We start from the raw sequence: 72,089 nt of genomic DNA on the forward strand, positions 1-72,089 counted from the left end.
TTCACTGATGTTATCCAGTATCTGATTGTTTGAGTCGTGGTAATTTTGTATTATTATTTTTTATTTTTATTATTTTTTTCGTATTATTACAGCAGGCCTGTGATTCTACATTGTCCACTAAACATTTTGAACTCCAGCATCATCTTCTTCTTGTTACTGGCTGCTCACTCCTTAGGAGTATTACCGCCACCTACTGTACAGCCTTCATGGGTGATGCATCTGTTTATTCTTTTTTTTTTTTCTTTTTTTTTGGATGTAATGCCTCACCGGCCTTCTGCTGGTGCTGCGTGTTCAGCTCCTTCAACTTCTGCCCTGGGCTCCTCAATCTTCAAGGTGGGAAGAAGCATCACAATCCCCATACATTATATCCTATGTTCTAATCCTGTATTCTTTAAAAAGGTTAAAACAGCCCCATATATCTGAGAATCTCTCAAATCCCTTTGCCAAGAGGTCCTTGACATTTACTGGTCTATCCCTTATATTATTAAATAAACTACTTAATTGATCATTATATTTGTTACATTTATAAAAAAAACAAAAAAAAACATGCTCTACTGTTTCTAAAACATTACATTCATCACACATACCGTTTTCATGCTTCCCCATTATTGCAAGTGTTGAATTTATTCCTGTGTGTCCTAATCTTGATCTAGAGATCATTACTTCTTCCTTTCTGTACCTTCCATAACACTGGTCATTTCCTACTAATTTTGCAATATTATTATAACATCTCCCTGTGCTGCTATTTTCCCACCTTTTTTGCCTTTATATACTAGTTTCTTTTAATCAATGATTTTACCTCATTTCTCCCCAGTGGTACTTTCATATCCACCAAGTTTTTATTTAACACCTTTTTTTGCTAACTTATCAGCAGCTTCATTTCCTGCTATCCCATTGTGTGCAATCTGTACATTAATGTATATATTTCCATCATTAAATCTTCTTTTATTGATTTTTTGTAGACATTATACTTTTAAAAGCCGACGGTGAAATATGGGGGTATTATTGTTGCAATATTCCAAATAAATAGATTAATATTCACAAATAAATGTAAAGAGATTCACAAAAAATTATCGAATTCACAAATAAATAGATTAAGATCCACAAATAAATGTAAAGAGTTTCACAAAAAAATATAAAATACACAAATAAATAAAATGAGATTTGCAAATAAATAAAATATTTACAAATGTTTTATTATTTTACAAACACAACTCTGCCTGGCATTTATTTGTGAACCGCTTTCTGTGCATTTGTAAATCGCTGCACACATTTGTGAATCGGTTCCTGTGCATTTGTGAATCCCCTCACGCATTTGTGGATTTTGAAACACTTCTAGCGTTGACATGCAGACAGATCCACAAATAAGTGAACTCCACCCACCGCCTACTCAAGCCAATCAGATAACGGCCACATCGAGCTGGCCAATCGTAGCACGTTCTCGCTTCAACCAATCACGTTTGGTTTTACACTCGGGGCGGGAACTGATTCTTGCATCCTTGAAAGGAGCAGTAGTAGCGCTGAACTGTTTGTGTGGTAAAAACACTCTGTTTTCAAAAGATTGTTGGAGTTTATATTATATTTCCCTTTATATTTCCATCATGATACACTCAGAGAATTATGATAATCAGAGATCCCGAGCATCATGAACAGTCTCTACACCGGCAAGAGGCGCGACACAGCGCGTCAAAAGGAAATAGGCACTATCTATTCACTGCTGCCGTAGCAGTTTCAAATAATGTAAAACTAGCATGTTTGAAACGTTAACACATATTCCCTATGTGACGTCTGCTTAGCTGCAGACATGCCTGCATAATCGTACTCTTAACGGCTCTGATCGTAGCCTACTTTGACTAGTGCTGGTTACTTGAAAAATCATATTTCGTGATAGTGTCCTGGACGCGGGGCATTCATTGATAGTAAACGGATGCCCGCACTTCTTCTAGATAGATAGAAGATAGATTAGATTAGAAGATAGATAGATTCTTCTAGATCAGGGGTGGGCAACTTCGGTCCTGGAGGGCCACTGTCCTACAGAGTTTAGCTCCAACCCTGAAAAAATCACCTGCCTGTAATTTTCTAGTAATCCTGAGGACCTTGATTAGCTTGTTCAGGTGTGTTTGATTAGGGTTGAAGCTAAACTCTGTAGGACAGTGGCCCTCCAGGACCGAAGTTGCCCACCCCTGTTCTAGATAGATAGCCTCGCACGGGGTAGACACGATGCAAGAAATTACAGGACATACGATTTTGCCTTTTAAAGCACAATTGCGGTGACAAATAGTAATAGGACATAAATAAATGTCATGTAGAATACCAAATATGAGCCCAAATGACCACCCAATATGGAATGGTACGAGCCTCAGCATCAGCGTTTTCTGCAAATAAAAATCTTGCCATGCAAATTAAAAACTCGTGTAGCTATTTATGGGTTGAACCCAGTTATTCATTAGTCAGCTACTTGATGCTTTTCTGTTCTATCTTGAATAACGTGACGCGTCCATAATGCGCTGTTCCCGAGATGTAAAGGGCTGTTTCTCTGGCTTTTTTCAAGGCTCATACAAATTGTGGCTTGGCTTGACAAGCAGTCTAATGGTGTAATTCTAACAAAATCCAAATTTTAAACATATTTTATGGGCCTTTACGCATACTTTTTAAAATGCAGATGAATGATGAATGAGCACAGAGCAAGATCGCCCAGTGTAAAGCCAAACGTGATTGGTTGAAGCGAGAACGTGCTACGATTGGCCAGCTCGATGTGGCCGTTATCTGATTGGCTTGAGTAGGCGGTGGGTGGAGTCCACTTATTTGTGGATCTGTCTGCATGTCAACGCTAGAAGTGTTTCAAAATCCACAAATGCGTGAGGGGATTCACAAATGCACAGGAACCGATTCACAAATGTGTGCAGCGATTTACAAATGCACAGAAAGCTGTTCACAAATAAATGCCAGGCAGAGTTGTGTTTGTAAAATAATAAAACATTTGTAAATATTTTATTTATTTGCAAATCTCATTTTATTTATTTGTGTATTTTATATTTTTTTTGTGAAACTCTTTACATTTATTTGTGGATCTTAATCTATTTATTTGTGAATGCGATAAATTTTTGTGAATCTCTTTACATTTATTTGTGAATATTAATCTATTTATTTGGAATATTGCAACAATAATACCCCCATATATATGAGTCCACACTCAAGAGTGTAAAGTGTTAAAATATGAGTGTTAAAGCCACCGTTATGGTGATCATTGTTTGCTTTAGTTGGGCTCTTGACCCTTATATATTTACTTTAAATTTTACTGTTGTTTGTCTGCTGTTATTGATTTATAACAGTTAAATGAACAAAGTAAAGTGTGATCTGACAGTGTTGGTTATGTTTTGACATAATCATGCTGTGATCTGAAAAATGACACTTATTGAGATAGTTTGATTTAACTTGTTAGCAGCAGTTTTGAGATTCTATTGCATATGATTATCAGTACTTATAATCTAAAATATTTAATAATATTGTTCTGATCAAAACACTTTAAAATTAATTTATTTAGAAACACAGACATCAATAATCAGCCTGTGAATCTCAACAATGGTGACAATAATAAAGCATGTTGCAGTGGCTGCCACCAATCACAACTCATTAATGGCTCCCATCATGCATTGCGGTATGAATAAATTATGATCTGAATTGTCTATGTAATTTACTTTTCCTAATTGAATATTCTGCTCGTCACCATTGTTGAGATGCATAGACTGAATCTTGACATCTGCCTGTGCCTAAACATACGATTTTTTTTTTTAAACAACTTTTAAGAAATCCTTTATATTAATATAAAAAATTCTGGGTATTTATGCAGATTCACAGTTATGCTGTAACCAACAACATAAATCTAAGTCAGAAAGAAGGATCTTAATGAGTTCAGTGATCAAGTTCAAATGATGAATGTCATAATATAACCAACACCATCAGATCACTTTATTCTTTGTTCATCTGGCAGTTATAACTCAGATACAGCAGCCAAACAAAATCTAAAGTTAATAATATAAGGGTCAAGAGCCCAACTAAAGCAAACAATGATCACCATAACGGTGGCTTACAATTTGTGATTTTCTCCTTCAGTGATTCTGCTTGTTAACATCAGGTGTCTTCAATAATGATCAATCATCACTAAATTAATCACTTAATTATCTCATTAACTTAAACACTCTTGAGTGTGGACTCATACACTCCCAGGAGTGTTAATTTAACACTGGAGTTTTTGCTGTGAAAGAGCCGTAGTTAACTGACAAGCTGAGCCATATCGCATTAATTATCGCTGGCGATACGTCCACGATATTGATGCGATATGGCTCAGCTTGTCAGTTAACTACGGCTCTTTGTAGTAAATGCCGCTCCATCTGAAAGCAGGTGATGGCGATTTACTACTAATCAAGGAACCGGCTTTACTGACGAGATGCGCATAACAATATCGTGCGATATATCGCCCAGCCCTAGTTTAAAGGGGGGGTGAAATGCTCATTTTCAGTCAATCTCCTGTTAATCTTGAGTACCTATAGAGTAGCATTGCATCCTTCATATCTCCAAAAAGTCTTTAGTTTTATTATATCTATAAAAGAAAGATAGGCTGTACCGAGTCTTTCCGGAAAAAAACAAGTGGCTGGAGGCGTACCGTGTGGGCGGTGCTAAAGCTGTGCTAATGCACCAAGCTAACAACACTCAGACATTTAAAGCAGTTTTACTCACCGCCTGCGACCGCGAACCTTTATCATTGTGACTGCTCCATCCTTAAGCATTAGACGATCTGCAAATCCGTCGATCTGGGCTTTGTTTATAAAACAATCATCGTTGAAATGCAGGGAACAAACAGTCTTACACAGCTCCGTTGATGATGCTCTGGAAAAACAAACTCCATCCACTGGTCCCTTAACGCTGGGTTCTTTGGGAATCTGTGCAGGGTTGTCTTGCCCTGGCAACCAAAAACCCACTTCTTTGGTGACATTGACTTCCCAAAAGCCGAGCAGAGCGCTTTGATGAGGTACTGCTTTCGGTCTCTTCTCTCTCTGGTCTACGGATGCGCGCGCGCCCGCGCCTTTCCGGGAGAAGTGCCCTTAGGACCCATATAAGGAAATTCCGCCCCAGCTGACGTCACACAGGCCCATACTCGAAAAAAACTTTCCGAAACTTGTGACAAACCGGAAGGACCATTTTTGGCACAGAAATTCTCCTTCAAACGTACAATTTAATTTTTGAAACTTTGTCCATGTTTAGCATGGGAATCCAACTCTTTAACAGTGTAAAAAACTCAGTATGCATGAAATAGCATTTCACCCCCCCCCCCCTTTAAGAATTAGAAGTTCGTATAGGAATTCTTATAGCCCAATGTTACTAGCTTATATTATTATATTATTATTGTGTGCTATATTATTGTATTTTATATTAATCCTCCAATCATAGTGCTGCATATTACCTGAATTTAGGAAATCTGTCTAGCAATTGTTGAGCAGCCATGAACTGGTAATTGTGATTGGTTAAACAATTCAAGCTCTGCCGACACAATTGTTTTGTTGTTTGAAAGAGAAAGAGAAAGATAAAGAGGTGCATCAGAAAGAGTTGCAGAATATTTCGGAACGAAGGAACATTCACTGAATCTCGGTGAGTGCTGAATAATGAATCATTAATCAAATGTAGCATTTGGGGTTTGTTTTATTTCAAGTTTTGTGCTATACTCAACTGACATAAGGTTGATTTCACCAAATTGTGTGTGCAAAGCAAAAACTCCAGTGTTAAATTAACTCACCTGGGAGTGATTTATTTATAATTATTTGTTTTAAATGTTTAAACAGTGTGAGGTGAAGTGTGTGCCTACAGTTCTGCACACTCTGGCTGTCAGGCTTGCAGCGAGTCGCACAATCAAACATTGTTCAAAACAATTAAAAGATAGGCCGGACACTTGGTGTTTTTACAATCAAAAGATCACTACATTTCCACGATCAAACAATCAACTATCTCAACGGCTTCCTGGCTGGACCGATATCCTTTACTAATTAAAAGTATAATAAATGTGATAAGGATGAAATGTAATAATTATTTATTTATAGCTAGAACCTTTTTTTTTTTTTTTAGTTCTTATAAGTTGACCATCTGCCATCAGTCTGCCTGTGACATTGTTACTGTGAACAGTCTTGAGGATGTTTATTCGGAATGTATTGGGGTAGAAGCAGTATTGTTTTCGGTGAGACAGTGGGAACAGTCACATCCCCGTTGCGCTTTAATACAATAGTATTAGTTAATGATCATTTAAATTTTGTTTTCACTTCCATAGATATCAGTCCAGCCAGGAAACCGTTGAGATAGTTGATTGTTTGATCGTGGGAATGTAGTGATCTTTTGATTGTTAAAACACCAAGTGCCTATCTTTTAATTGTTTTGAACAATGTTTGATCCCTGAACAGTCACGCACCTGGGGTGGAGGTGGCGCTCCCGTCCCAGACATTGTGAATTCTATTAGTCTTGCGCAGCGACCTGCAGCGAACACATCTCCACGCTGAAAATCAATGGAACAGTGAGTCTTGTGAGTCAGTGATGTGATGTGGCCTTCATAACGTTGCAATCGGGTATTCCCACATAGAGTTCTCAACGGGTCAGGTCGGTCCGACAAACCCGACGGGACCCGCGGGTTCTGGCTGGGTTCGGGTCGAAAATATAGGCTAATCAAATGACTCGGGTCGGACCTCGGGCTTAATCTTTTCCGCTCAGTGAAAATATTTTTTTTATTAATCATCGCTGCTGTTCACCGTAAAGAAAGTCTGGCTGCTGCGTGTAACGTGCATCATGGAGAGGGGCGGGGGCAGACCTGACGCCGCTGAGTGCACGCCTTTAGCCTGGAGAAGCAGATGGAGTTGGTGAAAAGTAAACTTGCCGCAGGTGAATTCACCGTCGCTACTACAGCCTATTTATATATTTAAAGGTCCCATGACATGAAATTTTCACTTTCTGAGGTTTTTTAACATTAATATGAGTTCCCCTAGCCTGTATATGGTCCCCAAGTTTCTAGAAATTTGAATCGGTGTAAATCGAGCTTTTGCTATCTTTCTCTGCCTTTGAGAAAATGGAGGCTCATACGCGCTGATCTTGAATCTCCTCTTTATGACGTCATAAGGAGGAAATGTTACCTCCCCTGTCTCTGCTTTGCCCACCCATGAGAAAATGCGCTAGGAAGTAGGAACGCGCGCGCGCGCGATTTTAGTTTGTCCACGAGAGATATCATGGCTTTTGAGCGAGCGAAGCATAACAATTGCTCAATAATTGGATGTACAAATGAACACCGAAGGGTCAATACAGAGCTGGGCTTGCTGAACGTCTGAAACTAAAGTCTGGATCACTCTCTTTGGCTCAGCTACACACCTCAGCCAAGTAAGTCAACTAATGATATATAAGTGTGTTGCTTTACTGTTTATGGTTACCTAGATTGTTACACGTGGCTGTAACATTAGCTATGCAGCTATGCAGTTTATGTGTGTGAATACACACACTGTAACGCGAGTGTTGTACACTTCTTTGTTATTTGGATAACCGTTTTCCTGTTGGTTATATGGCACGCGCGATATCCGCATTTCAAGATCGCAGAGCTTGATGTAATTGTAATAAGATAAATACAGACGTTACAGATCTCTCATGAAAAGGCAACAGTAGGTTAGCGTTAGCTACATGATAATAACTGTCCGAATAAAATACCGTATCCAGACATAATATTTTAAACTAACCATTCGGAAACGTCCTGCTGGAGCCGCTGAGTTGCAACTTCTTCATCCGTTGCTTCTCCATCCGGATCAGCTTCTGGGTCAAACTGAAATGCTTGAAAGACTGCGTGTCTTCGTGCCATTGCAATATATCCAACGTAAACATGCACGCCACGGTACCGTTGCTCAAGATGGTCAAGGCCACACCCACCCTCCACCTTGCGCCGCCTTTCTCCTCCTCATTATAATTTAAAGCTACAGACACCGAAACGGCCTGTCTGAAGGAAGCTCATTCTGGGACTGGCTTGTAGTGGCTATAATTCTGCACCGAGGCTGAATTTTTGGAAAGAGATTTCAGATACAGTACTAGGGACCACTAAGGCCTATATTAAAGCCTACAAAAAGTAGCATGTCATGGGACCTTTAAAGTTTATTGTTTCAGTTGTTTGTATTGTTTGTATTGTTAAAAGGCGTGAACATTAAAGGTTGATTTGAATTCCCGTCTGCTGGGGCCTGTTTTAATAAGGAGGTTCAACCAACTCTGAGTTAAAACTTGAACTCTGAGTTGACTTACCCTGAGATGGGAAACTCTGAGTTTTTGGTTTCAGAAAAGTTGAAATTAGTTAGTTCAATCAACTCTGAGTTGACTGACTTTGAGTTAAGCGCGTGCACCATAACTATAAAAAGCCATTATCAATGGAGCGCAGATATTACGAGTCACCATGGCAACAGCGCCAGACAAAAAGAGGTCTGCATATTTATTCACATTTTAATTACTGTTATACAGTGATGGGTGTAATTAATTACCAAGTAATCTAAATAATGTAATTTAATTAAAGGGATTACTCTTAATTCTTCTGTAATTTAAAGTTAAATCTGATGTAATTGTATTAGACTATAGAACAATTCTGTATAGGCTATTTAACATACATTCATTTGTAGTTAGTAATACAAGTAACTTACCCAACTTTTATAATATCAGAGGTGAAACTGGAAGAACAGTATGTTATTCAACCTACTTTTAATTTTCATGTAGGTGCAATCCTGCAGGCATGAAAAGAACATGGCAGCAGCTGAAAATTAAATATAAAAACATAATTCAATCAAGTAAGGCTTGAGCATATCATGGGTGTAGGCTACCTGACTTTACAAACATGTGACATATTAAAAAACTAAAGCATCCAGTGTCTAGCAGTGCAGCAGCATTTTTGGCTGAGGGAATTCCTGGACGGACTTCAGAGCCAGTCCCAAAGATCCAAGGGCCTTCATAAAATGTAAGAGGTTTACATATGTGTTATTTTTTATATAGGCTATTTTTGATATTTCCATTTATTTTATTTTTGTTGGTCCCAATAGATTCTGATGGTAATATCTTTCTTTTGGAGCCTCCTGTCCCAACAAATAGTTTTATAAAGTGTACTCAACCAAATGCTCATCCCATGGGGATAAAGAGTTTCTGCTGCCACAGAGAGGCCTAATGTTAATATTATGTGTCTACACATCAAACAATCTACACATTCAGATTTTTGCACATATTTATGTGGAGTAGCCTATAGAACCTAAGTTTAAATCTAAGTATAAACAGGTATTCTTATCTCTCCCCGCGCCCCCAGAGTGTGGAAGAACAGCAGGAGGACGGTCCATCAACTTCTGTTGCACAGATCAACACAGTTCAGTGATTTCCAGTAAATGCCACAGTTTAATTCTGTAGAATTTGTTTAGAACTACATTATGTACACTGTAAAAAATAAAATCGTAAAAAAACAGTCATTGACTGTCAGCTACGGCTGCCAAACAAAAACCGTAAAAATAAAGTAAAATATCCTAATTTAAATTAAGTGCAAAAAACTTTAACAGAAATTTTCCTTAAATGTTTTACGGAAAAACAGTGTTTTTTTACAGCTATTTCCTGAATTATTACGATCAAACACCTTCATTGTAAAAAAATCCCATAAAAAACAGTCAAATGACTGTCAGCAATGGCTACCATACAAAAACCGTCAAATTAATGTAAAATATCCTAATTTAAATAAGTGGAAAATACTTTTACAGAAATCTTCATTAATCTTTTTTAACAGAAACACACAGTTAAAACACAGTTAATTCACATTTTTTCTGATTTTTTACTGAAAAATGCAGTTAATTATATGCATGATTTGCTGTGACTATACGTCACTACATCAGCAACTACACAGTTACTGTCTGTTAAATAAAGCAACATGCAGCATTTCATCAATGTTTCTCTGCTCATCCTGGACTGAAGCTCAGGCTCTACTCTTCAACACAATGGTGACACACAAAACACACCATACAGAAACACTTTAAACCCAAATAGAACATTAAACACTATCAGGATCTCAGCATCTTCACTTATTACAATCCAGACTTTATTTCTTTCATACTAACATTCCTATTGAGAATTAACAGAGGTTTAGAAGTTGAAGTTTTATTGAAAAGAATAAAGTTTGATGTCACCATGATGGAGATTAGTGTTTGCTTTAGTTGGGCTCTTGACCTTTTAGTGTTTTACTAAAAAATTTCTCTGGCTGCTTTAACTGTGTGTTTTTGATGCATGTTATGGTAGGAATCCAAGAGAAACTCAGACCAGATGATGTTGGTCCTTTTTAGTGATAATAGTCATCATGTAGTGTCCTGCTTCATTGATACCACCTGAAGTGTGATATCTGATTAAGTAATTAAATATTAGTTGTTAATTTTTGCCTGATAAAACTGCTAAATTAGATCCAGCAGTGCTGTGATACTCAGATTTTATGATGTCATTATACAGAAAATGTTTTGACAGGATTATATAGACTCACTCAGACATCAATAATCAGCGTATGAATCGCAACAATGGTGACAACGAAAAAAAAATCTGAACTACTATAAAGTCACAAAAAGGCTTTGTTGGTTGTCACCATTGTTGAGATTCATATGTTGATTCTTGATGTCTATACTACAAAAAAAAAAAAAAAAAATGAATCAGCTCAAAATTTTTTCCATATAATACATATCATTTTAAATTTCAGATTATTACAATATTGTTGCCAAGGATCATGTGAGAAATTATGACATTATAGACTTTGTATAAAGCTAAATTCAATCTACATATTATGTAATCTAAACTAATATATTCAGAGATTTGGCTGTCATATCAGTGAATCAGATCATCACGATGACTGTAACATCACTTATGAATGATCAAGATCATCTGATATTTCTCCTGCATTTATTGCTATAACAAATGTGTATTAAATACACAGTTAAAGCAGCCAGAGAAAATTAATGTTAAAAACTCACGGGTCATGAGCCCAACTAAAGCAGACACTGATCTCAATCATGGTGATACCAAATTTATTTTAAAGCTGTCAGCTGCGGCTGTCAAACAAAAACCGTAAAAATAAAGTAAAATATCCTATTTTAGAAGTGCAAAAAACTTTTACAGAAATTTTCCTTAAATGTTTTACAGAAAAACACTGTTATTTTACAGCTATTTCCTGAATTATTACAATTTTAAAAAATTATATGCATGTGAGAAATTAAGTTAAAGCAGCCAAAGAAAAACGCAAGTTAAAAATTGAAGTCATGAGCCCAACTAAAGCAGACACTAATCTCAATCATGGTGACATCAAATTTATTTTAAAGTTTTTTACAATTTATTTAAATTAGCATATTTTACTTTAATTTTAGGGTTTTTGTTTGGCAGCCGCAGCTGCCAGTCATTTGACCCTTTTTTTACAATTTTTTTACAATGAAGGTGTTTGATCATAATAAAGCAGGAAATACCTGTGAAATAACAGTGTTTTTTCGGTTTATTTAAATTACCATATTTGACTTTAATTTTAAGGTTTTTGTTTGGCAGCCGCAGCTGCCAGTCATTTGACCCTTTTTTTACGATTTTTTTTACAATGAAGGTTTTTGATCGTGATTATTCAGGAAATACCTGTAAAATAACAGTGTTTTTCAGTTTATTTAATTTAGGATGTTTTACAGTTTTTTGGGGAGCTGACAGTCATTTGACCATTTTATCATTTAACTGTTTTCTTTCTGTTAAATTACAGATTATATTTGTAATTTTACATACATTTTTACGTAATTTAAGAAAACAGAAAAAATACTGTATGAAAAATACAACAAATGTTCTGTATAAAAAGTGTGAATTACTGTAATTTGTCATTAATGTCACAATACCTAAAATAACAGCTGAATTTTTATTTTACAGATATTTTTTGTAATTTTACAGTGTTTTGAGTACAATTTAAAATGAAAGAAAATGATCGTAAAAAAAATCTCAGTTATTTTCTGTAAAATTAGGATTTTTTTTTACAGTGTAACTCTAATCTACTGTATTTTCAGTTGCCAGTTAAGGAGTTATATAGACTTCATCTTATTTAAAAAAAAAAAAAAAGCAATATTTTATTTTATTAATAAAAGATTACTTTTATTAATAAAAATGTACTGAAAGAATGAATGAGGTGTTTAAACACCACTTCCTCTTTAAAAAAGGCGAGGAGACCGAAAGAAACTCTGGGTTTACTGAAGAAAACCTGCTCCCGACCAGGTTAGGTTCACAGAGTAAGTTGCCATGGTAACTGACTCTGAGTATAAGTTACCTCTCTTTCTGAAACGGCTTGACTTACTCTGCTTTCTCAGGTTTAACATACCTCCCATTCTGAAACAGAAAACTCAGAGTTTCCCTCATTTCAGGGTTAACATACTCAGAGTTTTCACTTAACCTCCTTTCTGAAACAGGCCCCTGGTCATGATAATACGTGTATAAAAAAAAAAAAAACCCGCAGGCTGGGTTCGGGCAGATAATTCATGTTGATGTGTCAGGTTACATCGGGTCCGGGCTTTAAAAGCCACGGGCCGAGTCGGGTTGGGTTGTAATTTTCAGACCCGTTGAGAACTCTATTCCTACAGTCCGCACCGTTCGCTACAAATCACCGCAAGCTCTCACAGAACGACCATCGAAGTGCGACTCACAGCCTGACAGCCAGAGTGTGCAGAACTGTATAGGCACACACTTAACCTCTCACTGTTTAAACATTTAAAACAAATAATTATAAATCAATCTCATATTCTTTTATATAGGTTATTTTGGAAAACATTAGTAACATTTCATCTGATCAGAAAGATTTAAGGAACTGTGACTTTAGCCAGAGAGACGCATAAATATCTCCTCATTATAGCTATGACCTTTTGTGTCTTGCCCTCCTTGTGCAAGGTGTCAATGGTTGTCTTTTGGACAACTGTCAAGTCAGCAGTCTTCCCCATGATTGTGTAGCCTACAGAACTAGACTGAGAGACCATTTAAAGGCCTTTGCAGGTGTTTTGAGTTAATTAGCTGATTAGAGTGTGGCACCAGGGGCACGTTCAAGTTCAAAACGGTGCGCAACGTTTTGCTACGGTTTCCGGGTTGAACGCCATGTTTCCTGGAAACGGCGTGCACCGGTGTGCAACGGGGTTTGAGATACGTTTTCTCTTGTTTGGTGGGTGTGTCAGAACTGCAGTCCAATCAGCAGCAACATGTATATAAAGCACTCGGTATTAAAGTGAACTCGCAAAATGGGTTCAAGGAAAGTCATTTACAAATGTGTTCGATGCAGCTCGGTATACGCTACAACTGAGGATATTAGGAGACATGTTTGTCGTAAGTTTTATTGTAAAAATATAGGATATCAACATAATGATGTAGCTGTTTATATTTTTAGATTCATTGCAAGTGTATGACATTTGGTATAGAAATAAACAATGGTAATTAAGTGCTTTTCCTAAAAATGAGAAAAAAAATACATTGTATTAAAACAGTATGACCTACAAATAAAGTCAGTATGTGAGGCTAAATAGATGTGTTTTAGTCTGAATTAGGTAAGATGTGTACTTCCATTTCAGTTTCAGCAATCCCTTCACTCGATTGGGATGTTCTCTTTTGTTCTGGGCGGCAAGTGCAGTAACTGTAACATCGGGCATATTTTGTAGTATTAAACACATATTTATACCGACTTCATCAGACTCCTAAAATTCTTCACAAAGAATGGCCTTCTCAGCTGCCATAGTTGCAACTCTTGCGTCATCAGAACAGTGTGTTCAACGCATCACCGTTTCTGTTCAAAAAACGTTGTGCAACAACGTTTTTGTTTTGTACAAAAACACAAAAATTCTCAGAATTTTTGTCTGTACAATCTACAAATCAGCCACGATTCTAAAAAAAAAGTACACCGCAGTAAAGGGGTGACACTCTACAACATCAAGAGTGCAAAAAATTCACACCCACCCACACACATACAAACACACTTTTATACACATACACACCAATAAATTCAGATTACAAAAAATCTGTTTTGAATTTTTTAAAATCACAGCTTCATTGGAATATTACGAAACTTGGTGACTTTTCTGGCATTAGGTATGTGAACACAAAAAAAATTGAGGTCATGATTCGAGCATGCTAAGTGGTCGTAAAAAAAATAGTCACACTCATGGTCTTCGGTCAAAAATGACCCCCATAGGAAATGAATGGGAAATTGACAAAAAACACAAAAATTCGCAAAAAAGAAAGAAAAAAAGTGCTCAGCAATGAAGGGGTGAAACTCTAAAACATCAAGAATGAAAAACATAACATAATTAATAATTATAATATATATATATATATATATATATATATATATATATATATATATATATATATATATATATATATATAATTAATATAATAATTATTAAAATTATTAAAATAATAATTAATAAAATGTTATAAACCTTGGCAAAAAGTATTATTTGAGAATTTCTAAAAAAATACATTCAATCCACATATTAAAAGTAAGTAATTTGGTCCAAAAACAACTAGAATTCACAAGCATCTCCATTTAGAGCTATTACAGGCATCTAGTGGTAAACCCATGCAATAACATGATTTATTTAATTTTATGTTTAATAAATTGATTTTTTTTTCTTTTTTTTTTCTGAAAGCCTAGTCTCTATTTTAACCGAAAATACAGCATAGAAAAAAATAAATAAAAATAATAATAATAATTAAAAAAAAACATTATTTTCAATGGCAAAAAATGGACTATAAATATTGCATAAATATTAATAAGTTCAATCAAATTGTCTCAAAATACTAAATTAAAAAGAATAAATATTATAGAACAAAAATAAATTGCATTGGTTTTTACTGGGATGGAGGAAGTTTCATTTTTAGGTGTACGGTCACTTCTGACCGGGAAGGCCCCCAGTGTGACTGATAAACGAAGACCATCAGAGGGTTAAAAATATCAGATTGTTTTAAGCAATGCTGGAATTAACTATTGTATTGTATATGAAGAAATCATTTGAATATTAAGTTATAATGCTGATTCAGTGAATCAGGACAATACAGGATTGTAACTTCATCAGGTAAACATTAGCATCATGACCTGGGCTTCGTTTCCCATAAGCATTTTAAGCCTAACTTGAATGTAGAACAATTGCAATAAATGGTCTGTACAATCAAATTAGGTTTGCGATTGCTTTCGGGAAACACAGCCCAGGTCATAGTTTCTCTTGCCACAACACATCTGTTCTATAAGCACAGAGTTGGATCAGTCAGAGAAAAACTAATGTTAAAAAGGAAAGGGTCAAGAGCCCAACTAAAGCAAACACTGATCACCATAATGGTGACATGAAACGAAACATTCCATAAAACATTCCCATCTAAACTTCTGTTAAATCTAAATAAGAATGTGTGTAGATGTATGACAGAAATAAAGTCAAGCTGGTAATATTAAGTGCAATAGTGTGTAATGGCTCGAAGTTAGTAGTTTTTGTGTTTCTCTTTTTTCTGTTCTTGTTTCTCTTTCCGTCAATGACTCTTATTAACATTAGGTGTCACCACTAATGGCCAATCATCACTTAATTAATCACTTTATTATCTCATTAACTTCAACACTGCTTCAGTGTTAATTTTTAACACTCTGTAGTTGGACCTATATGTACACCGAGGAGTGTTAATTTAACACTGGGGATTTTGCTGTGTACTTGCTTGTCTTTGCTTTTGGGGATTCCCTTCGTCAGCGTGAAAGGGGTTTCCAGGGTTCATTGGCTGGTGTCTCCTTGTGCCTGGATAGATGTCTGGGGCGGCCAATCACATGGTGTGCTGGCGGATGGATGGAAAGTCTTTGAAGTTTGCAGTCGAATCGTGGACCGAAACTTTGCCACAAAACTTAGAACCGAGACTCACAATGGAAAAGAAAAGAAAACTAAGAAAAGAAAGAAAATTGAGACGAGAGTTGTTAGATGGCTTGAATGAAGCTGTTTAACCCTTGTTCTTCTGATCTTGATTTGGGTTCTTTCGTCTGCACGTTTACATAGTTACTAGTCTGTCTGGTTAATCCGTCATGGCTTCTCCATAATCATTTTTCAATCTACTTTTCTCTTCCTTCTCCCAAAGCTTTGTTCGGGTCTTAAGATTTTAAACTCAAATGTTTGTCCGGCCTCCTGGATCAGTTCTGACCAATTAGGCACTGTCTTTATTTGAGAAGTGGCATTTTCTTGACTTCTCATCATAAATCATGCGTTATCTGTGATCTCTTTACTTTCCAGCTCTAGCAGAGAGGACAGAGGCCACAGTTTAGACATCATTACTATTATAATAATACAAAACATTTTACACAGATTTCAATCAAGCCATCTTCTGAATTAAGAACATACGATCATACTGATAGGAAACAAGACACACTTTCATTCAAACATCTAATAGTTATAACAATTACATGACTTATATGGGATCTAAGCATATTAGACACACATATAGGTTGTAGACACAATAAATAATTATGTAGTTGCACGATGTTTGATTATAAGTCCATCAATAATTGTTTTGGGATGATTTTATGTTTTTTTAGGTAAAGTCTCAAGTCTCTGTGGTTTTAAGAGATTTCAACCTTGGGTCATTCAGAGGTCCTTAAGAAGAAGGAGGTCTGTTTTGTATATCTGTCGTGGGATCAAGCAACCTTTGCCGTTATCTTGGTTGGGCCCTGAGCTTTGCCATCTCTGAACCAATCAGTCTTTTCCAAACCATCTAACATTGACAACGTTCTTCCTTTAGATGCTTGCATGGCCATAAAGTTCTTAGCATAGACTGGCTGGAGCCTGGATTTTATGGTTCTGGATTGGTGATTTGGGGTCTGGAGTGTTCAGTTCTGTGTGGAAATATGTTTTAACCATAGACTGTAAAAAAAGATGGACAACGCCCCTTCGCTCTCTTCCATTGATGAAAACTGAAGCCGCCAGACACCTGAACACCACCACATCACGTAACTAACTAAAAACCAACTTATTTTTGAAACAGACACTTGAACTTACATCAGCGTGATAAAAACGACCGCAAATGAAAGAAACCACCTTTGGAAAAAAGATATTTGAAGTGTAATTTAATTGTTTAGTAGTCTCACGTCCCGTTGAATAACATGGGGAGGCGGGGCTTATGACCTATACTAGGACCAGTCACCGGGGGGCGATCGAGACGTTTTGGCTTCACTTTTCAGGGCTTGTGCGGCACGCTTGGTTTGAACAAATCACCTGGAAGATTAATTTGTGTTTGGTTCGCCCTCAAACCTTATATATATATATAATACAAAATTGGTTCACAGTTGGAAACATCTCGACTTTTTTTTTTTCTCACAAATTGTGATTGCAAATTGTATAATATCCAAACATTTCTAGTAATTGTGCAGTTAATTCTCATACTGTATTTTCAGAACGTTTTGGAATATATTCTCTCCCCTAATGTGTCACTAATAAAACACAATAAAATAATTTAAAGAGAAGGCTTATATTAACCTTTTAAGATTTTGTGTACATCTACCTTGTAAAAGGTTACAGTTAAAATGAACAATATTTCAAGTGTAATCTTTCTTTGTAAAAACTAAAAAAAAAAAAACTTATATTTCAAAGTTAAGGATTCATTAGTTTGAATATAGCCTACATTGGAACAAACACTATAATAACATCTTTGTTGATGACTTTATTTTTAACAAAACATAATATAGTCAAGTCAAGTCAAGTCAAGTATATTTGTATAGCGCTTTTCACAAAACAGATTGTATCAAAGCAGCTTCACAGTATTAAATTAAAATAATACAACAAGGTTTGTTTCTAGTGGAATTTATTGATTGATAAAATCAAATTAAATATCCCCAGAATATCCCCAACTGAGCAAGCCAAAGGCAACAGTGGCAAGGAACCGAAAAACTCCATCAAGTGACCTAATGGTGTCCTAAAACTCCATCAGGTGACCCAATGGAGAAAAAAAAAACGTTCTCCTCTGGTTTTTATTAACTAGAGGCCGGATTGTAATTTGAACTGTAAGATTAAAAATATTATATGAATGCCTGGCTGAAGAGATGCGACTTTAATCTAGTTTTAAACTGGGAGAGCGAGTCTGAGCAACGAACACTATCAGGAAGGCTATTCCAGAGTTTTGGAGCTAAATGTGAAAATGCTCTCCCTCCTTTTCCTTTGGTGGTTCTGGATATCCTAGGTATGACCAAAAGCCTCGAATTTAGTAATCTTAAAGAGCGCGATGGATTATAGGGTGATAGAAGATCGGTTAAATAGACTGGAGCTAAGCCGTTTAGGGCTTTATAAGTCAGTAGCAATACCTTGTAATTAATACGGAACTTTATAGGTAACCAATGCAGTGATGATAAAATCGGTGTTATATGATCATATTTTCTTGATCTAGTAAGAACTCTAGCGGCGGCATTTTGGACTAACTGTAGCTTGTTAATTGAGGATGCAGGACAACCGGCTAATAAAGCATTACAGTAATCTAGTCTCGAGGTCATGAATGCATGAACTAACTTTTCTGCATCAGAAACTGATAGCATATTACGTAGCTTAGCAATGTTTCTAAGGTGGAAAAAGGCAGTTTTTGTAACATATGAAATATGATTTTCGAAAGACAGGTTGCAATCGAGTATAACACCCAGGTCTTTTACTGTAGAGGATAAAGTAACAGGACATCCTACTATATTAAAGTTGTATTGCGAGAGGTTTTGTGGGCGTTTTTTTGAACCGATGATTAGTACCTCTGTTTTGTCTGGATTTAATAAAAGAAAATTACGCGTCATCCAATCTTTTATATCTTTAACACACTCTGTCAATTTGGATAATTTAGCGTTTTCATCTGGCCGTGATGAAATATATATTTGAGTGTCATCAGCATAACAATGGAAACTAATTCCATGTTTCCTTATAATATTTCCAAGTGGCATCATATATACTGAGAATAACAGAGGGCCTAACACAGATCCCTGTGGCACTCCATAGTTTACTGGAGTTATGATCGATTTTTCTCCATTTAAATAGACAAAATGGTAGCGGTCAGATAAGTATGATCTGAACCAGCTTAATGCTTGTCCTTGAACACCAGTATAATTTTGTAGTCGATCTAAGAGTATTGTGTGATCTATAATATCGAACGCAGCACTAAGATCAAGTAAAACTAGTATTGAGATACAGCCTTGGTCAGAAGCTAAAAGTAAATCATTTGTGATTTTAACGAGCGCAGTTTCAGTGCTATGGTGCGGCCTGAATCCAGACTGAAACTTTTCATAGATATCATTTTCTTGCAAGAAAGAACACAATTGAGCGGACACAACTTTTTCTAATATTTTAGACATAAATGGAAGATTTGAAATGGGTCTATAGTTTGCTAGGTTATTATGATCTAATTGTGGTTTCTTAATGAGAGGTTTTATAACTGCCAGTTTAAATGTTCTTGGAACATGACCTAAAGATAAAGATGAGTTAATAATATTGAGGAGAGGCTGTTCCACTACAGGTAACACTTCTTTCAGTAGCTTAGTTGGTATAGGATCTAATAAACATGTTGTTGTTTAAGATGAAGTGATAAGTTTTTTTTAACTCTTTTTGTTCTATAGTTGTAAAGCACTGTAATTGTTCTTGCGGGGTGATAATTGAGGCTGAATTATAAGGCGCAATTGAAGATTGAACGTTTACAATTGTGGTTCTGATGCTTTCTATTTTCTCAGTGAAGAACTTCATAAAATCATTACTACTAAACTGTAACGGGATATTTTGTTCGGGTGACGTCTGTTTATTTGTTAGTCTAGCCACGGTGTTAAATAAAAACCTTGGATTGTTTTGGTTATTTTCTATTAGTTTGCGGAGATGCTCAGCCCTGGCCGCTTTTAGGGCCTTTTTATAACGTGACATACTGTCTTTCCACGCGATTCTAAAGACCTCTAAATTAGTTTGTTTCCATTTACGCTCTAAAATACGGGTTTCTCTCTTTAGAACATGCGTAGTATTGTTGTACCACGGTGCTTTAATTTTTTCTCTGACCTTTTTTAATTTAATAGGTGCAACAACATCCAATGTTCTAGAGAGAATGGTGCTCATAGTGCTAGTTAGTTCTTCTAGTTCATCTGTTTGTTTGGGTTCAGGCAGCAGCTGAGACAGATCAGATAAGCAATTTGAGAAATTATCTATGGTTGATGGAAGGATTGTTCTGCCTGGTTGATAACGCTGCGCCGCATGACATATTACAGCAGTACGTAATATGCAAGTTACCATGTAATGGTCAGTGACTTCATCACTTTGCGGTATAATATCTATATCGGTTGGATCGGTTCCATGTATATATATATATATATATATATATAATATGAGCAGAAATTGGCAAACATAAGCTTATTTGATGTGGCAGTATTTTACAGTAAAAACTGTATAATATCCAAACTAGTCAACGAAATGTTGTCTTTCATATTTCGTCTGTAGGCCTATCGTTTTTATGATATATTAGGACATTTAAATGTTAAGTTGCAGTTTAGTACGTTGCTTATACAAAGACATTTTATTTCAACATATATTTCAGTCGATTTTTACTCATCTCAGTATAGCAATATAGTTTGGTAAAAGCTGTTAATTCATTCACAGACAAAACGCGATTCATATTTAAACAGTCTTTTTGCGTTTACAGACACTATTCCATATTGCGATTAGAAAAAAAACAACTGACCTATTCCTCAGATGGATCCGTTGCTCCTCGAAATGAAACTTCCAGCACTTCTGAGGTAAATTTTCCAGGATTATTATTAAGATAGTATTATTCCTCACAGCGTCGTAAAGTACATGAGTCTGTCTGATTAAACTTGCGGTGTGTGTTATCCAGCTGATGTGGGCGTTGACATGTTTGCATGTATCACCTCAGATCATTTGCTTGGAATAGCGTGCGCTCTCCGTGGGCGTGGTCACATTTACACTTAATGAGCTTTAATGAGCTGAGATGAGAACGACTGACACCTCTCTCTTTTCATACAGATTACATAAACTGAGAATATTTGTTTTTTATATAAATTACTTCATTTAAAATAAGAGAATTCAAGCTTCATGGTTGTGTCTCTGTATTCCTGTTTGACTGAGTATTCGCTGAGTTACAGTTCAGTTTCGGACGCGTTTCAGAATGGACTTCACTGACAGAGAGATTCCGCCGACCCCAGGGGTTAACTTTTGCAAATAACAATCGCGGTCCAGTGAGTGACCTTGCACATTAAGATAAAATCGGATTTTCTCCAGTCATTGTTAAAAAACAAGCTAACAAAACTTGCAAACTAAGGTTAGTGAAGCGGCCAAAGGGATTGTTCTGGGGACCATTTAAGCTCCGCCTACAAAAAAAATATCACCATGTTTACCAACTGAAAAGAAGTCTATGATTTTAACTTGCAGTTCGTAAAAGTCATTGCTTTTAAATAAAGCAACAATCAGAATAACATCAGTGTTTCTCTGCTCATCTTTGACTGAAACACAGGCTCTACTCTCCAGCACAATGGTGACCCGCAACAGATCTCTTCTATATCATCTTGTGCAAAAACACATAAAACACTTCAGTTTAATATTTACTCTCCTTATCAGTTATTGACTTCGCATAACTTTTTTCTTTGAACTTTCACTAATATTTCAGTGAAATTAGCTTCTTTAGTTTAATAAATCTGACTGTTACATTTTACAGGATATTACTGTTTGTCCTTGATTTTACAGTAATCTACTGGCAGTTGCCAGCAGAGGTGGAAAGTCCTGCCATATGTTTATTACACCCATGAACTCACACAGCAAAAACTCCAGTGTTAAATTAACTCTCCTGGGAGTTTATTTGGCTCAAGACTCAAGAGTGTTACTGTGCGTTCACACCGGACGCAAATAGCGCGTCAAATTCGCACCTGCCGCGTCGCATCAAACTTTTGTTTTTTATGCTATTTGTCAGAGGCGAAATCCGGAGGCGAAAGTTTCGAAACACGTTGGCGGCCATCTTTTTTAGATGTTTATTGAGCATTAGCATTATTCGAGAGAGTCACCGCTGGTATATGCTCTGGAGAGCAGAAACAGCTGCGTAGGGGACATCGTCACTGTACTCGGGTCCACCAGACCCTCCGGAGGGTTTCAGGAGTTTCACAATTTGCTCCAGGAGCTAGGTTTGGTGGACCTAACAGTGAGGACGCTGACGAGGACAGCGTAGGCCGTATAAGGCCTCGGCCTCGAGTGGTCGCTGCCTGACGAGCCCGCGCTGTACAGGTTCACCCTCGCCCGCACCCACCTAATCTGTCATTTATTTTTGTTTTGATAATAAATGGAGCCAGCCTCCAAAAGTGAAACCTGTCCTGTGATTTTTGTTTTTTGTTTTTATACACTAAATTGTGTTTGTTGTCTTTACATTAGATTAATAATGTTTCATATAATCTAGAATAGATTTGGAATAAATAGCATTCAATACAAAATGAGTATCTCTCATAGGCCTATATTGAAATCGAGTTTTTATGTGAAAGATTTGCTTTGTTGTGCATTTTAGTCATATTACAAAATAATTTATTGAGGCCAAACATAAAATAACATTATAAACTGTCACTTCACCACGTGACAGCAGCAGCAAGCAGGCTCCTGATTGGTTAACGCGGCGCGAATTGACGCAGAAGTTCAGATTTTTCAACTCGGGCGGCAGACGCGAATTCGCGTCAAACGCGTGAATGCACATAAAGCACTAATAAAATCATTCGCGCGTAACGCACTTAACGCGCCAGACGCTCAATTCGCGCGAACTTGACGCGCGAATGAGGCGTATTCGCGTCTACCGCGCCGCGCTCTACACCTCATTCGCGCCGCAGAAATTTTTTACGCGCGTAACGCGTCTTTGCATTGACTTAACATTGAAATCACTCACGCCTGACGCGCTATTCGCGTCCGGTGTGAACGCACCATTAAAAGGGCACCTATTACGCCCCTTTTTACAAGATGTAATATTGGTCTTGGGTGTCCCCAGAATGTATTTGTGAAGTTTCAGCACAAAATACCCCACAGTTAATTTATTATAACCATTTGAAAATGTCATTTTTGGGGTCTGTTTTAAAAAGAGCTGTTTTGGTGTGTACCACCTTAAATGTAAATGAGCTGCATATCCCCGCCCTGCTGGACCCAGATGATGAAGAGACTCCGGCAGAAGAAACACGAAATGAGAATGGACCAAGACGTCTCGGAATGGTTATTTGATACATTTATGTACTTATAAAGTTTTAATCGCGTCCCCTTTGCAATTATGGATGTGCAACACACACACACACACACACACACACACAAATTGTGATAACGTTTGCGCAATTTTTTGAAACTACACACACACTAAAAATACTGTGATAACGTTTGCGAAGTACAAACAAAATTATATTTATGCCAGGGGTGCTGTTGCGTCATGTTGACATTACACAGCAAAATCCCCAGTGTTAAATTAACACTCCTCAGTGTATATATGTGTCCACACTACAGGGTGTTAAAATGAACACTGAAGCAGTGTTGAAGTTAATGAGATAATTAAGTTAACACTGAAGCAGTGTTGAAGTTAATGCGATAATTAAGTGATTAATTAAGTGATGATTGAGCATTATTGAAGATACCTGATGTTAATAAGCAGAATCTTTGACGGAAAGAGAAAAAACAATAACAGAAAAAAGAGAAACACAAGAACTACAACTGACTTCGAGTCATTACACGTTGTTGCACTTATTATTACCAGTTTGACTTTATTTCTGTCATACATCGACAAAAGTTCTTGATATTTAACAAAAGTTTAGACGGTAATGTTTTATGGAATTTTTCTTTTCAAGTTACCATTATGGTGGTCAGTGTTTGCTTTAGTTGGGCTCTTGACCCTTTTCATTTTTAAGATTAGTTTTTCCTCTGACTGTTCCAACATTGTGTTTATAAAGCACATTTGTTATTGCAAGAAAAATGTAATGACCTGATTCACTGATGTCATTCAGAGTCTAAATTTTTGACTATATGCTTGATGTCTTGTTTTAGTATTGGTGATTGTAGCTCTGAGATTCTACAGTTTGAGATCCAACAGCAATATGAAAAATTTTGAAAATACTGTGTGCAAAGAAGTTATTGTGTTAAAACACACAGACATCAAGAATCAGCATATGAATCTCAACATGGTGACAAAAAACAAACTAGTGACAAAAAGATCAACTCTGAACATCACAAAACAAGCTATTAAAGTCATAACAAAACAATAGCAAAATAAAAGCCAACAGAAAAAAACAATGAAAATTACAGGACAATTCAGCTTCATAATTTATGCATGCTGCAATGCATGATGTGAGCCATTGATGCGTTCTGATTGGTGGCTCCCATCATGCACTGCAATATTAAGCATTTGTTTGATTGTCACCATTGTTGAGATTCATATGTAGATTATTGATGTCTGTGTGTGAATTTTAAACCTTCAGATCATTAAAACATTGCTGGAAGTAACTACTGTAGTGAAAAATTAATAAAACATTTAGATAATCAGTTTATAATGATTGGTGCCATCAGTAAATCAGGTCACTAGTAATTTCATCATCAAAACATAACCAGGGCTGCATTTCCAATAGCATCTTAAGCCTAACTTGATCACAGACCAACTGCAACAAATGGTCTATACACAGCAAAATCCCCAGTGTTAAATTAACACTCCTCAGTGTTTATATGTGTCCACACTACAGGGTGTTAAAAATTAACACCGAAGCAGTGTTGAAGTTAATGAGATAATTAAGTTAACACTGAAGCAGTGTTGAAGTTAATGAGATAATTAAGTGATTAATTAAGTGATGATTGGCCATTAGTGGTGACACCTGATGTTAATAAGCAGAATCATTGACGGAAAGAGAAAAAACAATAACAGAAAAAAGAGAAACACAAGAACTACAACTGACTTCGAGTCATTACACATTGTTGCACTTATTATTACCAGTTTGACTTTATTTCTGTCATACATCGACAAAAGTTCTTGAGATTCAACAGAAGTTTAGACGGTAATATTTTATGGAATTTTTCTTTTCAAGTTACCATTTTGGTGGTCAGTGTTTGCTTTAGTTGGGCTCTTGACTCTTTTAATTTTTTATTATATGTTTTTCTTTGGTTGCTACAACTCTGTGTTTATAAAGCACATTTGTTACTGCAAGAGAAAACATGACCTGCTCACAATATGTTTTGATGATAAAAACATTATCATGTAGTGTCCTGATTCACTGATGTCATTCAGAGTCTAAATTCTGACTATATGCATGATGTCTCGTTTTAGTATTGGTGATTGTAGCTCTGAGATTCTACAGTTTGAGATCCAACAGCAATATCAAAAATTTTTAAAATACTTTGTGCAAAGAAGTTACTGTGTTTAAACACACAGACATCAAGAATCAGCATATGAATCTCAACAATGGTGACAATAAACAAACTAGTGACAAACAGATCAACTCTGAACATCACAAAACAAGCTACTAAAGTCAGAACAAAACAATAGCAAAATAAAAGCAAACAGAAAAAAAAACAATGAAAATTACAGGACAATTCAGCTGCATAATTTATTCATGCTGCAATGCATGATGTCAGCCAGGGATGCGTTCTGATTGGTGGCTCCCATCATGCACTGCAACATTAAGCATTTGTTTGATTGTAACCATTGTTGAGATTCATATGTAGATTCTTGATGTCAGTGTGTGATTTTAAATCCTTCAGATCTTTAAAACATTGCTGGAAATAACTACTGTAGTGAAAAATTAATAAAACAATTAGATAATCAGTTTATAATGCTGGGTGACATCATTGAATCAGGTCACTAGCAATTTCATCATTGAAACATAACCAGGGCTGAATTTCCAAAAGCATCTTAAACTTAACTTGATCGCAGACCAACTGCAACAAATGGTCTATACGATCAAATTAAGCTTGCAATGTTTTCAGGAAACACAGCCCAAATCATAGTTTCTCTTGCCACAACACATATGCTTTATAAACACAGAGTTGGAGCAGTCAGAGAAAAACTAATGTTAAAAAGTAAAGGGTCAAGAGCCCAACTAAAGCAAACACTGACCACCATAATGGTGACATGAAACGAAACATTCCATAAAACATTACCATCTAAACTTCTGTTAAATCTAAATAAGACCGTGTGTAGATGTATGACAGAAATAAAGTCAAACTGGTAAAATAATAAGTGCAATAATGGCTCGAAGTCAGTAGTTCTTGTGTTTCTCTTTTTTCTGTTCTTGTTTCTCTTTCCTTCAGTGAGTCTGCTTGTTATCATCAGGTGTCACCACTAATGGCCAATCATCACTTAATTAATCACTTAATTATCTCATTAACTTCAACACTGCTTCAGTGTTAACTTAATTATCTCATTAACTTCAACACTGCTTCAGTGTTAATTTTTAACACCCTGTAGTGTGGACACATATAAACACTGAGGAGTGTTAATTTAACACTGGGGATTTTGCTGTGTACCAGGGGTGTCCAATCCTGCTCCTGGCGATCGACTGTCCTGCACAGTTCATCTCCAACCCTAATCAAACACACCTGCCTTTAATTTTCAAGTGATCCTGACATGCTCTGAAGACCTTAATTGGTTGCTTCAGGTGTGTTTGATTAGGGTTGGAGATGAACTGTGCAGGACAGTCGATCACCAGGAGCAGGATTGGGCACCCCTGGTCTATACGATCAAATTAGGCTTGCGATTCTTTCAGAAAACACAGCCCAAATCATAGTTTCTCTTGCCACAACAAATGTGCTCTATAAGCACAGAGTTGGAGCAGCCAGAGAAACAATAATGTTATATAGTAAAGGGTCAAGACCCCAACTAAAGCAAATACTGATCACCATAATGGTGACATGAAACGAAACATTCCATAAAACATTACCATTTAAACTTCTGTTAAATCTAAATAAGACCGTGTGTAGATGTATGACAGAAATAAAGTCAAACTGGTAAAATAATAAGTGCAATAATGGTTCAAAGTCAGTAGTTCTTGTGTTTCTCTTTTATCTGTTCTGGTTTCTCTTTCCTTCAGTGAGTCTGCTAGTTATCATCAGGTGTCACCTCTAATGGCCAATCATCACTTAATTAATCACTTAATTATCTCATTAACTTCAACACTGCTTCAGTGTTAATTTTTAACACCCTGTAGTGTGGACACATATGTACACTGAGGAGTGTTAATTTAACACTGGGGATTTTGCTGTGTACTTGTCGTACAGGTGCTTATGTGGCAAATGTGAGAAGATGGCTATACAGAACCAGAAAACATATGCTGCAGGGAGATAGACGTTTATATACTTTCTATGGAGATATAGAGCAGGTATTCATTTATTTAAATTTGTAATTGCTGCAAAAAATTATACGTGACAAAACTGTCTGACGTTGTTTGTTGAAACATCCTATGATGACGACAATAAATAGCTTTAGACGCATTTGTTGTTGAACTGGCTGACATCGATTGAAATGACTATTTGCTCAAAAATCATAAAATACACTTACTTCTTCTGGAGGTGACGTTGGATCGCGAACAGTAGGCAACGATCCACACTTGAGGATTAACTTTGACCCTCGTTCACTAAACAGTCAGTCAGAAAATGATTCTCGCGAACGTGTTTAAGTGGCGCCTTTTCTTCATAAATAAAATCCATCAGTGGCTCTGATGTCAGTGAAGACTACTATGTCCATTCTTACATCCCACAACAGAACATCTAGCGTGGGTGCCAGCCCGAACCCCGCCCACAACATTTTTTGGTCGGGAAGTTCGGTCTGGACTCGATCCGTTGAGGAGTAATTATGCTCGGCTTCCAGAAGGCCGAGCCAATCAAATTGCCGGCAGGGCGGGCTTTAATCGATGATGGACAGATGAGCAACGGTAACGTAATCATCCACGTCATCAAAGAGCGCTTTGGTTGAATTTGTTTACAACAAAGATGCATAGAGTAAAAGAAAAGATGACTGGCTCTGGAGAATTTAGATTTCACACTTACAAATAAGTCAGATAGAATAAATGCATATTTGGGGTGCTGTCTGAGGAGAGGGCGGGCTCGGTATTCGGCCCGAACCCAGGGTACTCCCCCCGTATTCCAGGCTGTGGAAGAACAAGCCGAGAGTATGTAGAGGGATGCTGAAAACTGTCAAGGAATGTTAGGTGAGTTGACAGAATGAATAAATATATGCTTCCTCTCATGCTGATAAGGTAGGCATGGTAATCGTTTGACACGATTAGTTGCCTTTGGCTTGCTCAGTTGGGGATATTCTGGGGTTATTTAATTTGATTTTATCAATCAATAAATTCCACTAGAAACAAACCTTGTTGTATTATTTTAATTTAATACTGTGAAGCTGCTTTGATACAATCTGTATTGTGAAAAGCGCTATACAAATATACTTGACTTGACTTGACACGTTGATTGGATTGATTATTTGAACGTGCTTCTCCCGAACTCTGTTTACGAAACATCATGTGTAGATTTCGCCATCGCGTCTGTTATATCGACAGCGCATTCATTTTAAAAGAGGAAGAGAGAACCGTGATCAAGGCATTTGTCGATCGGAAACATGAATGAAAAACATACGTCACTTACTCTGTTGCTCTGATTGGTTGTAGGTCTATCCAATTGAGTGCAGAGGCCTTTTCTTTCCTGGTTCGGTTGAAACACGCCCCATAATCAAAGTTCAATGGAGCAGTATCAGACTCACATTCTGACTAGAATCTGAGTATGACGACGTCAGGCTACAGAACACCTACATTTCTTAGGAGACATTACCGGCTGTCGTTGAAACAATGGCGATGGTGTACAGATCACCGAGGGCGGGGTAACCACAGTGTCAATCAAATCACGTCGGTGGGGCTTGCGCAATTCTACGTCACAGTGAGAGCAATCTTAGAACAGCTCGTTCTGAGACAGTGCTTTTGATTTATTGAGATTGTAAAAAAAGCTGGGGGCTGGGGGCTGGGGGCTGGGGGCTGGGTTGGAAAATATGTGACGTCATTATGTTGTGGCCAACGACAAGACATGAAATTTCTCTGTACTGTATGTGTTGTAGCCATTAAAGAAAACATTTAGTTTCATATTTATGTTTAAATATTATAGGCTAATGTTATTTTTTAATTTAATCGATGTTGATTATGAAAGTGAGCATATGCAGCATGGGAAAGATAAAGATACATCATGAGATGCAATATGACTGGAGACATGGAGTGGGTAAGACCTGATTTTTACCACTTCATTGAGTTTTGTTTTGTAGAAAGACAATTTTTAGAAGATTTTCGTTTTGTATAAATTGTATCTTAATTTTGATCAATGTTTTATTAACCAATTGCCTGTAGCCTATTTAATAAATAAGACGCAAATATATAGCAGACAATGTAATAAGGCACCGGCATGATCACTTGCATTGCACGTGAACTGGAGGGCGCCGAAACTCAGCTTGTGCATCACAGATTTGAGAAATATGCTATAGGCTATAGTATCTATACACTTGAAAAGTCTACTTTTAAACGAAACTATTCAAAACGAAAAGAAATGCATGGGCTACTCTCTGATTATATCATATGAAATGTGTATTTCACATGCATTTCTCTCTGGCGTTCATGGCGAGTCCACATCGCCAACTCCATCTTTGCAGCGACACAGAAAACACCAGTTTATTAATAAACAATTAAATGTCTCCTTGCTATTTTGGACACATTCATACTTTTGCCGGTTCTTTGTGGCAAGCTTAATGCGTGCGGCCGTGCGCTTGAGTGCGGCTATATTATGTACACGCTCATTATCCTGTATATAGCCTATTAAATTAATATAAAGGGGCGATTTGTCCACTGATGGCTTAAATGAACAACTACTAAAAAAACTTTAGTCGGAGGCAGCCCGTATTCAACATATTTTGGTACCAGCAGGCTATTCTGGGTTGAGCGAGCGACCCTGAGTGGAATGAGCGAGGGAGCGGAATATTCAGAAATGCGCTCTCCACTCACGTGCTCTGATCGGAACAAAGCATGACAAATTCAAACTTTATTTCATTTTCTCCGTAGCTTGAACACTCGCTTAATTAGGCATAAGAGAGTTAGTTAACGCTGTCCATTTATTTATTTTTATTTCACGTTTTTAAAGTACAATATTATATTAGTCCACTGCCAGCCCCCCACTTGGGGGTGCTGATGCTATGACGAGGGGGCTGCAGCCCCCGCAGCACCCCCCTTCCCGCGCTACTGCTCTTGACCCTTATACTGTAACTGAGTTATACCAGCCAGATGAACATCAAGAAAAGCTAATCAGGTGGTGTTGGTTATGTTTTGACAAGATCATCATTTGACCTGAATCACAAAACTCATTTAGAGAGTCAGGTTTACCTTGTTGAATACAGCAGCCTGTGATTCCACAGTATACTAGTTTCAGCATTTTCAATATAATCAAAAATATTTTTTAAAAAGTTGTTCTGATCAAGCGACTTTTATTTGGATACACAGACATCAATAATCAGCCTGTGATTCTCAACAATGGTGATAATAATAAAGCATGTTGATTTTTTTTTTTTGTCACCATTGTTGACCCAGTGGGCATTTGATGTCAATTTGACATCAAATTGATGTCAAAATTACGTCAAGAAATTGGTCAAAAATGAAAATCAAATTGACGTCAAAGTGTTGATGTCAATTTGATGTCAAGATTTGACCTCTGCTGATGTCATTTTGCCAAACAAAAAGGTGAAATGCAAGACCGTACACTTATTACCAGCTTCACTTAAAACTAACCAGATTTACTTTATTTAATTTCCGGTTTAAATAAATATAATATTTAAATAGTTTAAAATATATTAAACATATTTTGATGACACCATGATGGTGGTTAGCGTTTGCTTTAGTTGTGCTCTTGACCCTTGACTCTTTAATATAAATTTTTCTCTGGCTGCTATAATTGTGTGTTTATAAAGCACAACTGTTGAAGCTAAAAAAGCCATGAGATCAGGAGATGTTGGCAGTTTATTGAAGATGATGACAATATCATCATGTAATTGCCTGAATCGCTGATCTTATTCAGTGTCTAATGTTTGATTATATAGGACTTGTGATTTTAATGTTGTATTATAATAGAAGCCATTTAATTTAACAGCATGAGAATAATGGTTTTTTTTAATTAATAAAGGATTTTAAAAACATTTAATGCATTAAACTTAACATTATTACTTAGCTATCAAGAATCAGTGTATGACTCTCAACAATGGTGACAATCAATGAAATGCTTCATGCTGCAGTGCATGCTGGGTACCACCAATCAAAACTCACCCATATCTCCCAGCATGCATTGCAGCTTTAATAAATTATGCAGCTGGAGTTGATCTGATTATCTGGATATTTTGTTTGATTGTCACCATTGTTGAGATTCATACGCTGTTTCTTGATGTCTGTGTGCGTCTAAGTAATGCCATAGATGACAGGGTTTTGTGCACAAAATAGTTTTTTATTTGACAGTACATTATTTGATAAACAACACTGCTAGATATGCTGTAGAATTAAATTACTTCTGTCATGAATAAAACCGCTTTTAAACCACAAATCCCATATAATCAAAGCATTAGACACTGAACATGATCAGGGATTCAGGCAATTACATGATGATATCATCAATAAACAGCCAACATCTCCTGATCTCAGTTTCTGATGGCTTTTTTTAGCTACAACAATTGTGCTTTATAAACACACAATTATAGCAGCCAGAGAAAATTTATATTAAAGAGTGAAGGGTCAAGAGCACAACTAAAGCAAACGCTAACCACCATCATGGTGTCATCAAAATATGTTTAATATATTTTAAACTATTTAAATATTATATTTATTTAAACCGGAAATTAAATAAAGTAAATCTGGTTAGTTTAAGTGAAGCTGGTAATAAGTGTACGGCCATGCGTTTCACCTTTTTGTTTGGCAAAATGACATCAGCAGAGGTCAAATCTTGACGTCAAATTGACATCAACACTTTGACGTCAATTTGATTTTCATTTTTGACCAATTTCTTGACGTAATTTTGACATCAATTTGATGTCAAATTGACATCAAGGTGCCCGCTGGGGAGATTCATACACTGATGCTTGATGTCTGTGTGTGCCAGAAAAAAAGATTTTTTTTTTTTAAATATATATCAGAACAACTTTTAAGAAATCATTTGGATAATTTTTAAAAATCTGGATCTTATTCTGTGGAATCACTGTGATGCTGTAATGACTTATATACATTTAAAGGGATACTCCACTTTAAAATGAAAATTCTGTCATCATATACTCACCCTCATGTTGTTTCAATCCTTTATGAATTTATTTCTTCTGCTGAACAGAAAGGGAGATATTTAGAAGAATGTCAGTAACCAGACAGTTTCTGGTCTCATTGACTTCCATAGTAGGAAAAAATATAAACAATGGAAGTCAGTTCAGTTCTGTTCAGTAGAACAGTGATTCTCAACCGGTGGGCCGCGGCCCTCTGGTGGGCCTCGGAGCGCTGTCTGGTGGGCCGTGTAGGTCGTGATAGACTACCCCCAAATTATTATTTTTTTTATTTTTTTATTTACAAATCTTGTTATTTTCTAATTATCTAATTGTTCTTATGAATTTATATTATCAAAAACACTCAAGTCAAGTCAAAATGCATTATCTAAATGCTAATTTAGGTTTAAATATCGCAACACCAATCACGTCAGATTGAACGTTGTTCTATCAGATGCAGTAATATTACGTTACTGTAATATGGATCGTTTTCTGAAAAGAAAAGCATATGTGGGAGACAGACCTGTGCAAGGAAAAGCTTCAAAGTGTGTGGTGAGAAAATATGACGCTGAATACATTAAATTTGGTTTTATAAGGGCAGGTAGGCTACTTAGGGGGTCGCACACGGACGAGAATCGCAGCGCCGCGTCTACAACTCGAGGTATCGAACACTGGACGCGCACTTTCTCAGTTTATGTCCAGCAATATTGTTATGTTTAAGGACATTACGAAATTAACATAATGTCTGTACTGTTATGATTGCAATTAAATTTACAATTACAATTAAATACAATCGTTTCTGAGTCCGCAGTCTGAACACTTTACCTCAGGACGTAGGCTACATTAACTGAATTAATTGAGAGTCTCACCTGAAAATCCGATCATTTTCATCCACGCAGCTGATTTTTGTAAATGAATATAAAACTAAATGTATCTTGCAGCACAGGGTGAAGTCAGTATATATGCTACATTAACGACGCTTTGAGACAAATATAATGTAGTAAATTTAATATAAAACTATGTAAAGGTTGCTCTGTGGCGCAACAGAATTTTGAACAGCGTCTTGAGCCATAGCTGGCGCTGCGGAGAGACGCCGCCGGTGTGCGTAGACTGCGTACACTCCGAAAATAATGTGTTCGAATTTTAAAGACGTGCCGCTGCGCTTCTCGTCCGGTGTGCGATCCCCTTAAGCCGAAGGCGCATGTGGAGAAATGTTGTTGAATGTGGATTCAGGTGTTGAATGTGGAGAAATGTTGTCAAATGAGGCGCTAAAACCATCAAAGCTGCCGAGACATTTGAACAAAACTGGGCTGTGTTGGGAAGCCAACATAATATTGTTTTAAACAGTCATGTTCATATCGCTAACTGTATTTGATAAATTACACTTACAGTAGGCTATGTAAATTGGGGTGAATGAATTTGGTTGAACATTTCGTATCTATACCACGAATGTTATTTCTCGTGCCATTTATACGCCAAAAATAGTTTTTGCGTGCATATGATACGCAGTTTTCGCGTGCATATGATATGCACTGTATGGCGTGTAATACGCACACACTCCCCACCCCTCATCCTAACCAAGGGTTTTCAGTGCGTAGCATATGCACGCAAAAAACATTTTTGGCGTATAAATGGCACGAGAAATAACATTCGTGGTACAGAGATCATGTTGCAGCGAATAGAGAGAATCCCCTCTTGTGTGTCTGACCTGTTGTTACAGGTATGTTAGCCTGTTATTGTTACAGGAATGGTTACTGAGTAAATTTGCAAAGTCTTTTTGATACAAGGACAGTTTTCATCTAAATAGCTGACTTGACCTAGTCTGCTACAGTGGCATAACAGATTAGTAGAGAGTGATATACAGAGTATATCTTTGTACTTTTAGAATTTTCTGTTATTCTGTGTTCATACTATCATATGTGTGTGGAAAGGTGGTCCTTGGAATGTTTTTAAACACTCATTGGTGGGCCACGAGTTGCAAAAGGTTGAGAACCCCTGCAGTAGAAGAAAGAAATTCATAAAGGATTGAAAGAACATGAGGGTGAGTATATGATGACAGAATTTTCATTTTAAAGTGGAGTATCCCTTGAAGTCAGAGATTAGGCTCTAACTGAGATCAGTGATGCAGGTCAAATGATGATTATGTTAAAATATAACCAACATCACCTATTCACCTTTTCTCTTTGTTCATCTGGCTATTATAACTCAGATACAGCAGCCAAATAAATCTAAAGTTAAACATTTAAAGGTCAACTGCCCAACCAAATCAAACACTGATCACCATAATGGTGACTCAAAATGAGTATTTTTTTTATCCTTCGGTGATTCTGCTTGTTAACATCAGGTGCCTTCAATAATGGTCAATCATAACTCAATCAATCAATCACTTATTGACTAATTAACTTTAACACTCTTGTGTCTGGAGCCAAATAAACTCCCAGTTCATTTAACACTGTTTTTTTTTTTTTTTTTTTTTGTGCAGCTGATTTCACTGATTGGTTCTCTCTCCTGCTGAATTAGCAAATCCAGGTGATTGAAACAAAATACTGGGGAGGACTTTCCACCTATGCTCTTTACTTATGTTACTGTGTTTTGTACAAACCCTGTGTTTTTAAAAATAATAAGAGATTTATTTATTTATTTAGCTTCTACAGAAGTATTAAAAACCAAACAAAGAGAACATGAGTGACAGGGGTAAGTAGATTTACAAATATCTATATAACATACCACAACATTGTGATGTCCCATATCCGGCCCACATCTGGCACATGTGGAAAGATGATCTGGCCCACATGCAGCGTGGAATGACGGCCCTTGGGCGGCTCACTCCTATTTGCCAGATCTGGGCCACAAGCAGGCCATAGCAATGCCACATGTCAGCCAAGAGCAAAGAAATAAACCAGAACTGGACCTTATCTGAGCCACAAAATCTGTGTATATTAAATATGAAGTCATCTCAGCCTTAATAAGCCTGTTAACAAGCAGAATTATTGAAGGAAAGAAGAGAACAGAAAAAGAGATGAGCAGAAACACAAGAACTACAACTGACTTCAGCCTCAGATGAAATCAACTGAAGAGAAAAGAAGACATTATGCCAGATGTGGGCTGGATCTGGGACGTCAAAATGTTGCTATGTGGGATGGCAATCTACGCTAGATTTAATCAGTAGATATATTTATTTTAAAATATTAACACAAATATTACGTTTGTATCTCCACAGAACCTCTCATTTCAATAGATGACGATGAGTCCCCTGGTAAGATCTTTTCAGTCATTTCACTTCTGTGTCCTCAGTTATTTTCATGTGTGTATAATATGTGCATAAATGTACTGACCCTTATGGAAAGTAAATACACAGCAAAATCCCCAGAGTTAAATTAACTCTGTTCAGAGAACATTTGGTCCCTCTCTAAAGAGAGTTAAAATAACTCTGAAACAGAGTTAAAGTTAATGAGATACTTAAGTGATTAATTATGTGATGATTGGGCATTAATGATGAACACCTGCCGTCAACAAGTTATCAGCAGAGGAGGATTAAACAACTCCACAAACAGCATTACCAGCTTCACTTATTACTAACCAGACTGACTGTATTTCTGTCATACGTCTACAGAAGGTCTTATTGAGAATTAACAGAGGTTTAGATGTTGACGATTTATTGAAAATGTATGATCACCATTATGGTGATGAGTGTTTCCTTTAGTTGGGCAGTTTGACTCTTTTTGCATGTTTGAGGTTTTTGTAACAGTTTGTACCAAAAAACTTAATTTGTTACAAAGAAAACCAAAAACAAAGATGATCAAGTGCAATAGTTTTTAACAACATACAGTAGAAATTTGCACTTATCTCATGACTGTCTAAAAGTGATTATTTGATGTTCATAGATTATATTCACTAACAATACTCTCTAGCCACAGATCGGACATTCTGAATTTAGATTTTTAAAATACATTATAGGGATTTTTTTATTTTTTTTTAAGACAGACATCAAGAATCAGCATATGAATCTCAACAATGGTGACATGTTGCATGCTGGGAGCCACAATAGTATAAAACTCATGGCTCCCAGGATGCATTGCGGCATGAAACATGTCACCATTGTTGAGATTCATATGCTGATTCTTGATGTCTGTGTCTTAAGAAAAAAAAATTCCCCTATTATGTATTTAAAAAATTCTAAATGTCCAATCTGTGGTAAGAGAGTATTGTTAGTGAATATAATCTATTATCATCAAATGACCACTTTAGGACAGTGATGATATAAGTGCATCATTCTACTTTTTGTTGTTGAAAACTAGATCACCTGAACATCTTTGCGTCTGGCATTCTTTGCAACAAATTACATGTTTTGGTAAAAATTGTTACAAAAAACACAAACTCACAAAAAAAATAAGCTAAGAGTCAAACTGCCCAACTAAAGGAAACACTTATCTCCATTATGGTGACCAACCATTTTCAATAAATCGTCAACATCTAAACCTCTGTTAATTCTCAATACGAACTTCTGTAAACGTATGACAGAAATAAAGTCAGTCTGGTTAGTAATAAGTGAAGCTGGTAATGCTGTTTGTGGAGTTGTTTAATCGTCCTCTGCTGAGATCTTCACAGATTTAATGTCTTCTTTTCTCTTCAGTTGATTTCATCTGTGGCTGGAAGTCAGTGGTAGTTCTTGTGTTTCTCTTTTTTCTGTTCTTGTTTCTCTTTCCTTCAGTGATTCTGCTTGTTGACGGCAGGTGTTCATCATTAATGCTCAATCATCACTTAATTAATCACTTAAGTATCTCATTAACTTTAACTCTGTTTCAGAGTTATTTTAACTCTCTGTAGAAAGGGACCAAATGTTCTCTGAGCAGAGTTAATTTAACTCTGGGGATTTTGCTGTGTATATTTCCATATATTTATGATCAATTAATAATTATATGTAGATGCCATGACAGCATGCTTTGGTAAATCTCTGAATGTTGCTGACAAGAAGCCAGAAAAAAAAAAAAAAACAAGATAAAACTTAGATTCTTGTTTCCATTGATAATTCAATATACTGAAACCAACAGTTTACTTCCAAAAAAATGTTCCACATCAAATGTGCTTTACAGACACAAAGTATAACAGCCAGCGAAACTTTGAAACTAAAAATTTAAGAGTCAAGAAACCTAAATCAAACACTGATCACCATTATGGTTTCTTCAAACCAAACAGTCTATCATTCTCCCTACACTCTTACATGTCTTTTGTATTAACCCTAAAAAGGGCAAGACCATAAAGAGAAATCAGACAATTATTTTATTGATATTTAACATCTTATTAGGACACAAATAATACCATTTTGTGATTTCTTTTTTTTTTAAACATGATTTTAATTTTGTAATTGCAATGTTTTTATCCCCTAGTATACGTGGTGTGTAAATTCAATAAAAAATAATGCTTGTTTGGCAATGCGTGTTACAACATTTTAGCCACATTTTAAAAACATTTATTCTCTCATAACTTAAACATTTTTTGTCAATTTTTTTTTTACAATAAATATAATGCCTATTTATTATATATTATTCTACTGTATCATATATATCATCTTATGTATACCATCTACTGTATTTACTCATGTATACCATCTACTGTTTATACTATTGTACTATTGTACTACTGTATACGTCTACTTTATTTAATGCACTGTTAAACCTTGCTGTAAAAAATGGCCAAAATTCTGACAATATCATACCATTTTTCATTAAAACAATGCATTCTGGGTAATATTTGTCATTTTCGAGAAAGTAGCCTACACACAGCAAAATCCCCAGTGTTAAATTAACACTCCTCAGTGTACATATGTGTCCACACTACAGAGTGTTAAAATTAACACTGAAGCAGTGTTGAAGTTAATAAGATAATTAAGTGATTCATTAAGTGATGATTGAACATTATTGAAGACACCTGATGATAATCAGCAGAATCATTGAAGGAAAGAGAAACAACAAGAACAGAAAAAAGCGAAACACAGGAACTACACTGTAAAAATGAATATGCTATATCTACTCAAAATTGTGGCAACAGATTACAAGCAATATTATTAATTAAATGTAAAAATTAGAATTGAGTAATAATTAATCAAATTAATTCCTTAAAAGTTGAGCAATGAGTAAAATTTACAAAAAAATGTTTTAAACAAACATATCTGAATAACAGACAGACGTAAAAGATGAATTAAAAATTCTTTATTTTTTATTGCCAACAATGAAGGCACCTGATGTTAACAAGCAGAATCAGTGAAGGAGAAAACCGTAATGTTAAGTCACCATTATGGTGATCAGTGTGTGTTTTAATTGGGTTCTTCAACCTTAAATCATTGACTTTAGATTATGTTTGGCTGCTGTACCTGAGTTATGACAGCCAGATGAACAAAGAGAAAAGGTGGTCTGCTGTTGTTGGTTGTGTTTTAACAATATCTTTTTCACAATCATTTGACCCGAATCACTGAACTCATATAGAACCCAATTTCTGAGTTAGGTTTGCTTTATTAATTATAGCTGTCTGTTATTGTTTTTTCTCTTTCCCTCAATGATTCTGCTTATTAACATTAGGTATCACCACAAATGGCCAATCATCACTTAATTAATCACTTAATTAACTCATTAACTTCCACACTGCTTCAGTGTTCATTTTAACACCCTGTTGTGTGGACACATATGTACACTGAGGAGTGTTAATTTAACACTGGGAACACAGAGAAACAAGAACAGAAATAAGAGAAAAAACACAAGAACTACAACTGACTTCCAGCCACACTGAGTGTGAAAACAGTTTACAAACCAGTTTACTATTTATTTCATAGTTCTTGTTGAGAATTAAGAGATTTAGATGTTGATGTTTTATTGAAAATAATAAAGTTTGTAGCACCATTATTGTGATCGTGTTTGCTTTAGTTCAGCTCTTGACTCTGTAAGTTTAGTTGTTCTTTGGCTGCTGTGACACTGAGTTTATAAAACACATTTGTTATGGCAAGAAAAAGTCAAAAGAAAGTTTAATCTCACATTATTTATCATAGCATCGCTTCAATATTCCGTTATTTTGAATGACATTGAAATCATATAGTGCTTAAAATATTTTATACTCCTTCGTGACATAGACAAACACAGACAAACAATCTGCATATGAATCTCAACAATGATGACAATCAAAAGTTTTATGTCACAATGCATGCTGGGTTCCAGCAAAGTGCAAAATTCCCAGCATGCACTGCAGCTTAAATAAATTGTGCAGCTGAATGGTCTTTTTTTATTTATTGCCACCATTGTTGAGATTCATGTGATGATTTTTGTGCTTTTTGCTTCTGTTTGTTTTTGTATAATGTGTTTATTTATTTATTTATTTATTAAATCCTTAATTATAACTGAATGCTGCTGGGACTCTTGCTGACATTTCACAGTGGTGTTAATGTAACACTTTTGATAAAGGACTACACTCTGGAAAAGATCAGTGAAAAAAACTACATGATTGTTATCATATTAATACATCAATCCATACATAACTATCAGCATAACAAATATCCCCTGAACAAACAGTTAAAACAGCCAGAAAAACAAAAATAAAACAGATGTTAAAAAGTGGGGGTCAAGAGCGCAACTAAATCAAACACTGATCACCATCATGGTGACTACACACTTTATTATTTTCAATAAAGCATCAACATCTAAACTTATGTTAATTCTCAATAAGAACTTATGTAGACATATGACAGAAATAAAGTCAAACTGGTAAGTAATAAGTGCAATAATGTGTAATGGCTGAAGTCAGTTGTAGTTCTTGCATTTCTTTTTTTTCTGTTCTTCTTGTTCCTCTTTCCTTTGGTAAATATGCTTGTTAACAGCAAGTGTTCATAACTAAAGCTCAACAATCACTTACATATTCACTTAATTCTCTTACTGCAACACTGTTTCAATGTTACTTTTACTCTTTGTAGGATTTCCCTATGGGGTTGAAAAAGTTAACGGTGTAAGATAAAAAGACACACCCACAAAATGTATTTAACAGTAATAAAATGTAAATAAAAAAACCCCCAAAAAACAGCTATATACTGACAACACTGTTGTAAAAATGTGTTTTGTGGGTCACCATTGTGTTGAAGAGTAGTAAGAGTAATGCTGTGTGGAGAGATGATGGTAAGTCTGACTACGGCTCTGAGAAAACATGTCCATTGCCATTGACATTGAATTCGGACTGGATGAAAAGTGATGAACATTAACTGTGTATTCGGGTACAAATTTCATAAACCATCTCGAGCTATTACGCTCTACACCGCTGACAGCGCCGACAAATTTATACCGGGTGAAGACACCTGCCTTGTTTATCCTGATAAAGACTGGTCTTTATATTACAGACGTGTCTAGAAGGATCTGAATGATGGTGGTGAAGAACCTTTGTACATTGCGGAGTGGGACGGGGTAGCGCCGAATGTCCGGTACCGTGTGGTCGGTGACCATACTAAAAAGAAGCAGGATGCGTTTACATATTCTGCTGTAAAGACAAGACAAAGCTCAGAGATCGCTCAGGAGCCGTCCTGCATAATGAACATCACAATCTGTATGAAATGCCATTTTTGTTCAAGTGGTGCGATGTGGGTCTGCTGTGTACCATTTTTTCAATCATAAACAAAATGTTTAAGTGGTGTGACATTAGGGCTGGACGATATATCGCACGATATTGTTATGCGCATCTCGTCAGTAAAGCCGGTTCCCTTGATTAGTAGTAGATCGCCATCACGTGCTTTCAGATGGAGCGGTGTTAAATTAGTGTATATGAGCCCACACTCAAGAGTGTAAAGTGTTAAAATATGAGTGTTAAATTAACACTCAAGAGTGTTGAAGTTAATGAGATAATTAAGAGATTAATTAAGTGATTATTGAGCATTATTGAAGACACCTGATGTTAACAAGCAGAATCACTGAAGGAGAAAATCACAAATTGTAAGTTACCATTGTGGTGATGGGTGTTTGGTTTAGTTGGGCTCTTGACCCTTATATGATTACTTTAATTTTTACTGTTGTTTGACTGCTGTTATTGATTTATAACAGTTAAATGAACAAAGTAAAATGTGATCTGACAGTATTGGATATGTTTTGACATAATCATGCTGTGATCTGAAAAATGAAACTTATTGAAATAGTTTGGTTTAACTTGTTAGCAGCAGTTTTGTGATTCTTCAGCCTACAAATATCAGTACTTTACTTACAATTCAAAATATTGTTCTGATCAAAACACTTTCAAATGAATTTATTTAGAAACACAGACATCAATAATCAGCCTGTGAATCTCAACAATGGTGACAATAATAAAGCATGTTGCAGTGGCTGCCACCAATCACAACTCATTAATGGCTCCCATCATGCATTGCGGTACATTTATGCAGATTCACAGTTATGCTGTAACCAACAGCATACATCTAAGTCAGAAAGAAGGATCTTAATGAGTTCAGTGATCAAGTTCAAATGATGAATGTCATAATATAACCAACATCATCAGATCACTTTATTCTTTGTTCATCTGGCAGTTATAACTCAGATACAACAGCCAAACAAAATCTAAAGTAAACACATAAGGCTCAAGAGCCCAACTAAAGCAAACAATCATCACCATAACGGTGGCTTACAATTTGTGATTTTCTCCTTCAGTGATTCTGCTTGTTAACATCAGGTGTCTTCAATAATGTTCAATCATCACTAAATTAATCACTTAATTATCTCATTAACTTCAACACTCTTGAGTGTTCATATACACTCCCAGGAGTGTTAATTTAACACTGGAGTTTTTGCTGTGTACAAAGAGTCGTAGTTAACTGACAAGCTGAGCCATATCACATTAATTATCGCTGGCGATACGTCTGCGATATTAATGCGATATGGCTCAGCTTGTCAGTTAACTCGGCTCTTTGTAGTAAATGCCGCTCCATCTGAAAGCAGGTGATGGCGATTTACTACTAATCAAGGAACCGGCTTTACTGACGAGATGCGCATAACAATATCGTGCGATATATCGCCCAGCCCTAGGCCATAGCAATGCCACATGTCAGCCAAGAGCAAAGAAATAAACCAGAACTGGACCTTATCTGAGCCACAAAGTCTGTGTATATTAAATATGGAGTCATCTCAGCCTTAATAAGCCTGTTAACAAGCAGAATCACTGAAGGAAAGAAGAGAACAGAAAAAGAGATGAGCAGAAACACAAGAACTACAACTGACTTCAGACACAGTCTCAGATGAAATCAACTGAAGAGAAAAGAAGACATTAAATCTGTGAAGATCTCAGCAGAGGAGGATTAAACAACTCCACAAACAGCATTACCAGCTTCACTTATTACTAACCAGACTGACTTTATTTCTGTCAGACGTCTACAAAAGTATTTATTGAGAATTAACAGAGGTTTAACTCTAATGTGTTTCATTTGAAGTCACCATAACAGTGATTAGTGTTTCCATTAGTTGGGCTCTTAACTCTTAGTATAGCTTATGTCTTTTTTGGCTGCTGTGACAGTGTGTTTGTCAAACACATTTGCAGCAGCTGTAAAGAAAGCTAAAGTGAAATGAGATCAGGTGATGATGGTTACCTGTTGATGTTTTAATAATCATCATGAAATAACCTGTTTCACTAGTGTCTTTGAAATCTAAAATTGTGTTGTTACATTAATATTTTCACATCACAAACCCTGTGTTACTGCAGCATGGGATCCAGCTAGCCTGGGTTTCCCCATACTGCCTTGCTCGCAGCGTGATTTTATTCACGCTGCTAGGCAGTCTGGACACCATGGACCAGATTTTCCCCTGAAAAAGGGAACCAATCACAGAACGGGGAGGGAGCAGCAAGACGATGACGACACCGAAACAGTTTGTTTATATCTCTAGATCCAACATGGCATCAGACTCGACGTTACCTTCTACCCTCATGTTTATCTTGCACAAACGGTAATATTCGCTAAACGCCATCGTGTACAAATAAATCTTTGACCCATCGTCTTTTTCCCCGTCGAATTTCTGTCACTCTACATACGTCATCTGGTATAATTGAAGCGATTGGCTATGAGCTACGTACAGGCGCATTTGATAGACATTCATAGCGCCCAATTAACGGCTCTGGGCATTCATAAACCACGCCTCAAATACGAGAAAATGTACACGTGATTCCCAGACCAAGTCTCAAATGATCCAGCAATATTAAAACAATCAGTTTAAATCTTTTAACAAAAATGAGATAAAAAAAAAATAGGCCTATCCTGACACACACAGATATCAACAATCAGCGTATGAATCTCAAAAATGGTGACAATCACAAATATTTAGATAAACAGATTAATTCAGAACATCACTGAATAGCTACTAATTCACAACAAAAACAACAACCAAAAATAAAAGCAAATATTTAAAATTATAAATATATAATATATATATATATATATATATATATATATATAAAAATTATAGGACAATTCAGCTGCATAATTTATTCATGTTGCAGTGCATGCTGGGTACAGCAAGGTACTTTTGATTGTCACCATTATTGAGATTTATACGCTGATTGTTGATGTCTGTGTGTGTCACATTAAACTGATTTTTTCATGCTCATGTTTGTTAAAGTCTTCTAACTGACTGTTATATATTGCTGGATCTCCTGCTGCAGTAACACAGGGTTTGTGATGTGAAAAGTGTTAATGGAACAACAGATATTAGGCTCTAAATGACTTCAGTGATTCAGGAAAAAAATGTTTGTTAAAAAAAACAACCAACACCATCAGATCACTTTTCTTCAATGTCCATCTGGCAGTTTTAACTGAATTACAGCAGTTGGAATTCAATCTAAGGGTCAAGAACCCAACTAAAGCAAACACTGATCTCCATTATGGTGACTTGCAATTTGAGATTTTCTCCTTCAGTGATTCTGCTTGTTAATATCAGGTGTCTTCAATAATGCTCAATAATCACTCAATTAATCACTTAATTATCTCATTAACTTCAGTGTTACCTTTACCACTCTGTGTGTGGACTATATAAACACCGAGCAGTGTTAATTTAACACTGGGGATTTTGCTGTGTAACAAACACAACTAAGTGCATCTGACAGACAGCTAAACAGCTCTTAAAACAGAAACAGAAACAGAAAAACAGCATTTTTTGTCTCCATGCTGTTGTTGATGTTGTGGTTATTTCAGCAAACAGTTTTGTAAATTCAGCTTAACAGCATTAAGTTACATTTTTATTTATCATTCAACTGAACTGTGCGCACACATTTTAGACAGTAATATGTTTTTACTAAGTCCAATTAAAACATGCACATCCTTGAATAACTGTTCTCTTTTTTTGTTACAAGTGCGATCAAAATTAGATTTGAAAACATCACATTTTGACTAATTTTTAGCTCAAATTGTAACCGAAAATCTCTCAGCTCACCGCGGTTGTGGTCACTTTATGAAGTACATTAAATCAAGATCTCCGAGACATGTTTCATGACCGAATCTTTTGAATAGATTCTGTTCAGATATCAACTGGATCATAATAAATAACTTTGAATTATTCATTTGTGGATTTTACTTATTTATTCTAGAAGATAAAACTTGTAGTAACTAAAAACTCAGTGAATCAATGATATATAATGAGTTAAGTTAACAACAAAACTACTGAATTTGTCTCAGATTCTCATATTTAGTGTGCTCAGACTATTTAAGTTTAACCTATTTTAGCTCTATTTTCTTTGTGTGGCATTAGACACCTCTCTTTTACAGTTTTGTAACTGGATTGATGGCATTCGCCATCTTAACTACACCAACTACGAACACATTTTATATAATTTATGCCTATTAAAAATGAATGAGCCAATCAGAGTGAGTGAGTGGCCCTGCCCTGATCTGCAGGCTGCAGCCAAGTCCTTCTCGTCTCTGACTTGTTTTTGCACAAACATCACACAGCCATTCTAACACAACAAACACTGCATGTATTGGACCATTATTTCTGATATAATCAGCATGTGACATTTGTGACGTTATCAGAATCAGAATAGCAATATTTCATTCAATATTGTTTTTAAGTTTCTATGTAACATCCATCTGTCACAGGTGTGAGCAGTCGTGTATTTAGAAGATCACTGAATCAGTCTTACCTACATGATGACTCTGAGGTTCATGGGAGTACACAGCAATGGACACAAGACACAACTATAAGTACATATTTAACTGAGCAAACATTTTAATAAAACCAACATTTATTTTATTTTATGTTTTTTAGAATGACACTCTTAAGTAGCACATTAAATATTATTATAATCATTAGTTTAAATGCCCTGTTTAATCAGATATTATAATCCAATTCACAGGATCAAATTCATTAAAACACAGGATTGTTCTTCTGGGTAAAACTGGATCAGGAAAGAGTTCAGCAGGAAACACCATCCTGGGTCAAAAGTGTTTTGAGAAGAAGGTTTCACCAGAGTCAGTCACTAAAACCTGTGAGAGAGGGGAAGTAAAAGAGGGTGACCAGACCATCTCAGTCATCGACACTCCAGGCCTGTTTGATACAACAATGTCAACACAGAAAATGAAGAAAGAGATAGTGAAGTGTGTCTACATGTCTGTTCCTGGTCCTCACGTGTTTCTGCTGGTGATCAAAGTGGGGAGATTCACGAAAGAAGAGAAGAGTGCAGTGACATGGATTCAGGAGAACTTTGGAGAAGAAGCTGCACGTTACACCATCATTCTGTTCACTCACGCTGATCAACTGAAGGGGAAACCATTAGATGAGTATATCAGAGAAAGTAATGATCTTCAGGCTCTTGTTAATGTGTGTGGTGGCAGAGTTCACTCCTTCAACAATGAAGACATGGAGAATCACGATCAGGTCACTGAACTGCTGGAGAAGATTGATGAAATGGTGAAGAAGAATAGAGCAATGAACAGAACTACAGATTACTACACCAATGAGATGTACCAGGATGCTCAGAGGAAGATATACAGAGACGAGTTCTGTAAGTGTTTGCGTCTTTTGTGTCTTTAAAACAAAATACCACAATTATATAAATGGTGGAGTAAGAATCCCCAGTGTTAAATTAACACTACTGTTGTTAATATGAGTCTGCACTCAGGATATGTTTACACAACAAAGATGTACTAAAAACAGACAACAACATTGTCAAAACGATCCTCATTCACGCGAATCTGTGAAAATGACCCCAAAAAAAGGCTGAATTATACATGCCAGCCCGCAAACACGCAATTCACATGCGTGAACATGTAATATGTTCTTATCTCATGTAATTGTAATGTAGTTATCTCAATGAAGTGGTTGGAAATTTAATGTACACTCTAATCAGACCACTTCATTATAATTACATCTGTATTACATACTTGAGCATATTTTATTTATCTATAACAAACACTCTTAGCAGCCAGAGAAAAACTCAGAGCCCAACTAAAGCAAACACTGACCTCCACGGTGGTGACCAAGCCAAACCATTACTTTCAAACAAACTCTTTTAAGAGGTTCAGTCCTGTGATAAAATAAAATTAACTACAGAAAATATTACAAGAACATAACATAATGCTCTCAAAACATTCATAGAACAGCGCTGTGAGGTTACACTTTTAGATCACTGTGAACTCAGATTGCTGATGTTGTGACCACATGGTGACATCACTGTGAGATCAACGTGTTAACTGGGTATGCTATACTGTTTATAATGTTTGTAAATGTTTCATTTTATTAACTGGTGTTTCATATTCATATAAATGAATGTAATTGTTTGCAATTACGAGGTTAACAGGTGTTTTTGGGGTAAAATCAATTTCTCTTTCATAAGGTTACTTCGTCTTCTTGGCTGGGTTACGTTTCTCAATGTCTTCAACTTTAGAGGCAAGGCTTGAAAACCATACATTTTTGGGGGTGTGATATTTAATTGACGATTGTTTTCGGCCGCCACATTTATCAGTGTATGATCGTTCTATGATGGGATTGGCAGCATTCAAATGTTTCATGAATCATGCGTGGACCCTGTCATAACCCAGCAGGCACAGTACGTCAATGTGACGTCAGGAAGACGTTGGACTCCAACTAATCCAATGTCAGTCAGACGTCATATTTTGGTTGAAAATGAAAGTCAGGTTGACGTCTAAACCCAACGTTTGTTTGGCGTCAAGCTCCAACGTCAGACAGATGTTGAATTTTGGTTGGAATAAGCACCGCAAAAAAATGTGACATGCATGGCAGCACATTAAATCTGTGAAGATCTCAGCAGAGGAGGAGTAAACAACTCCACAAACAGCATTACCAGCTTCACTTATTACTAACCAGACTGACTTTATTTAATTTCCATTTTAATGAAATCAATAGTTGTATTTTTAAGTCACCATGATGGTGGTTAGTGTTTGCTTTAGCTGTGCTCTTGACCCTTGACTTTTAAGTATTAAATGTTCTTTGGATGCTATAATTGTGTGTTTATAAAGCACATTTGTTGTGGCAAAAAAAATCCTAGAGAAAATTAAGTCAGGTGATGTTGGCTGTTTATTGATGATGAAGTCATCATCATGTAATTGTCTGAATTCCTGATCTTATTCAGTGTCTAATGCTTTGATTATATAGGACTTGTGTTTTTAATGTTGTTTTATAATAGAAGCCTTTTAATTTTACAGCATGAGAGCAATGTTGTTTATCAAATAATATAAAGGATTTTAAAAACATTTAATGCATTAAACTCTTTCCTCTAGTCTACATTATTACTTAGACATCAAGAATCAATGTTTGACTCTCAACAATGGTGACAATCAGTGAAATGCTTCATGCAGTGCATGCTGGGTACCACCAATCAAAACGCACCCATATCTCCCAGCATGCATTGCGGCATTAATAAATTATGCAGCTGGATTTTTTGTAGCTTGTTTTATGCTCAGAGTTGATCTGATTATCTGGATATTTTGTTTGATTGTCACCATTGTTGAGATTCATACGCTGTTTCTTGATGTCTGTGTGTGTCTAAAAACTGCCATAGATGAAAGGTTTTTGTGCACTAAATAGTTTTTTAAAACCAAGTATATTATTTGATAAATAACACTGCTAAATATGCTGTAGAATCAAACCATTTATATTATGAATAAGATAATATTAAAACCATAAGTTCTATATAATCAAAGCATTAGAAACTGAATAAAATCAGGAATTCAGGCATTATCATGATGATATCATCATCAATAAACAGCCAACATCACCTGATCTCATTTTCTCATGGCTTTTTTTAGCTACAATAAATGTGCTTTATAAACACACAACTATAGCAATCAGAATTTTTTTTTATATTAAAGAGTGAAGGGTCAAGAGCACAACTAAAGCAAACGCTAACCACCATCATGGTGACTTTAAAATACAAAATAATGATTTCTTTAAACCAGAAATTAAATAAAGTAAATCTGGTTAGTTTTAAGTGAAGCTGGTAATAAGTCTACAGCCATGCATTCACCTTTTTGTTTGGTTTATTCCAACCAAAATTCAACGACTGCCCAATGTTGGAGCTTGACGTCAACCAAACATTGGATTTAGACGTCAACCCGACTTTCATTTTCAACCAAAATCCAACGTCTGACCGACGTTGTAGTCTATATCCTGTGCCTGCTGGGAAGATGATTTCTGCAGTAGATTGATAAATGAGGCCCATTGTCTCTTGATCGGTTCTGCATTTAACATCTGGCTTGTAATCACTCCATTTTATTTTAAATTCTGATTGACAGGGTCTGCAATACCTAGGATTGTTCTGCTGGGTAAAAGTAAATCAGGAAAGACAAGTACAATAAAAAATATTGTGGGCAGAGATCAGAGAAGAAATTCGCCAGATTCTGCTACTGAATCCTGTGAGCTACAAGAAGCACATGTGGGCGGAAAGAGAATGAAGATAATCGACACTCCAGGACTGATTGATGCATCAGAAGAGGAGATAAAGGATGAAATAGAGAAAATTGTCTTTATGTCTGGCCCTTATGTGTTTCTGCTGGTGATCAGACTGGATGAGCAATACGAAGATTCACAGAAAGCAGTCAAATGGATTCAGGAAAACTTTGGAGAAGAAGCTGCCGCTCATCACACCATCATTCTGTTCACTCATGCTGAACATCTAAGGGATAGATCATTAGATGAGTATATCAGAGAAAGCAATGATCTGATGGCTCTTGTTAAAAAATGTGATGGTAGATTTCACTCATTCAACATTAACAACATGAGGAACAGCTCTCAGGTCACAGAAATGATGGAGAAGATTGAGAAGATGGTGGAGGTGAATGAAGGATGTCACTATACCTGTACGATGCTTCAGGAAGCTCAGAGGAAGAAACATAGAGACCGGTTCTGTAAGTGTGTGTTTGTGTGTCTCAGTGTCTTTGAAACAAAATTCCTACATGATACAAAGTCTATGTGTCTGTTTCACTTCATATTGTATTGATATAAGTTGAGTCTAGGAGTTTATGAAATTTAATTAATTATTTTTTAATGTGTGAATTGTGATTGTTTTGCTTTAATTCACATTCTGATTGCCAGGGTCTGGAAATCCCCGAATTGTGCTGCTGGGTAAATCTAGATCAGGGAAGACCAGTGCAGTAGAAACCATCCTGGGCCGAGAGAGTTTTGAGAGCAGAAATTCATCAAATTCTTTTACAAAAACCTGTCAGCTACAAGAAGCACATGTGAATGGAAGGAGCATGAAAATAATTGACACTCCAGGACTGATTGATGCATCTGAAAAGGAGATGAAAGATGAATGTATGAAGTGTGTCAAGTTGTCTGCTCCTGGTCCTCATGTGTTTCTGCTGGTCATCAGACTGGATGAGAGATTTACAGATGAAGAGAAAAATACAGTCAACTGGATTCAGGAGAACATTGGAGAAGAAGCTGCACGTTACACCATCATTCTGTTCACTCACGCTGATCATCTGATGGGTAAATCATTAGATCAGTATATCAGCGAGAGAAGGTTTCTACAATCACTGGTCAACAGCTGCGGTGACAGATTTCACTCATTCAACAATGAGGACAGAGGCTATCACAATCAGGTCACAGAACTGCTGAAGAAGATTGAGAACATGGCAGAGGGAAATGGATGGAGTTACTGCACAAATGACATGTTTCAAAACATTCTCAAAAAGTATTTACGTAAACTAAAGATTCTTGCAGCAAGCCTTGGACCAGCAGGAACAGCAGCTGTAGTAACAGGAGGTGTCTTGCTGGGAGTAGCAGAGATAGCAGCAGCACCAGTAGTATTAGTTGCAGTAGGAAGTGCAGCTTTACTTGGAGGAGCTGCAGCTGGAGGAATATTGCTCTATGAAAGATTTGTAAAGAAAGATTAGGACACTTTTGCTAACCATTTTATGCATTTCTGTTGTAATTGTTACAGTGGTTGTGGATAGATGACACAGTAATCCATATAACAGGATTAAAAGAGTGATTTTATTAAGTAGCTAAAATAAGCCCTTCATGTTTTAATCTTCAATATAATAATAATTCAATCCGAGGGCTTTCAGGTTTCTTTTGTATGTACCCACCTAAAAAGTTTTTGTTCTAAAAACATTGTCCCACAAATTAATGTTAACATACTGGCAACAGTAATTTTGTAATGTTGCCAGTAATTTACTTTTGAATGTACAGTTCTTTACTGTAATCTACAGTGTTACTGTAAAAAAAAAAAATTATAATAATAAAAATACTGGAACTAAATTTGAATTAACTAATTTTATTTACAGAAATCGACTGCTTTAAATTGACTAACTGCCATTAAATGTATTAACTAGTATTTATAATGTGCTGATGATGTGAACATATTGTTCCTGTGAATTTTATTAATTTGAACTGACTTTTTGTCTTGACTTTTTTTTGCAAAGGAAACTATAAACTAAGATTTTATATATATTTCATCCCCATAAAAAAATGTTTGGACAAATGTCATAACTGACCAAAAGAGGTAATTTGTTATTAACAAATTTTTACCATCAATATTTTTTTTTTTCCCCAAAGATCAAACATTCTGAATTTTAACTTCTACACACACACACACACACACACACACACACACACACACACACACACACACACACACACACACACACACACACACACACACACACACACACACACACACACACACACACACACACACACACACACACACACACACATCTACACACACACACTCACATCTACACACTTCCACACCCACCCATCATCATTTACTGTGATTGCGACATGAAACTTTAGATTTTTACCATGGTTGAGATTCATATGCCGATTGTTGATGTCTGTGTGTGTCTGAGTTCAAAATGTTTTATACACTATATTACAATATTCTTCAAAATAACTGATTACAGAATCATTTTTGGATCTCATTGTGTAAAATCACAGAAATACTATAATCAATGAATACAATGCTGTTGCTAGTAGTTTACAGTAAAATTGAGTTTTGTAGGTTGAAGAGTAGAGCCTGTGCTTCAGTCCAGGAGAAGACCTACAAACATTGATGATATGCTGCATGTTGCTTTATTTAACAGGTGGTGACTGTGTAGTTGCTGGTCCAGTGGAAATCTCTTTATTTAAAATCCTTTTAGTGGTCTCAAATAAAATACGTTCACAATAATAATATGCTCACATTATTAGTGCATTATAAATATTAGTTTATAAATTTAATTCCAGTTGGCCAAATTAAGGCAGTCGATTTCTGCAAATGAAATTACTTAATTTGAGTTTTAAAAGTAGATTACAGTAAAATAATTGTACAACTAACAGTACATTTCTGGAAACAGTGTTGCCAGTATTTTACTATTAATTTACAGGTCAAAGTTTTACAGTGTAAGAAAGTTTTCCAAACTGTCTGTTTTGGTTATGGGAATGTTAAAATGTGTCCAGTTTTCCTAATGTCCACACTGTAAACCTTAAAGTAAATAATTGAGTATTAATTATTTTTTTTTATTATTTTTTTTTTGTGCAAGATCAATGTTAAGAACGAGATTTAATCGTGTTTATGTTTAGCTATGCTAATTTGGAAGAGTTTCTGTTATGTTGGGTTTTAGGGGGTTTACCATCGTGGTGATAAGTGGAGCATGAGCTTAGTTTGAGAACAGATGTATGTTCAAACAGATGTAAAATAAGTCTTTGATGTCCACAGAGTGTGTATGTGAAGTTTTAGCTCAAAATACCCCACAGATATTTTTATATAGCAGGTTAAAGTTGTCAATTTTTGAAGGTGAGCAAAAATGCACTGTTTTGTGTCTGTCCATTTAAATGCAAATGAGCTGTTGCTCCCGGCATTGAGGGCGGAGCTTCAACAGCTTGCACTCACACACACATGCACTGAAAATTTCAAAAACGTTTAGCCTTTTATGTTCAAACCGGATTCAGACAATGTTGGAGAGACTCAAGAAGTGGCAACATGTAGAAGCAACAGGACACGGTTAGTTGATGAATTTACGTAGCTGATGTGTAGTTATCTTCTAGTCATTGATTAGCTTATTCTGTCTTGAAAACCTATAAATCGTGTTCCGGGGGCGGGGTTTATGTAAATTTTAGGGTTGGTGCTGTCAGTAACCCGTGAGGAATGTTGTGTATTCCCTACCAGCTGTTTGTAGTCCTTAAAAAATGATTTATTTAAAAGCAAATATCTTCCTTTGCTTTGAACTTTGAGCATTGTAACTTTGCAGATGTTGTTTATGCTCAAACCGCAACATTACACAATAACTAAAGTCAAAAAAGTAAAATCATAATCAACCACCCCTTTAATAAATTATGCAGCTCAATGGTTTGGATAATGTTCTATTATATTTATAATCTATCCATCTATCTGTCTGTCTATCTGAAACATGCTAGCAATGTGCTAACACGTACTAGCAACAGCATAGCAACACCCTATCAACCGCCAGCAACACCTTAGCAACCCCCATAATACCCTAGCAACCGCATAGCAAAACCATAGCAACCACCTGAGTACCCTATCAACCGCATAGCAACATCTTAGCAATCACTCAGAGAACCTTAGCAACCACATATCAACACTCTAGCAACCACCCGAGTACCCTAGCATCCACATAGCAACACCTTAGCAAACTTAGGAACACCCTATACATTCATCCGGCTTTTAAAACTGCTAAACTAAAACTTAAACTATTTTAAACTGAAAACCTTCAAACTTCAAGCTTTTAAAACTTCTTCATACTTACTGGTTAGGCTTTTCAAGCCAACTTATAGTTTGTCTACAAACTTTAGTTCATAATATTTTTTGATTTACACCATTTATTCATTTTATCATTTAATAATTTTATTATTATGGCTTTCATCTCTGAATCGCATTGATATACATGGCTGATGATGTTTATTTTTTTTAATGATCACACATTTTTTAATTACTTTATTACTGATAATATACCCACATTAAACTCAAGTTCACTGGTATATGGTACTTTATTTAATGCTTTAAGTTTTTTACTTCCATTTTTGTAGCTTAGCATTATTATATCACTTGTTATAAACACTTGTTAAATGGTTAACAGTTACATTCAGTCCTGCATTAGCAGAGTGATTGTTTGCCGCCACTGCTTACAGTGCTTGATATTGTTGTTTAATCTTATGATTTGTCTTCACGATAGGAGATAAGAGAATGTCTCCATTTCAAGGTTTTTAACATCACATGATGTGAATGATGTGAAGCAGTAATTGTTCATTGTTTTTCCCTTGGAACAATGACACTTGTTTGAATTGTACTGGTCAGGCAAAGTGTAACATCTTGATGAAGTCTGACCATTGAAACATACATTTTTAAATAAACTCTTTTTATTATCATCTCTTCGTCTCCTCCTGGTTTCCGTGTTTTTTGTTTTGTTTTGTTTTTCAGTCAAGCTCTCAGGCTGATAGAAGACAATTGATCTTGTAACAATATTAGCTCAAAGGGGAAATATTAATAATAATCCATAATTACCAATTATGATTAATTATTAATATTTGGGTCAGTTAATTAGATAGCTAAATTAGCTAAATTAATATTACAATCACTTAATCAGTTCCAACAAACTCTTTGATTATTCATTTATTCTAAGAAAAGTTTATCTTTCATGGTCACCGAAAAATAATTATTTCTTAGCATGTACAGCACTTAGAGCATATACACTCTCAGAAAAAAAGGTACAAAAGCTGTCACTGTGGCGGTACCTTTTCAAAAGGTACACTTTTGTACCTAAAGAGCAGAGTTGTATAGTCCTTCAGGGGCAGGGTTGAGAACGTCCTCGGTTACTAACGTAACCTCGGTTCTCTCTAGTAGAGGGAACGAGTACTGCGTCTTAGCTAAGACGCTGCGGGAAAAGTATCTTTTCACGAATATTGAAGCAAAAAATTATCCTTAATTTTAATATTTGTAAAACGCATTTGCAGCAGTATACAGCCAAAGGCAAGACGGCTCGCTTGCTCATTGGCTGCTCTACGGCAAATGCATAAGCCTATCGAGCACAGGCTGATGCAACATCAGACCAATGAGGCCACTTCCCGCCGACACGGGCGTGGCCTAGCCCTATAAAGGTAGCTCGAAAAGGCTGGCTCACTTGATTTATTTCATCGAAGAAGCGAACCAAAGTGAATCGTACGCACGGCAGGGAACGCAGTACTCGTTCCCTCTACTAGAGAGAACCGAGGTTACGTTAGTAACCGAGTACGTTCTCTTACGAGAGTTCTCTCGTACTGCGTCTTAGCTAAGACGCTGCGGGAACCCAATGTAAGACGCCGTGCGTGCAGGGATTAACAACCATAAACCTGGAGGCGAACCCAGGATTTACAGTGCACAATCACCAGAGGGACTCACAGAGAGTCCTAGAACAGGAGGAGGAACTCTCCGTCCCGATATATAGCTGCGTCCGCAGACGCAATATTATGACATCACTTAGACAAGGCAAACCTTGACTAATGTGGGAATATGGGTCTTATGTAATACTGCCCGTAAGATAGTAGCAGCGCACTGCGCTTGCATTCTCAGTGTTCAATTACACCGACAACAGCTTAGCCTGTAGGGCGGGAACCTCAAGGTTATAAAACCTGATAAATGTAGACGGCGAGGCCCAACCTGCCGCCATACATATATCCTGTAAGAATATCCCACTAGACCAGGCCCACGACGAGGCAACGCCTCTCGTGGAGTGCGCTTTGACACCCAGTGGGCACTGAAGACCCCTGGAGGTGTACGTTAACGCTATGGTGTCAACTATCCATCTGGATAGGCTTTGTTTCGAAACAGCCATTCCCTTGGAACGTCCATTGAACGAGACAAACAGTTGCTCAGTCTGCCTGAAGACAGCAGAGCGAGACACATAGGCTCTTAAAACCCTGACAGGGCAAAGAGAGCTCAAGTCTCCTTCCTCTTCTAACACCGGCAGGGCAGACAGGGATATAACCTGAGCCCAAAACGGTGTGTTGAGGGATTTTGGCACATAACCGTGCCTAGGTTTGAGTATGACTCTCGAGTCACTAGGCCCAAACTCCAAACACGACGGGCTCACAGAGAGCGCGTGCAGGTCACCTATGCGCTTCACTGAAGCAAGAGCCAGCAAGAACACTGTCTTAAATGACAGATGTCTGAGGCTAATCGCCTGGATGGGCTCGAAAGGGGAACCTTTCATGGCCTCCAGAACCGTAGAGAGGTCCCATACAGGGACCGACGGGGGTCTGGGAGGGTTCAGTCTCCTGGCTCCCCTGAGGAAGCGGATGACCAAATCATTCCTTCCTATCGACTGACCGAGCGTTGTTTCAGCGAACGCTGCGATAGCCGCCACATATACTTTGAGCGAGGAGGGGGCTCTGCCCTTATCCAACAGCTCTTGAAGGAAGGAGAGAACCTCCGTCACCTCACAGTCGAGGGGTGAACATCCCCGAGCTATACACCAGCTGGAGAATACCGACCACTTTGAGGCATAGAGCCGTCGAGTCGACGGTGCTCTAGCCTGAGTGATAGTATTTAGCACTTCCGCTCTGCCAAATCTCTCCCACAGCAGCTGGACTGTTTGTGGGTGTAGAGACCATTCGCCCATGGGAATGTTGTTCCTGGACAGTCTGTCTGGACCCAGATTCTGTAGCCCAGGCACATGAGCTGCTTTCAGCGAGCGCAAATTGTGCTGAGCCCACACCAGGAGGCGTTCCGCCAACCTGTACAGATCTCGGGATCTGAGACCGCCCTGGCGATTTATGTAGGACACCACAGACATATTGTCCGAACGGACTAAGACGTGATGGTCCTTGATATGGGGACGAAAACGCATCAGTGCGTTTTCCACTGCCAGCATTTCCAGACAGTTGATATGTCGGAGCTTTTCTCGTTCTGACCACAGGCCACATAACGGTCTGCCCTCGAGCAGCGCTCCCCATCCCGAGGTGGAGGCGTCCGTCGACACCACTCTCACTCTCGAGGAAGTCCACAGGCTTGCACCTGATTGGTACCAGTCGTTCACTGTCCAAGGTTCTAGAGCTGTAACACAGCTCTGGTTGACCTTGAGGCGCAGCCGACCGGATGTCCACTCTCGCGCATGCGGAGCAAGCCCAGCTGAAGAACTGGTGATGCTGAGGCCATGAGACCTAGCATCTTCTGAAACACCTTGAGCGGGAAGGACGCGCCGCAGCGGAGAGATCTCGCTGTGCGCTGAATGCCGAGCGCGCGCTGTGACGACAGCCGCGCCGTCATAGACTGTGAGTCCAGAACTATACCCAAAAACGAAATCGTTTGACTGGGGTTCAGTGAACTCTTCGTCCAGTTGACTCTGAGACCAAGTTTCTCGAGGTGATCGAGTAACATGGTCCTGTGTTCCACGAGCTCTGATCGTGATTGAGCCAGAATCAGCCAGTCGTCCAAATAGTTCAGCACTCGCATGCCTCTGAGTCTGAGAGGAGCGAGCGCTGTGTCCATACACTTCGTAAATGTGCGAGGTGCCAGGGACTGGCCGAATGGCAGGACTGTATACTGGTATGTCTGGCCCTCGAAGGCGAATCTCAAGTATTGCCTGTGACGTGACGCTATCTGTATTTGAAAATACGCGTCCTTCAGATCTATTGACATGAACCAGTCTCCTCTGCGAATGTGCGCGAGGATTTTCCTGGTCGTAAGCATTCTGAAACTGCGTTTCACTAATGCTTTGTTCAGCTGTCTTAGATCCAGTATGGGTCTGAAGCCCCTGTCTTTCTTGGGCACCAGAAAATATCTCCTGTACAGCCCCCGTTCGCTTTGAGCTCGAGATACAGGCTCTACAGCCCCTTTGCTCATCAGTTTTAAAATTTCGGCTCGAAGTAGGTGTGCTACTTCCGAATTCACCGTAGTTTCGAAACGCGCCGCAAAGCGGGGAGGGCGTCGATAAAACTGTAGCGAGTAGCCTCTCTTTATAATGCCTAGCACCCATCCCGAAACCCATGGAAGCGCTGCCCATGCATCTGCATGAATGGCTAAGGGTTGGATGCGAAGCACACTCTGTTGACTGGGCAACGAGAGCGCTTCGGTGTGCTGTAATACAGGCGTTATGTCTGTGACATTCGAGGCGGGGGGTGCGCTGATCACAGCGGGCAGAACGCTCGTCCTCGACCCCGCTATGGCGCTTAGCCGAGTGAGGGAGGGCTGAGCGAGTCCCGTGGGACTCGTATCGTCTGTGAGTAAGTGTGGGCTGTGCACATTTACTGCTTTTGGCGCGTTGTCTGTCTGAGCAGAACGAATGTGCACGGGTTTCGTTTTTACAGAAACCGCAAGACGTGTGTGACATAGTGTTTGTGGGCACTGAGGAGTGGGCACGTTTACTATGTAGTGCGCGCGATCGACCTGGGTCGATTTTATGGGCGTGAGCCCTGTGTGAAGGGCTGTGCTTGTGTGTAGGGATGGGCACTGAATAGTGGGCATCAGCACTACATTTATAGCACCATCGGCCGTGGCCGGGACACCAGAAAATACACTCTTTTCGGGATATATCTGGGTAGCCGTAAAAACGGCTTTTGTGTGCAGGCAAGCGGGCAACTGTACAGGCTTGCGCGCTGCATAAGACGCTGAGACAGTCGCAATTCCTGGGACTGAAAAAGCAGCGCGCTTGGGTGGGAGCCCGGCCGCAGCGGGACTCATACACCGGCGCTTTCCTAGGCGTGCTAGGATGTGTTCGGGGCTTCCGGTTTCACCACAATCCTCTGCCGTGGTCCACGCGGCGCGGGGCGACGGCTGGTAGAGCGAGAGCGGGGTCTCGAGCTGCGTTGCTGTCGTGATGACGCAGCAGGAGGAGGGGGCTGTGGCTGAGAGCTCCGCTGGGTCAGCTTAGCACGACTCGCTGCAGAACTGGAACGCTTCGGCAGGAAGTGCTTAAATGCTTGCGACGCTTTCTGGTCCTCGGCGAATCTCTCTATGAACTCATTGACAGAGGATCCGAAGAGGCCAGCGGGATTCAGCGGGGCGTCGAGGAACGCGGTGCGCTCAGACTCGGCCATGTCTGAAAACATCAGCCAAAGATGTCTTTCAGCCACAGTGGCGGAAGCCATAACTTGTCCCATAGCCTGAGCGGCAGACTTAGTAGCGCGAAGGGTGAGATCCGAAGCGCTCCTTAAATCCGCGAGGCAGATTGCATCAGGTCCCATCTCGTCCAGTTTACGGAGGAGATCTCCCTGGAAAATCTGCAGCGTGGCCATGGTGTGTAGTGCAGACGCAGCCTGCCCAGCAGCGGAAAAGATTCGCGCGAGCAGCGATGACGTCATGCGGCAGGCTTTGGATGGCAACACTGGTTTCGTCCGCCGTCCAGCAGAGGGCGGGCAAAGGTGCGTCGCTATCGCCTGTTCCACCGGCGGAAGTGACTGGTAGCCTCTGTTTTTAGCATCATCCAGAGCGGAGAATGCTGGTGAAACAGACGAACGTGTTCGTGCTGAGAAGGGAGCGTTCCAGGCCTTTGCCACTTCTTCATGAAGCTCAGGAAGAAAGGGGGCTGGCTTAGACTCAGGAGAAGTACGCTCACCCGGAAGAAAGCTACCATCCAGCCGGGTCCGAGAGGGAGGTACTGGTGCAGACCACTCGAGGCCGAGACTCGTCGCGGCCAGCGTGAGCACTCGCATCAGCTCCTTCTCGATGTTAGCTCGTCTGTTAGGTTTACGAGCAGCGAGTGCGAGATCCTCGGAGCTCGTCCAATCACCGCTGCCCGAAGCTAACAGAGAGCACGTGTCCTCGTCCCCCGACGCGGCTCTGACATCAACTTCCTCTGATGAAGCGGCAGACGGCGGGCGCTGAGCATCAGGAAGTGATTCAGGCGAGGCCGGTGAAGCAGGCGGGCGCGCCGGCGAGCTTGGTCGGGTTGTTGAGGGTTCCGGGATCCGCTGGGAGCGGCGCTTTTTACGGCGCGGCAAAGCGGCGGGGAGTGCAGGATCGGAGAATTCCGCCAGGCGAGTCCTCAGAGTCGCCATAGGCATCAGCTCGCAGTGAGGGCAGCCGCCGTCAGCGAGCGCGAGCGCTGCATGGGCTTCACCCAGACAGGAGACACAGATCACATGACGGTCATCCTCGCTGAGTGGGGCTCGGCACGAGCCGCAGGAAGGCATCTTTAAAAAGACGCAAGCTCTTTTACGAGTGTGTGTCGCGGGGCGAACACACACACACACACAAGAACAGAGGAAAAGGATATGAGCGCCGGAAAGCGCAGCAGGTACGGCAGTGGAAGGCGGCGAAGGCCAGCGGCTTCAGATGGCTCGTCCCGCTGAGGTGCTTACACTCAAATGACGCTTGCTTCTTATCGAGATCCAACGATGTGTGAGCTTCGCTGAAGAGATGAAAAATCAAGTGAGTCAGCCTTTTCGAGCTACCTTTATAGGGCTAGGCCACGCCCGTGTCGGCGGGAAGTGGCCTCATTGGTCTGATGTTGCATCAGCCTGTGCTTGATAGGCTTATGCATTTGCCGTAGAGCAGCCAATGAGCAAGCGAGCCGTCTTGCCTTTGGCTGTATACTGCTGCAAATGCGTTTTACAAATATTAAAATTAAGGATAATTTTTTGCTTCAATATTCGTGAAAAGAGACTTTTCCCGCAGCGTCTTAGCTAAGACGCAGTACGAGAGAACTCTCGTAAGAGAACCACTGTGTTATAGTGTGTTTGTCAAACACATTTGCAGCAGCAAAGAAAGCTAAATTTAATCAGGGATGGTGATGGTTACCTGTTGATGGCTTTGTAACCATGATGCTAATGCCTGAATCACTAATGTAATTTGTATATTAAAATTGTTTTGTTCAATTAGTATCTTAATATTGTAAAATCTGTGTTACTGCAGCATGAGATCAAGCAGTATTATGGCTATCAGGTAAAAAATGTTAACAAACATGAGTACAAAACCTTTATCTATAGTGTGACATACACACACTTATCAACAATCAGCGTATGTGTCTCAACAATGGTGACAATCAAAAATATTCAGATAAACTGATCAACTCTAAACATTACAAAAAAAGCTACTAAATGTCACTACAAAAACAACAGCAAAAAATTAAAGCAAATATTTAAACTTAAACAAAATAATAGGACAATTCAGCTGCATAATTTATTCATGTTGCAATGCATGCTGGGAGTTTTGTACTATGCTGGTACCCAGCATGCATTGCAGCAAGGTACTTTTGATTGTCACCATTGTTGAGATTAATACGCTGATTATTGATGTTTGTCATAGTAGATTAACGTTCAGTGCTCAAGTTTATAAAAATTATTCTAACTGATTCTTATAGTACTTCTGTATCTCATACTGCAATAACTCAGGGTTTGTGATGTGAAAATATTAACGGAACACAATTGTTAGATTTGAAAAGCTGGATACTTCATGATGATTAGAAGACCATCAATATGTAACCATCATCACCTGATTTCGTTTCACTTTAGCTTTCTTTGCTGCTGCAAATGTGTTTAACAAACACACTGTCACAACTGCCAATAAAACAAAAGCTATAATCAGAGTTAAGAACCCAACTAATGGAAACACTAATCACTGTTATGGTGACTTCAAATGAAACACATTAGAGTTAAACCTCTGTTAATTCTCAATAAAACTTCTGTAGACGTCTGACAGAAATAAAGTCAGTCTGGTTAGTAATAAGTGAAGCTGGTAATGCTGTTTGTGGAGATGTTTAATCCTCCTCTGCAGAGATCTTCACAGATTTAATGTCTTCTTTTCTCTTCAGTTGATTTCATCTAAGACTGTGTCTGAAGTCAGTTGTACTTGTGTTTCTGCTCGTCTCTTTTTCTGTTCTCTTCTTTCCTTCAGTGATTCTGCTTGTTAACTTATTAAGGCTGAGATGACTCCATATTTAAAGGCACACTGTGTAGAAATTGTGTTTTTGTCAAACAGCGACCCCTAGAGTCGCTGTGGAATACTTGCACTGTCGTAAATACCCCTCCACCCCCCCACCTCCCACCCTGCACACCGGTACCTGCGTCGGGCATGGAACAGGCACAGATAGACTCCGAAGACGTTAGGCTTATTTATGTCCTGATAATTATGTGAGATATTGAAAACTGTTCTCATGATAATCGGAGGAATCAACGTCAACAGCGTCGTCTGATATCCCTCAGGACTACGTGATAAATACACCTCACAACACCTGAGTTCAGCTGGCAAACTAGTTCGTAAGGCAAGCTAGGCAATAAAACATAACGCAAAAAAACACGTAAGAGAAACGAGTGTTTGTTAACAAGTCTGTTAACAGCTCTGATAATCGAAAGCTAGCTAGACATATGTGGAAATTATTGGACTGGTCTAATTATCAGCAATGGATGAATGAACAGCATGTAAAAAAAATGACATAGGCTACTACAAGCAAGCGCAACAACATACAACATAGAATGCAAACAAGTTTACAAATAAGAGATTTATTTAGTGGCCACTTCATGCGTTTTCTCAGATCGGATAGCTATCTGATTTATCAAAACGATTCCATTTACACCTGGTCACATAAATGTGTTTTTGCGAAACGGATTTAAATCCGATCTTCAATTCCTGTGCTATATGCATATTTAATGGAGTGCACGTCACCGAAAGCAACAGATATGAGCTGCATTTTATTGATCATCAGCTAAAATTTCTAAATCAAAGACCGCAATAAGAGAGAGCAGCAACAGCCCTGGTAAGATAATTTCATTTCTTTACTTTTAATGATGAAGCGTCTGTGACTTCCCAGCCAGCACAGCCATGTGGGGCCCAAATGGGTTTGACCTGGGCTATCTAACTGGGACCCAGCCAGTTTTGTCCTCGGTTTCCATGTAGGCCCCACATGGGTTTGCCCAGATGAAATGAACACTGCTTAGTGTGCACAGTACAGGCTGTTTAATGTAACACTGAATCAGTGTTGGAGGTAATGAGATAATTAAGTGATTGAATAATGATTGTGCATTATTGACGAACACCTGCTGTTAACAAGCAGAATCACTGAAGGAAAGAGAAACACAAGAACTACTTCCAGCCACAACCTTGGATGAAATCAACTGAAGATAAAATACATTACATCTCTCAAGATCTGATTAAACAACTCCACAAACAGCATTACCAGCTTCACTTATTACTAACCAGACTGACTTTATTTATGTCAGACATCTACAGAAAAGAATTAAGAAGAGGTTTAGATGTTGATTACTTATTTGAAAGTAATAGTTTGATTTGATGTTACCACTGTGGCGATCAGTGTGTGCTTTAGTCAGGCTCTTGACTTTTTAACATTAGTTTTTCTCAGGCAGCTGTATCTGTTTGTTATGGCGAGAACAGCAAGAGAAAATATAATCAGATGCTGTAAGCTGATTGATGATAAGAGTATAATCATCATATAGTGGCTTAGCTCATTGATTATGTGTGAGGTTTATACGGGTAGTATGTTATTCATTTTTTTTTTATTGTTGTGATTCTACAGCAAGAGAATAATATAATTTAATCAGAACGTCAAATGATTTTTAACACACCATTTACATATTTTGGGCTCCTGTGAGATTTACTCGCACACAGACATCAAGAATCAGCATATAAATCTCAACAATGGTGACATGCTTCATGCTGCAATGCATTCTGAGTGCATCATACGAAACTTATCCATGGCTCCCAGAATGCATTGCAGCATGAAGCATGTCACCATTGTTGAGATTCATATGCTGATTCTTGATGTCTGTGTGCAAGTAGAACTTTCAGTAGTCCAACATGTGTAAATGGGGTTTTAAAAATCATTTGATGTTCTGATTAAATTCTATTATTTTTTTGCTGTAGAATCACATCAATAAATAAAATGAATAACATACTATCCGTATAATCCTCACACATAATATCAGTGAGTTAAGCCAATATATGATGATTATATTTTTATCATCAATCAGCTTACAGCATCTGATTATATTTTCTCTTGCTGTTCTCGCCATAACAAACAGACACAGCTGCCTGAGAAAAACTAATGTTAAAAAGTCAAGAGCCTGACTAAAGCACACACTGATCGCCACAGTGGTAACATCAAATCAAACTATTACTTTCAAATAAGTAATCAACATCTAAACCTCTTCTTAATTCTTTTCTGTAGATGTCTGACATAAATAAAGTCAGTCTGGTTAGTAATAAGTGAAGCTGGTAATGCTGTTTGTGGAGTTGTTTAATCAGATCTTGAGAGATGTAATGTATTTTATCTTCAGTTGATTTCATCCAAGGTTGTGGCTGGAAGTAGTTCTTGTGTTTCTCTTTCCTTCAGTGATTCTGCTTGTTAACAGCAGGTGTTCGTCAATAATGCACAATCATTATTCAATCACTTAATTATCTCATTACCTCCAACACTGATTCAGTGTTACATTAAACAGCCTGTACTGTGCACACTAAGCAGTGTTCATTTCATCTGGGCAAACCCATGTGGGGCCTACATGGAAACCGAGGACAAAACTGGCTGGGTCCCAGTTAGATAGCCCAGGTCAAACCCATTTGGGCCCCACATGGCTGTGCTGGCTGGGTTACTTTCACTTTTTTCACTCACAGATTTTGTGGCTCAGATAAGGTCCAGTTCTGGTTTATTTCTTTACTCATCGGCTGACAAAACGGTAACGACTGGATCGGAAACGACTATAAGCAAAGACAGCACAGCGCAAGAGAACACCACAGCAAGCAGAGCAAGCCCTGCCACAGCAGCGGACCACAAGCTGCAGGTATGTAGCTGCGGATGGAGGAGAGTAACATCTTCCCGGGGCCTGAGGATTCACCAGGGAAAGAAAAGGTGCTTGAGGCAAGAGAGTCCGGGGCCTCGCATTGACTACTTCCTGCGGAATGGGTCAAATCAGTTGAGTGAAGCTCACCAACTGGACGAAAACCATAGTTTGGAGGGCATCAGCACCCCCGTCGTGGAAGAAGCAAACTCAAGCACAGAACTAGCGGTGGAACAAACATCAGCAAAAGCTGTGGGAAACGGTGAATAAAGATCTGTCCCTGTCCCTCGAACAACTTCGAGGCACAGTGGAGAAGAAGTTGGAGGATATGGGAAACATCATCTATCAATATGGAACAGAACGCTTTGGGGTGACCCTAGTCGAAAGTCACTAAACAGGCTCCCACTCCACCAGTCTCCAGGAGGCAACAGGAAATCAAGCGCCTTGTTCAAGAAAGGAGACAACTCAGGAAACTTTGGAAGAAGGCCTCAGAAGTGGAAAAGGATGGCATAAGCACCCTCCAAGCTGACATTAAAACACGTCTGGCATCCCTCCGCAGAGCAGAGAATTCACGGAAAAGAAGGAGGAATAAAGATCAAACAAGAACACGGTTCTATAAAGATCCCTTCAAGTTCCTGAAAACTCTCTTCACCAAGGAGAAAAGTGGAGTTCTAAGAACAACAAAGAACGACCTGGAGGAGCACTTGAGATCAACACACTCTGATCCAAAGCGCTATGAACACCTGGCCATCCCTCCAGACATTCCACCAATCGACCCCCCAGAGCATCAATTTGAGATCGGTCCCCCAACGTGGAAAGAGGTGGAGAAGATCGTCCATCGGGCACGAACAGCATCAGCGCCTGGGCCAAACGGAGTCTCATACAAAGTGTACAAGAACGCACCAGATTTTTGCAGGTTTCTCTGGAGCCTCATGAGGACAATATGGCAGAAGAGGACCATACCCAAAGCGTGGCGTAGGGCAGGTGGGATCCTTATCCCAAAGGAGAAGGACGCAGCAAACATCAACCAGTTCCACCCCATTGCCCTGCTTAACGTGGAGGGTAAGATCTTCTTCGGGGTCATTGCACAAAGGATGGCCGAATACCTGCACAGAAACGAGTATGTGGATACATTGGTACAAAAGGCAGGAACCGTTCCATGCACCAGGAGGTTACTCAGAAAACTCAAGGAGAACATCAGTTGGGCCCGTATGAAGATTAAACCATCTAAGTCACGCAGCATTTCAGTGGTGAAGGGAGTGCTTACTGACTTGCAGTTCTTCATCGGTGATGGCCCAATCCCCACTGTATCTGAGCAGCCAGTCAAAAGCCTCGGAAGGCTCTACGACGCAAGCCTGAAAGACAAAGACCAGGTGAAGTAACTGCGTAATGACATCAATGCAGGCCTACAGGCGATTGACAACACCCAACTACCTGGGAAATTGAAGACCTGGTGCTTCCAGTTTGGTCTACTACCCCGAGTGCTGTGGCCCCTGGCAGTCTATGAGGTGCCCATCACAACAGTAGAGAAACTGGAGAGAAGAGTCACAGCCCACGTCAAGAAATGGCTTGGAGTTCCACGCTGCCTCACCACCATAAGCCTCTACGGAGACAGTGTCCTCAAGCTGCCCCTCACCAGCCTCACAGAGGAGTTCAAGTGTGCTAAAACACGTCTGCAGATGACCTTGAATGAATCCAAAGATCCGGTGATCAGAGGAAATGCACCAACCCTGGTTACTGGGCGCAAGTGGAGACCAGTAAGAGCAGTAGAGGAGGCAACAGCAGCGCTTAGACATGCTGATATTGTGGGGAACGTTCAGCAAGGAAGAGGAGGCCTTGGACTAACAACTAGTCGCCCAGCCTGGAGAAACGACACTGCTCCAGCACGGAGGAAGATGGTGGTTGGAGGAAGTGTGGCGTCAGGAGGAAACGGCAAGATGGGCCAAGGCAGTCGCCCTCGGCAAACAGGGACTGTGGACACGGTGGGAGAGTGTCGAAAGGAGGAGATTGAGCTGGAGGGATGTATGGGCCATGGAAGCGAGGAATTTGAGCTTTACCATCAGAGCCATATATGACGTCCTCCCAACACCAACTAATCTCCATCAGTGGTTTGGTGAAGATCCTGGGTGCATCCTGTGCTCCAGGCCAGCCTCCCTCCGGCACATACTCACCGGGTGTGAAACCAGCCTTACCCAAGGACGATACACTTGGCGCCACAACCAAGTTTTGAAGAGCCTTGCTGCCACACTGGAGGAAAAACGATCCAGCATCAACGCCCTGTCACTGCCAATGCCTAACACCTCAACAACACCATTGGCAACTGCCTTTGTCCGTGAAGGGGCTACAGCTGCCAGGAGCAACTCCACACCATCAGAGAGAAGCCAGCTGTGCCTAGCGCGCGACTGGAAGATGCTGGCAGACATTGGGAAACAGCTGGTGTTCCCCTCAGAGATTGCCACTACCTCCTTGGGGCCTGACTTGGTGCTCTGGTTCCCCTCCATAAAGAAGGTATACATAATCGAACTCACCGTACCCTGGGAGGATTCCATGGAGGAGGCATATGAGCGGAAGCACCTGCGGTATGCCGACCTAGCTGCCGAAGCAAAACATTGTGGCTGGAACGCGAAAGTCCGCCCAGTAGAGGTTGGGTGCAGAGGGTTTGTGGGAACATCCACCACAAAACTGATGAGGGACCTGGGAATTAATGGCCAGAACCAGCGTACAACCGTTAAAGCTGCATCAGAGGCAGCAGAAAGAAGCAGCCAGTGGCTCTGGCTGAAGAGGAACGACCCCAGCTGGGCCCCCAAGTAGTGTGCCAGGAGATAAGTCGGCTTTGGCTTGACTCAGGGAACAGGACGTCTCTGCCATGCACAGTCCCCTGAGATGCCCACTCGACAACAAGGTGACTCTCATGGCTAATTGGACTCGGGACGCAAGCTGAGGTTTGATCAACCTAGAGCTAGCCGCCTCTGGAGAGGGTGTATAGTGTCAAAGGCCGAAACACCCCATGACCCAGAGGAACACTACTGATGATGCGTCCCGTAAATCCAATTCTTCTCACGAATCTACCATCCACCATTCACAAATCTACCATCCACCATTCACCGACAAGTCCACCAGTAACTTGCATGTGCTCGCACAGGGAGTCTCTATCTCATCCTGTGTTTTCTAGAATCTGATTTACTCTTGGCTGACATGTAGTCAGAGGTGTAAAGTCCCAGGTTCAGAAAGTAAAAGTCCTCCTCAGTATTTTGTTCCAATCACCTGGATTTGCTAATTCAGGCAGGAGAGAGAACTAATTAGTGAAATCAGCTGATTGAGTTCATGGGTGGAATAAACTATGGCAGGACTTCTACTTTCTGACCCCTGGACTATACAACTCTGCTAAAGAGTACATATTAGTCCATCAAAGGTACATATTAGCAGAGGTGAGTAATCCAGGGGCCAAAGAGTAAAAGTCCTGCCATATGTTTATTCTACCCATGAACTCAGTCAGCTGATTTCACTAATTAGTTCTCTCTCCTGCTGAATTAGCAAATCCAGGTGATTGGAACAAAATACAGAGGAGGACTTTTACTTTCTGAACCTGGACTTTACACCTCTGCATAGCAATGCCACATGTCAGCCAAGAGCAAAGAAATAAACCAGAACTGGACCTTATCGTAGCCACAAAATCTGTGTTTATTAAATATGGAGTAATTTCAGCCACAGCATCAGATGAAATCAACTGAAGATAAAAGAAGACATTAAATCTGTGAAGATCTCAGCAGAGGAGGATTAAACAACTCCACAAACAGCATTACCAGCTTCACTTATTACTAACCAGACTGACTTTATTTCTGTCAGACGTCTACAGAAGCTCTTGTTGAGAACTCTAATGTGTTTCATTTTAAGTCACCATAACAGTGATTAGTGTTTCCATTAGTTGGGTTCTTAACTCTTATTATATCTTTTATCTTTTTTGGCTGCTGTGACAGTGTGTTTGTCAAACACATTTGCAGCAGCAAAGAAAGCTAACTTGACTTGAAATCAGATGATGATGGTTACCTGTTGATGGTTTGATAATCATCATGAAACAACCTGATTCACTAAGGTTTTTATAATTTAACAATTGTGTTGATCCACTAATATATTTACGTCACAAACCCTGTGTTACTACAGCATGAGATCCAGAAATATTATAACAATCAGAAGACTTTAACCTCCTGGGGTCGGCGCGACAGGCTCGTTTTTTTCCTTATGAGTGCAAAAAATAAATAAATAAAAAATATTAATTTTTATCTTATATGCTTGTGTTATACATAAATTTATCCTGTTTAGTGTGTATTTTTTTTTGGTGTATGCTCATAATAAAAACAAAGTGTTGTGCTTTTCGCCAAATAAAGAAAAATAAACATGATGCGAGTTCTGCGTACTCCCCGTCAGTGAAGTCAATTCTGAAACGCGTCCGAAAATGAACTGTAACTCAGCGAATACTCAGTCAAACAGGCATACAGACACACAGGCATGAAGCTTGAATTCTCTTCTTTTAAATTAAGTATTTTTTATAAAAAACAAATATTCACAGTTTATATAATATGTATGTAAAGAGAGAGATGTCAGTCGTTCTCATCTCAGCTAATTAAGTTGTAATGTGACTCCGCCTACGGAGACCGCGCTATACAAACGCAAATGTGAGGCGATCCATACAAACCTGTGAAACGCCCACATGCGCTGGATAAGGCCGGTGAAACACTGGATGCGTGGCGTAAGCGTCTCAGCTGCGTGGCGTGTCCGTTTTTATTTCGGCTCCCATATTAACAGTTTCAAGTTTGCACACTGCCTGTGTGAGACGCAGGCGCGGCACGAGCCGCGTGGAAAACGCGTGCATGCTAGAAATAGAACTATTTTTCATGCGACACGCAAGCGTCTTGGAAGCGTTTCCATGCAAAATTGAATAGGAAAATCTGTTTATATGTCATTTTGACACGAATCCATATTAATAAATGTCCTTTTGATGTTTAAAAGTGTCTAGGTTTTGACATAAATGCAAATATAAATGTAATTTTACAAAATATTATCGATTTTCAAATACTGCTGTATTGAATGAACAGCTTTTAGCAAACTCTATTGCTATACTGAAATGAGGAATATACTGTATGTGTTTTGTCAAAAATAAAGTCATCAACTAACTAATGAATCCTTTACTTTGAAATACGTATGATAAAATGTATACTTTAGTTTTGAAAGACGTTGACTAGTTTTGAATAGATTATAAAGTATGTATGTGTATGCATATATATATATATATGTGTGTGTGTATATGTATATATATATATGTGTGTGTGTGTGTGTGTGTGTGTGTGTGTGTGTGTGTGTGTGTGTATAAAGAGCAGAGGTGGAGATTCCAGGGGTCAGAAAGTAAAAGTCCTGCCATATGTTTATTCCACCCATGAACTCACACAGCAAAAACTCCAGTGTTAAATGAACTCTTGTGAGTTTATTTGGCTCCAGACTCAAGAGTGTTAAAGTTAATGAGCTAATTAAGTGATTGATTGAGTGATGATTGACCATTATTGAAGACACCTGATGTTAACAAGCAGAATCACTGAAGGAGAAAAATCACAATTTTAGACACCGTTATGGAGATTAGTGTTCGATTTAGTTGGGCAGTTGACCTTCAAATGATTATCTTTAGATTTTGTTTGGCTGTTGATCTGAATTATTACAGCCAGATGAACAAAAAGTAAAGTTGATCAGGTGTTGTTTGTTATATTTGAACATAATCATAATTTGATCATAATCATAATTTGATCTGAATCACTGAACTCAATTAGAGCTTAATCTCTGACTTAAATGTATATTGGTCATTACAACATCACAGTAATTCTACAGATTAAGTTCCAGATTTTTCAATATAATTCAAATTATTTCTTAAAAGTTGTTCTGATAAAGAAAAAGAAAATCTTTCTTTAAGGCACACACAGACATCAAGATTCAGTGTATGAATCTCAACAATGGTGACAAAAAGAATATTCAATTAGGAAAACAAGACAATTCAGATCATAATTTATTCATACCGCAATGCATGATGGGAGCCATGGATGAGTTTTGATTGGTGGCACCCAGAATGCACTGCAACATGCTTTATTATTGTCACCATTTTTGAGAATCACAGGCTGATTCTTGGTGTCAGTGTGTCCAAATTATATAATTTTTCAAAGTCATTTGATCAGAACAACTTTCAAGAAATCTTTCTGATTACATTGAAAATGATTAACATGGCATAATATTAGAATCACAGGCAGCTGTAATCAACAAGGTAAACTTAACTCTCTAAATGAGATTTGTGATGCAGGTCAAATTATGATTATGTCAAAACATAACCAACACCACCTGATCAACGTTTCTCTTTGTTCATCTGAGAGTTATAACCCAGATACAACAGCCAAACTCAATCTAAAGTTATTAGTTTAAGGGTCAAGAGCCCAACTAAAGCAAACACTGATCACCATAATGGCAACTTAAAAAAGAGATTTTCTCCTTCAGTAATTCTGCTTGTTAACATCAGCAGTAGCGCGGGGCGGGGGCTGCAGCCCCCTCGTCATAGCATCAGCACCCCCAAGTGGGGGGCTGTGGACAGTGGACTAATATAATATTGTACTTTAAAAACAATAAATGGACAGCGTTAACTAACTCTCTTATGCCTAATTAAGTGAGTGTTCAAGCTACGGAGAAAATGAAATAAAGTTTGAATTTGTCATGCTTTGTTCCGATCAGAGCACGTGAGTGGAGAGCGCATTTCTGAATATTCCGCTCCGCTCGCTCATTCCGCTCAGGGTCGCTCGCTCAACCCAGAATAGCCTGCTGGTACCAAAATATGTGGAATAAGGGCTGCCTCCGACTAAAGTTTTTTTAGTAGTTGTTCATTTAAGCCATCAGTGGACAAATCGCCCCTTTATATTAATTTTATTACTTAAATAGGCTATATACAGGATAATGAGCGTGTACATAATATAGCCGCACTCAGGCGCACGGCCGCACGCATTAAGCTTGCCACAAAGAACCGGCAAAAGTATGAATGTGTCTAAAATAGCAAGGAGACATTTAATTGTTTATTAATAAACTGGTGTTTTCTGTGTCGCTGCAAAGATGGAGTTGGCGATGTGGACTCGCCATGAACGCCAGAGAGAAATGCATGTGAAATACACATTTCATATGATATAATCAGAGAGTAGGCCATTTCTTTTCGTTTTGAATAGTTTCGTTTAAAAGTAGACTTTTCAAGCTTTCTATAATAGATAGCCTATAGCATATTTCCAGAGGTGGGTAATCCAGGGCCAAAGAGTAAAAGTCCTTGCCATATGTTTATTCCACCCATAAACTCGGTCATCTGATTTCAGTAATTAGTTCTCTCTCCTGCTGAATTAGCAAATCCAGGTGATTGGAACAAAATACTGAGGAGGACTTTTACTTTCTGAACCTGGACTTTACACCTCTGCATAGCAATGCCACATGTCAGCCAAGAGTAAAGAAATAAACCAGAACTGGACCTTATCGTAGCCAAAAAATCTGTGTATATTAAATATCGTTAGCCTCATAGCATAATTG

At 38.3% G+C, this 72,089-nt stretch overlaps 1 protein-coding gene across 5 annotated transcripts; it reads left to right on the top strand.

Moving 5' to 3' along the window:
* Window positions 1-5,560: 5,560 nt before the first annotated feature.
* LOC311283541 (GTPase IMAP family member 8-like) lies at window positions 5,561-51,084 on the top strand. 5 transcript variants are annotated; one of them, XM_084398013.1, is made up of 9 exons: window positions 5,575-5,646; window positions 34,272-34,381; window positions 34,823-34,869; window positions 34,986-35,034; window positions 35,561-35,596; window positions 45,431-45,535; window positions 45,688-46,335; window positions 49,085-49,696; window positions 49,884-51,084. In XM_084398013.1, exons 4-9 carry the CDS (start codon window positions 35,022-35,024, stop codon window positions 50,687-50,689), a joined length of 2,220 nt encoding a protein of 739 aa, XP_084254139.1. In that variant the 5' UTR covers window positions 5,575-5,646; window positions 34,272-34,381; window positions 34,823-34,869; window positions 34,986-35,021; the 3' UTR covers window positions 50,690-51,084. The 5 variants fall into 5 exon arrangements, with proteins under 5 accessions (XP_084254142.1, XP_084254139.1, XP_084254138.1 ...); XM_084398012.1 differs by lacking the exon at window positions 34,272-34,381 and having other exon boundaries at window positions 5,577-5,646; XM_084398014.1 differs by lacking the exons at window positions 5,575-5,646; window positions 34,272-34,381 and adding an exon at window positions 29,046-29,288.
* Window positions 51,085-72,089: the final 21,005 nt, after the last annotated feature.

Source organism: Rutilus rutilus (assembly GCF_951802725.1).
Source record: "Rutilus rutilus genome assembly, chromosome: 2".
Lineage (NCBI taxonomy): Eukaryota > Metazoa > Chordata > Actinopteri > Cypriniformes > Leuciscidae > Rutilus > Rutilus rutilus.

Excerpts from the sequence above, each read along its gene's own strand:
- LOC311283541 (XM_084398013.1), top strand. Across the intron at positions 35,597-45,430 it reads AGATGACGATGAGTCCCCTG|GTGTGAGCAGTCGTGTATTT; the intron begins GTAAGATCTTTT and ends CATCTGTCACAG. Across the intron at positions 46,336-49,084 it reads GATATACAGAGACGAGTTCT|GGTCTGCAATACCTAGGATT; the intron begins GTAAGTGTTTGC and ends TCTGATTGACAG.